This window comes from Carassius gibelio, chromosome B7 (assembly GCF_023724105.1).
Source record: "Carassius gibelio isolate Cgi1373 ecotype wild population from Czech Republic chromosome B7, carGib1.2-hapl.c, whole genome shotgun sequence".
Lineage (NCBI taxonomy): Eukaryota > Metazoa > Chordata > Actinopteri > Cypriniformes > Cyprinidae > Carassius > Carassius gibelio.
In genome coordinates this window covers 34,597,767-34,659,581 of record NC_068402.1, presented here as the reverse complement: position 1 = coordinate 34,659,581, position 61,815 = coordinate 34,597,767, and the positions used below count along the sequence as shown (strand labels likewise).

The following is a 61,815-nucleotide window of genomic DNA, read 5'->3' as shown; positions in this document are numbered from 1 at the left end:
AGATATTTATTCTTTTAAACTAAAGTGATTTTAACCTTAAGGGACGTTGGAACTTGATTTGATATGATCGCCATAATCAGATTTAGGTGAGACTCTATCCTCATCATTTTTCTCCATTAGAGAAGGCAAGAAAAGAGCTGAATTGATCAGAACTTCTGCAGCACTACAGAAGTTGCTGAGGCTGCACTGAGGTTAACAGCAGATGTTCCCGCATCACAAATAAGAAAGTTTATTGTATATGCTGCAGCCTTAATGTGGGCTGCTTACCATAGCCCTTGAGGGTATGCATGCAATTTTTTTGGAGGCGAGATGGAGTTTATATATTGTCCAATATGTGAGAAGTAGACCAGGGAGTTTCAAAATGATGATGCCAAGGACCCTTAAATATCATGTGTGCCCCTTAAAGCTGCGGTAGGTAACTTTTGACGCTCTAGCGGTTAATAAACAGAACTGCTTGCGTCTTGCGGAAGAACATCGTAGCCGGATCTACTTCTCTATGTTTATGTCTATGAAGAATCACAAAGGTACTGGGTTACTCCGCCGCGGTATCCCCGAAGCAATCTAAAATAGTCCGAATATAAACTTATTATAGGTGCACCCTAGTGATCCAGGACAAGCTAAAAACACTGTTTGGAAAATGGATTCATGGTGTATTCGCTTGTTATATACATTTTTCTACATTTTGAACACAAACAAAGTTACGGACCGCAGCTCTGATTGGTTGTTTCTTACCGGGAGCGGATTAATTTCTGCAAATGGCAATAGGAGCACTGGGAGGAGCCAGAGGAGCTTGATTTTTTCACAGATTATCTGTCTCATATTCTACTGTCAGGACATAATGACAGGTTTAACAAATATGTAAAAAATATATTTTTACAAATTTACCTACTGCAGCTTTAAGATGAAAAGTAAATTGCCCACAAAAATGCAACATACAGTTTCTTTATTTAGGAAACTTGTGCAAACTTGGGCACATTTCTTACATACTATATAATGCCCTCAAGGTTTGTAAAAATGAACCACTATAAATGTCATCTTCATGAAGCATATGTGAGCCGTGCAGAATGGAGTCCTGCTCCGTCAGAGAGAACCTCACTTCTCAAGTCAAGCTGCATGTCTGACTGCTCATGTGTGGGTTTTCACACAGGGACGGGTATATTTACTCAGCTACCACAGCTCAACAACATCTTACCATCTCACACAGCTCTACCAGCCAATTAAAAATATGATTTACGACTTCAGCAAGTCCTGAATCTCTTAAATCAAATCAAACAGCCGAAACCAACAGTGATGCTTTAAATGGTAAATAGGCTTTGACGCTTTATTTTTTATTTATTTTTTACAACAAATAGAAGTTTTAACATTTCAAACAAACACTTTTATAAACCATATATAAAAATTAAATTATTTACACATCAAAAACTTTTGGTAATCAATCATAATGTACAGCTGTATAACACTCCCAGGTCATTAACAGCTCTTTGTGGGCTTACTTTTTCTGCACCCTCCACCACTGGACATGTTTTGTTTTTTTCACCCCGTTGAAAGGTATTATTCTGTAACAGGTGCTTAAACTAAAACTTAAAGCTTAAAATTTTAGATTTACAGTTATGCTATTACAACACAGCCAAAAGATGCACAAAGTTTCACCCTCGGGGCACGACAGCTTCAATTCAACATCAGCTCCAGTCCGTCGTAGCCCACCCATACACTTTATTTACATTTTGATAACGCTGGCCATACAATGCTCCTCTACATCTGACAGTGACCAAAAAGCCTACTTAGCTGAACATAAAAATTAATGTTAAACGGAAATGCCATGAAACAGAAAAGGTTAAAGCCAAAAGGCATATTTGATCTGACCTTTACATTACGTACCTGGCTAATTACTGCCCCTTCTGCATAAAATGCATAACTGAGATTTAAAGGTTAAACTCCCATAGCTGCTTGATTTGGGGTTTATGAACAGATAAAGGAAATGTGTGCAAAAGTTTCAAAGGCTCTTGTGTGTTTAACCTGAAATGGCAATCAACAACGCAAAACCATTTCAGACTTCAATTAGGCCAAGAAACCAGGTCTGGGTGAATATGAGAAGGTGCCATCAAGAAGCAAAAACACACAAATAGCCATTGAACTAAAAGAGCATGAAGGCAACTGAAGTGTTTCTAAATGCTAACTTGCGATTAAAAAGACATGCATTGGAATAACCTCCGTCCAAACAGGTTAATCACATGTCAGTAGCACTCATGATGACTCAACTTCACCTGAGCTTTAAAACTTCATCAGATCACGAAACTAAAAGGAATTTCAAGCTGGCTCTGGTTCACGCATGTTGGTTTGAGGTGGCATGAGCGTCAGCAGAGTGCAGGTGGACGACACGCTAGAAAACCTCTCATGGAGCGAGTTGTTACCGTTCCACCCGGGAACCACAGAGGATTCTACGGAGTTCACGCAGCTTGACTCAATGATAGAACCTGGACAGAGTCCTAGACATAGTCTCCGAAGTACCAAATGGAATTTCCTTCTAAAGCTATGGTTGATCCAGAAGTAGAAGATACAATTGAGGAAGCCATTGGAGGTTGGTAACCACACAGCAATAAACTCGATCCATTCGGGGACACCACTGCCGGATATCGCTGTGAACAAGGAAAACATGCTTTAGGACTTATACTTTCTTCAATATATTAGCTTCATGATAATAGGTACTAAATGAAAGAAATTTACAAAGCAGCATCTTTTTTTTTTTTTTTTTTTTACTATGGTGGTGTTCAATTTCTATTTAAAAGGTATTCAAACTACAACATTTAACCAAAAAAAAAAAAAAAAAACTAGTCAACAGCCATCATGTGTATGATATGGAAGCCTGTTTCCTCCATTAAATAGAAAACAAAAAAGGCAACTGCGAATCTCTCTCACAATTATGACTTTAACTCAAAAATTGTTTAGATCACGCAATTCTGAGAAATAAAGTCAGAACTGCGAGATATAAACTCACAATTCTAAGAAAAGATCAGCCTCCCCCCCACAAATTGCGTAAAGTCAGAATTGCGAGATATAAATTCGTAATTGCGAGGAAAAAAAAAAAAAGTCACATTTGCAATTTGAGATCTCACAATTCCGACTTCGTAACTTGCAAAAAAATACAAATAAATAAATATCCATGTATATAAATGTCCATAAATATAATTCAAATGTCAATTAACTGTAAAAACAGCTGCTAAATTTGTACGTTTAACCATCTCAGGTAACTGCTTCCAGAATGACGGATGTGTCAGAAAACAGTATTCTTAAATACTTCAGTACTATTTATTATTTACTAATTTAATATGCAAGTTTTTTTTTTTAACTTGACACAAATGGACACAACCAAAGTAGCCAGTAAACAAGCACTGTCAAGCTCCAAAAAGGACAAACAAGTTCCATAAAAGTGGACAATTTAAATGCTATGCAGGAGGTCTTCAGTCTCCTCGTCTTTCATCTCAGCTCCCCTGAACCTCTGTGATTATCTCTTCATGTTTGCTGAAAACAGCAGTTGCAGTAAGCTATCTGAGGTCACTGCACTCCGAGTCCTTGCCTTATTGGTTGTAAGAAAGTTAACATCATATTAAATCTCCCTCCAGTCATATAGGCCTAGGCGCCATAACCACAGACAGCTGCCAAACATGTATTAACATGCACTCGTGAAAGCTATGCTTTTCAGTGAAATTACAAACAAAGTAAAATAAAAGCAATGGTAACACTTTATAATAAGGTTTCACATGTTAATATTAGTTATTATGAACTAACAATGAAGCATACTTTTAAAGCATGTATTAATCTTAATTTTATAATGTTTACTAATGTTATTAAAAATGGATCGGTACCTACTGTATTAATATTTAAAGAGACCTCAGTGAACATTATGTACAGCAGCATTTTTATTAACGAATAAAAGGATTAATAAAAATATATTCCTCCAGTCCTTGTTAGTTAACCTGTAAAGTTTTGGATCTGAAGAATTACTAGATCCCACAACAATACCAAATACACCAATGCAAAATACAAGGGCTGACAAAACGTTAAAAGAACGGCAATCATTTATTTGTCAAGCTCATAACACTGCACTTTCCATAAACTGTCCACAGCATTTTACACATACATTTTGCTTAATATATTTTTTAAATGGAAAATATCAATTTTAACCTTCATATACCAAAATATAATTTTTAAATGCATTTCAGGAGGCAACAAATATGACTAAATTTAGAAATGTCTTGACTTTTAAAAATATATATACACTGCCAGTCAGTTTTTGAAGGTTTTTTTTTTTTTAAGGAAGTATCTTCTGCTCAACAAGCCTGTTTGATCTAAAGTGCAGCAAAAACTGTAAAAATGTTAATTTTTTACCATTTAAATTTTAAAATACAAATTTATGCATTTAGCAGACGCTTTTATCCAAAGCGACTTGCAGTGCATTCAGGCTATCAATTTTTACATATCATGTGTTCCCGGGGAATCAATCCCCCAACCTTGCGTTTGCTTGCTTGCTAGCGCAGTGCTCTACCAGTTGAGCTACAGGAACACTACCATTTAAAATATATTTCCTATTTGAACATTTTAAAATATAATTTAGTCCTGCGATTTAAAAGGTGAATTTTTGCATAATTACTCCAGTCTTCAGTGTCACATGATCCTTCAGAAATCATTCTAGTATTCTGATTTTCTGCTCAAAAAAACATTATTAATTATTATTATTATTATTATTATTAAAAACACCCGAGTAGAATTTTTCCAGGCCTCTTTGATGAATAAAAAGTTTCGAAAAACTGCATGTATCTAAAATGGAAATATTTTGCCAAATTTTACATTGCTAAATAAATGATTAGAATGATTTCTGAAGGATCATGTGACACTGAAGACTGGAGGAAGGATGCTAAAAATACAGCTTTGAAATCACAGGAAAAAAAGTTGAGTTTAAAAAAAGAATAGTAAAATAGAAAGCAGTTCTTTTAAATAGCAAAAATCTCACAATATTACTGTTTTTGTTGTGTTTTTTTATCAAATAAATGCAGGCTTGGTGAGCATAAGATAATTCTTAAAAAAAAAAAAAAAACACTTGTTGCATTTTCTGAACTATATTTATATTTAAATGCTTTCACACATGGGTTTAGAAGACCAGGATGATTCTATTAATAATGATCTCACCGTTGTACAGCATGATGACCATGCAGGGCGTCCAGCAGGTGTAGTAAACGGTCATGACTGGCACTAACACGCGCAAGGCGACTTTAGGCCTGTATCCTCCACCCCAGCTGTGCCTTCTCAGCTTCAGCCTCTGTCTCTTCGCGGCTATCCACAGTCTGAGGTTACAGAAGGTCATGATGGCCGAGCACGGGAAGAAGATGAAGCACGTCAGAGACAGAGAGTAAGAGACATTGCTGGAGTACAGCGGGTTGCACACGAGCGAGGCTCTGGAGAACTGCACTTCAATGATGCCCTCCGGGAACGAGATGGGCACGAGGAGGACGGGAGGGAAGCCCCAGGCGAAGGCGATCAGCAGCAGCGCTCGTCTCCTGGTCAGCACGGTGGAGTACTTCAGAGGGTAAAACACTGCGATGTATCGCTCCAGACTGATGGTTGCAAGGGTGTACATGCAGGTGGAATAAATAGTCGCGTTGAAAAATGCCACGACGTGACAGAAGGGGTCCGGGCCCCCGTTGTATTCTTTCATGAAACTCACGCACAGATTGAGCGGCATGAGGAGCAGCCCGAACGCCGAGTCCGCTCCCGTTAACGATAAAAGAAAGTACCGAGAGTTTCTCGACCACCCCGATACCGCCGAAGCTATGACCATCACCACAGCGATGTTTCCCAGAGTTATCATCACTCCCAAAACCGATATAATCCCGACTTTAATGTGGCGGTGGGCCTCCAGTGTCCCCTGTAGATCCGTGATATTCAAGTCCACATCAGCTGATGGGATGGAAAGGTTGTTTATGCTGGACATCATGGCGCATTTCCATCAGTGACCCATGGCTATTTGAAAAATCCTTATTTTTAAAACCTCACAAATAGTTTCGACAAAGATCAACTGTATGCAAACAGAATCTACAACTGCTGACGCTTCAGAAGAGATGAACACCTGTGGCAAATCAAGACCTGTCACGTGATGCTGCCTTAATTGCCGCATCGTTACAGGTGGCCCGTTTTTGAACAGCCATGTTTTTGGAGGACACATTGGGGAATGGCGTTAATAAACCTACTTGTTTTACTTTTAATATTTGTGTAAAGGAATATTTTTCTAGAGTTATTTGGAATCATGTGTTGCATTGTAGAAGTCACAACAAAGTGTAGCTTTCCAGAGATGAAAGGTGATGGTCACACCGCAGATGCAGAAAAGGTTTAAACGTAACTCTATTTGGGAAAGGCCTTAAAATGATTTAATATTTATTAAGTACAAAAATTTAAGGTAATAATAATTTTAAAAAGGTTTAAGCGTAACTCTGTTTTGGAAAGGCCTTAAAATTATTTAATATTTTTTAAGTAGGCCTACAAATATTTAAGATAATAAAAAAAAGAATGATTTTTATGAATTAACAAAAAAGTATTAGAAGATGCAGTAAAAAAATAAGTAAATAATTAAAAATGAATAAATTGTATAAGAAAGGCTTTACAATTCTCAAGATTCAAAACCCATTGTACAAAATCTTCTCAATGCCATCTGTCACCTTTTATAAGTAAAATTATTAAAGATAATAAAGAAGTATTTTTATAAGGTAAACATAATTGTTAGTAATATTTCAAAACAAACTCTTTCTTAGGTTTACATGCTATACATCATTTTTTAGAAACGTCATGTTAAAGTATGAGGCTCAGCATCAGGCTTTTGAATAACAGAGTAGGCTGTTTTATAAAGATCTCTTTGATTTACATTACAAGCTATCACAATTTCATCTTACTTTTTGGCCATATAAATATCAGCAGCTGCACCAAATAACATATTTTTGATCAGTTTGTTAAGCTTCTGAATAAAATGTAGGTGTTTATATATTTATTTTTTATTCCATGTTTTCACTATATCATACTGTATGGGCCGTATAAGAGCCTGATGTGTTATTTTATTCATCCATTTATTTATTTAAAAAAAGAAAATATATTTTTCTGAGTAATATTTCTTGTATCATGGTTCATTAAACTATAAAACCTTTCTTAATCCAAAAACGATTTAATGATGTCTTTATTACTAATGTCAAGTGGTATTCAAAGGAGCGACTGCAGTGTTCCTAAGAAAAATATTGTATAAAAAGCATTAACTGAATACATTTTGCTCAGAATACTATTTTAATTAACCCATTTACATTATTTTGATTGAGCTGACAGCTTGGGCATACTGAGAAGAATGAATTTAGACTCTACATGGGACTATAATTATTCAGTCCTCATGCTGATTATATTTTTCACTTTCTGTTTTTTAAGTCAAAGGGACATTTTCAAACTTTCATTTTGAGTTTTCTTAAAGTAAACAGACACTCAAAAAGTTTATAGTTCACCTCAAACAATGAAAACTCTATCATCATTTACTTATCCTTGATTTCAAAATTGCTCCATCCCTGTATGAGTTTCTTTGTTCTTTTGAACACAAAAGATATTTGAAAACTCTTGGTAACAAAACAGTTCCTAGCCATTAACTTCCATAATATATATATTATTTTTTTTCAGTCAGTGCACCAGCAACTGTTTGGGCACCAACAATCTTCAAAATATCTTCTTTTGTGTTCAGCAGAAGAAAGAAACTGGTTTGGAACAACTTCAAGGTAAAGTAAACAGAATTTAAATTTTGGGGTAAACTACCCCTTTTAAAGTTGAAATTAGATACAAAAGTTTAAATGAAGTCTATAAGGTTTGGGCTAAATTAATTGCAGTGTTGAACCACAGTGAATGCCATAATATATAGTGGAATGTAGAGAACATACTCTATGCAAACACGTTCAACAATGTAGAGTTTCCAGTAGTTTTTACACTGATGAGTAGAATTACTTTGTGGCTTGACAGCAAAGCATTTAGCTGGCTGGTTCCCTGACAACTATCCAAGTTAATTATTAGAGAAGTAAATAAGTGTTATTTAGGTGCTCAAGTGAAACATGATACAATCATGAATGACAGCAGCAGCAAGATTGCTTAAGGTGTTTCAGCCTGCTGAGATGTTTCTCTTATGTGTTAATTCAGAGCCGAAACATTAAAATGCATATTTTGTCCTGTAGATAAGGTTAGATTGTTGGGAAGACTTGCATGCAAATCATGAATCGTTTAAAGAGCCACACAGATGGGAAATCAAAAATTACCTGTATTACAGTGTATGATGTTGCTGTCCATCAGTGTAAACAATGTGCAAAGTAATTAAAACCAAAAAGTACATGATTTATAAAGTTATTGGCTTCTAAAGTAAGGAGTCGACTCTGAATCGCTGAAACGAGTCGTTATAGATTTCAAATCTTTTGCCCATCTCTATGTGCATAACCAGAACACTTTGCATAATAATCTCCGCCTACCGTTTTGGGAGAAACGGAACTCTGACCTGCCCCACCCCCCACACACACACACACACAGACGCTCTGGTTGGTGTGATAGCGTCATGTCGAGGAGACCGTTTGTTTTATTTTCACTGCCAAATAATGAAGATCAGAAGAACCAATGGCTAAAATTAATTTTTACCACAATACCAGAGCAGTGGTATACCGTTTGGCCATAAAAGAGAGTTTATTACCAACTTTATTTAGACCAACGAGCATCTCCGAATCACAACGCGAAGTATGATTATGAAGTTATGTGTTTGTTTTCTCCCGAGCGTCTTATGTGTGGTGTCTGCAGCCTGTCTGCGCTGATCTTCATTTACAAACACGTCATTAAAATGAAGTGTAACTTCAGAATACTCAACGAAGAGACATGAGAGAGATATCTATAGAAAGCTTGACATGTCTAAACAAGTTCTGCCGAAAACAGATATTCTGTGATAAAGTAATCCATATGGAAACAACGCGATGTCTGTTTTTCATGTCTCCCTTCATTATATCTAATGTGACCACGCCCCCGCGCTGAACGCGCTATTCAGATTCAAACTGAAGCGCGCGGCTTGAATACACCCACACAGAAGAAAAAGCAGCGAGACTGTTCGAGTTTTTTATTTTACTGTTTGCTTCGCGGTGAGAGGAATAAAACATAATTCACCCCAAACAGATGCTAACGCATTGTTTACCATGAAGTTGTGTGCGGAACAACCAATCAAAACTATGTCAGCTGACCAATCAGAACACAGTATGCAACCGGAAGCTGGGGTTTAAGGAAACTGAATCTTTTGAACAGCTTCGTGCGAACCGTTTGGGGATCTCTGAGAATTGAGGTAGTTTTAAAATGATATTTTGACAAAATGACAATGTTTTTTAACCTTGGATGGATTTAAACCTAATGTACAGGACTTATAAACAGTGATAGGAAGCTTAAAATTTTCATCTTTCTGGCTCTTTAATTTGTCTACACCCAAACATGTGCAAGGGGCGCTTGTGAACATTTCAATCATCTTTTGATTCAGAAAAGAGGCTCTTGATTTATCAGAGGAGCTTATTAGATAAAAATCTTGTTTTTATTCCTTTTAATAACATCACAAAACCTCCCAGCTGTCATTTTTGCAGCATGACTGCTGTAGTTAGTGTGACAACTGACACGAGTGAGCATGAAGCTTTGATTGAAGCTGAGTGGGAAGTGAAAGGGGAGTTTGATTCAAGATTAAAGTCGTGCTATGCATGTATAGACTCATGTACGTCACCTCAGACATTTGCTCATCTGACATTCTATTGTTGATTCAAGGGGAAATTAAGCTTTAACGACAGTTCATTTCTCGATCAGTGTGACGGTTTGATGTCTCACTTTAACTTTAAACACATTCCGGCTTTGGCCTATACTTGCAGATTAGGCCAGTTTATTTGATCTTTTCACAAATTAATCGCTTAAACCATTAGTCATGCTCAGTTATAAATATACTCATTTGATTTAAAATAACAGTTTAAGTTAAAGCAGGGCAATAACCCACACTTAAAATGCATCAATGGCATTTCCTTGAACTATTTGTTTACATTATATTTTTATTTTTGAATACCACATGGAATTTCGAACTGCAGTATAGCAAGGTTATCAATGTGAAAAATAAATTGTAATTAAAGGAATAAATATTGGAGAATTCTACTTACAAAAATCTTGTCTTGCTCATGTTTTTCAATTGTTACACGAAATAAAATAATGTTCACTGAAATATAAAATATAATATAGGAAAAAACATGTCAAATTATAAACTATGAAAACAAATTAACTAATTCAGAATAATAATGAAAATATAGTATCTCAATGAGGCTAACACTGCTGTGTATAGGGAATAACTCTGTGTTTGTGTGCACATGCTGTGCTGAGATAAGGACCAGTGGGCATTGATCGTATTGCTTTTTTGTGTATGTCTCACCTGTAACTTGAGACACAGGGCAGATGCTGCAGAGAGATAGAGCTTTTGTTCATGCAAATGGGGGGAGACTTTTAAAAGGCTATGTTATCACAATGTGTGAGGAAGCAGAAGGGCACACACTTAGACCGACAGCAGGGCTCAGGGTCAGAAACAAGCTGACAGATGTTCCCTACTCATTTTAACAAGGACTTCAGCCACACTAGAAGCACACATGGCACTAAAATAATGTAGCAAACATTAAGCTGAAAAGAAACTGAGAATAAACGTAGTTATTTAAATGGAAAAAGCCATCAAATGAGGATCTGGAAATGTCAATTTATGTTTGTTTGTTTGTTTTTTTACTTCAAATTATAAGGTGACTTGTTCTTTCCTCTTCCAAAAACACAATTTACATTTTACAGAAAAATTGCATGAAATGTGCCATTATATCTATTAGAGTTTTTCGCAGAATTAACAGGTTTTCAAAGTTTCAATCATTTTTTGCAGTGTTAAAATAGCACATTACTTATATTTAGACATTATGTGAATAGCATCTACCATGATTTGCAGTTAGTGTGGTCCTATTTATACATTGTGCAGACAGTTTCTATCTATAGTTTCTATTGCACTCAATATAAATAGCCACTGCCTTCTATTAGACCAGTCTATTTGAGAATATGCAAGCGTAAAAAAAAACCTGACAGAAAAAATGTAAAGTGTTTGGTCAGTACAGCTTGTGAAAGAACAATATATTCCGTTTCATTTACAAAACATAAAAATCCGCATCTAGTAAACAATGCATGTTTGTGTCTGCGCTGTGGTTAAGACAGATCCTTTAAATAGCGTGTTTTAACTCTGAGGGAATGATCTGATCCCAGCTGCTCCCACATTTCCAGCTCTCTGCAAATAAACACCTGTGACCTACTGGATTTTTTAAAGCTACATTTCTGATAAGACTCAGAAGCCACTTTAAGTGACATGATAAATTGGTGTCATTTTCTCTTACATAATCTTTATAATGTCAGTATCTCTTGTATAACATATGTATATTATATCTTGTATAATAATGCTGTAGCAGTAGGTGGTTATGTCCCAAAGTACTCAGATGCATGAATAAATAAATGAAGAGATAAGAAAAAGTAGAAGTTTTTACCTGAAAAGAGTGGAAAGGCAGCGACTGTAAGAGGAGGTGGAGTGATATTTCCACATCTATGAATATTTACAAAAAGAGATATAATAAAACATCAGCTTATTCACAGTGGAATTTAGCTACAGTAAAACTCAAGGCATTTTAAGTAGTAGAATATATGCCCTGAGTCTCAACCTCTTGACTCCTTTCACCTCTAAAATCATAAAAATATAAGGATATTTTTTTTTCTGAGTGAGTAAAAAAACACTTAAGTGTTGTGTAAGCACAGCTTGTCTACAGTCTAACAGTCAAGGCTATTGACTTTCATCAAACGCGCTCTCAATCGTGTTTGTCAGCTTGGAAGCATCGATTTGAACCCCTAACCTTTGCTTTTCACCGATTCTGAAAACACTGCAGAAAGATCTTGTGTGGCGGCTGATGAAGAGCTGTTAGGCAGACTTCCAATGTCTTAACCTTTCCAGAAACAAAAGGAAGCTGTCCACTGGCATATGCAGTCAGCGGGTGATACTGGCAATGCATCAGGGCGAACTAGATCATTCTGGAAGCAAAAATCATTTTTAGAAAGTCTTAAATAGGTCATTTACAAGAAAATGTTAGACTTTTGACAGAAAGTCTGTGGGCCGTCTGCATTAAACGATCATTAAACTTCTAAAGCCTGCTACATGTATTTGATATGCTAATTCTTAAAACTTCCTGAAAACCTATAGAACAGCAACACATTTTATGGACGAGTGTTTCGTGAACCTAGGAGAGAAGGTAATTCTGACTTTGCAACGACAATCTGGCACTTCTGAATCAGATACTGTAAGTATGTTTTGTTATTAGTTTAAGTACTTGCTATTGAATGTTCAAATGCAGAGTTTTGCAAGTTTGTGTGTGTGTGTGTGTGTGTGTGAGAGAGAGAGAGAGAGAGAGAGACAGTCACACAGTGGAGTCAGCTGTCTTAACCATCCATGGCTTGTGTACTGCAAACACACACGAGCTTCATCACTGTCTGTCATGTGACTCTGTTCCTCTTTCGGGCTTGAACTGATGGTAAAACTAAGAACATTATTAACTGTCTTTACATTTATTTTGAAAGAAGAAGCTTGCGATTATGGAAAGAGGCGCTACATTTCCAACTAGTGCTTGGGGTGTTCGGCCAATCACAATGTACTGTGTCAGTTGGCCAATCAGAGAAGACTGTGCTTGTCGGAAGGAGGGACTTTGTAGAAAATGATGCGTTTGAGAGAGGCGGAGCATAGAGGACCTACAATAATGTACAGTATTTGAAAAATAATGTGTTTTTTTTTTTTTTTTACATTAAAGCATGTCAACCACATACTGCACACAAAATAACGATCTTTAAAAAGCATCATATGACCCACTTGCTGGACTTAACTTATTTGTGTTTATATTATCTGTAAATCATCACTATATTGCATTGCACTGTGACAACAACTTATATTCATTTTGTGTATAGTCTTTTATAGATCTCATTGATTTGCATAGAAAATAATTGTGACTTTTATCTCACAATTCTTTTTTTTTCAGTTCTAAAAAAAAGTGTTCACTGCAAGCTATAAACTGAGAATTGATATAAATCTAGATAATTGTGACTTATAAACAGAAACTGTAAAATATAAACAGAATAATATTGAAATAATATAAGCTAACGATTATAAGAAGAAAAGTTTGCTTTTATATTTCTTTATTCTGTTGCGGAAGCAAAAAATAGTTTTTTTTTTTTCTCAGAAATCTAACCATTCTGAGTTTATTTAACAATTTAGACTTTTTTATTTTATTTTTACTTAGAGTTGCAATTAAAAAAGACCTAATTTTGAAATATAAACACTGAATTAATGAGAAATTAAAAATCTAAAATTGTGTAATAAAAATAGCAATGTGTGTGTGTGTGTGTGTGTGTGTGTGTGTGTTATAAACAGGTTTACATACCACATTTTCCTGTTATCATACTTCCACAAAAGCCTGATGTATGAGGAAAAAATAAACAAATAAAAATAATCGTGAAGTGACATTCAGCCAAGTATGGTGACCCATACTCAGAATTTGTGCTCTGCATTTAACCCATCCGAAATGCACACACACAGAGCAGTGAACACAAACACACACACTGTGAGCACACACCCGGAGCAGTGGGCAGCCATTTATGTTAGAACAAACATATGCATGGTTGTTTTTAGAGTTTTGCCTAATGGTTCAGTAAATTATTTTATTTAAAAAACTAAATTAAATGTTTCATATATCAGGCTTTATAGGGGTAAAGGGATAGTTCATCCACAAATGAAAATCATCTGTCATCTTTTACCCTTAAAATGTTTCTGTTTTTACTGTCAGAGATGTTTTAAAGTCAGTGAGGCCCCGTGTTATTTTGGATCCCACTGACGTTTTATTGTACATACAGAAACATTATCTTCTTTTGTATTCTGCCACCTCCTTTCCACAAGAAAGATTTGAAATAATCTACAAAGTATGTAAAGAGTTAATTACGTGTCATGTACACTTTTCCAAAAGTATGAGATACAGTAGTTATGCCAGTAAATTCCCATGCATTCAATTTCAAAGTTACTTTGATTGTTTTCCATTTGTTCAAAAGAAAATCATCCCAAAATCTAATCAAGTACTGAATGGGAGAATCAGATAGGAAGCCACAGACCTGCAGCCATTACTATTATCAGATATTCAGAGTTTGATAGTTAGATCAGACGTGGCAGTGCTCCAGTGGTGGGTGAGCACAAAAAAAGATGCAAATCCAATAGACAGAATAGATTTAGGATGATCAAGAATGTTTTCACCCAGACTTGATGATCATCACAAAGATAACAGATTATGACACTCCTCGCTTTGATTTATTCTGCTTGCCTTCACCCCAGTGGGTAAATTAAATAGTGTTATCATGTTATGCCACTAGCAGAGCTACTGTGGATGAGAATGAGTAATTATGCCCCGGCCGAGGGACTGAATGAGAGGGATAGAGCAGGAAATGAAGAGCAGAGCATTATTTTCCAGGCTGATAGTGCATGTTATTGCTATGATAATTGAGAGTAAACATTTCTGTAACACACATTGGCCTGTGTGCATCCACATCCCCTGATGACGAGACACTGAATGAGACCCGACGGTGCACACATACGCACAGAGACCGGGTGTTAACCATCTAATCAGACAGATACGACAGAACATCACTGAACACTGTAAAGAGTTGGGGTTCCTCACACTGTTCTGGAGAACCTCCTTCTGAAGGTGCCTTAAAATATATACTAAAATACTATTCTGCGCTCCTAAAAATAAAGGTTCTTTATTGGCATGTATGGTTTCATTAGGAACATCTTGACAATCCTTCCATTGTTCAAAGGGTTTTTATAGCCGAGAAAAAGTTTCTTCGGTTTTTAAAATATACTGCACACTAATTAAAAATGATTGTTTTAAGAACTGACCAACTGCAAGGTTCTTTATTTTAATGTGTTATTTGGTTATAAAAGTGTGGTTTTATGATTAAATGATAAAGGTTTTGTAATTATTATTAAATTATTTTATGATGAATAGGAACAGAAAGTGCTGTAAAAATGGTGTCCATTAAGAAAAAGAGCAAAATATTATTTATTTTTATTCAAAAATTTAATAGCACTTTTTAATTCAATAGCTTCGGGCCAATAAGATACTATTAATAGAGCGCTACAAATGTAGAAAACTGGTTAGGTAAAAACAGAAAGGGGGTTCGTGGCAGACCACTGGAGTTGTCAAAAATGTAGAAACAGCAATGATTTGGTGTAATTCGTGCATTAATGTGAACAAATCACTTGTTCAAAGAAAAATAATTCCCAAAGCTTACAAAGCTTCCTGAAGCAGTGTTTCAAGAGCACTTATCACTACTTTGAAATGCCTGGTGTGATGACTGTAGATTTGTGCCTGCATTAATTTGCCCTTTCAGATGCCATGTGACATTTGACCTTGCCTGGTTTTCATTTTCCTCTATGTGGATTTACATATTGAATTGTTTGCTGATCTTCTATTAAACAATATGCACATGGATCGTCACCTTAGGCTTTTGTCTAATCTGTTACAAAATTATTATTGAAAAGAAGTAACTACTCAGACAGTATGGGATTTTCAATGCTCCTTCCAAAGATAACTGAATGTTTTTTTTTTTTCAAACTTGACTTGGGAATCAACCTACAAATGACTAACTACTTCTCTTCGCAGATTAAGATCAGCGGTTTTGCAAACTTCAACCACATGACCTCTATTCAAAACCCCATCACCCAAAGACAAGTCAATGTTTTATGCCTAAGGCTTTCACAGAGGCTTCTTTTCTCCATAAACCTATTTCAGTGATATCTGAAAGACCGATAGCATACAGCGCCGTTAGCCATTTTAAATGCTTTATTTTTTGCACAAGGAGCAGCAGTATAACTGATGTGATGCCTGCTAAAGTTCGTCTGATCAATGAAGCAGAAGGAAGAGTTCAGTCCAACGGTGAAGATGAAGGGTTTGACCAGTGAGCTGGAAATTCAGGTTATTAATGGACCCTCTAGTACACGTATGCAAATGTGCTCGCCACTACGTAACACTTTTAATAAGAACTTGATTTTGATTTTAAACTTCAAAGAGCCTATCTTCAGATCTCTACGATACACAGGCCCCTAGATATGGCTTACTTATGCATTGCAAAATAATCATCATCCAATGTGCTCAATGGAGCTATTTTGTGCTTTTAGGGTCTGAATTATTATTATTTTTTGTAAATGGCAGATTGACCATGTAATACCCTGAGATTGGAACTTACTACTGTATCTCTGTGTTTTCCTCACATTTGCCGTAATGTAATTGTGGAAATCATCTGGCATTCAGTGCAAGTATACTGGACACAATCCATCTAATCATTTAATCAGACCAACATAAACGCACACACGCACACCTGCTTCCACTCCTGCCACGCCAGAAATCATAGCCAGAAGCTTTTTCTCTATTTAAAGAGTGAGATGTGAGGCAGTAAAGCGTTCCAGAGAAACATTAAAAGAACAATCCTGTAACGGGTGCAGCCACATCCTCTAATCTCTGAATCCAAATGTGCTGTGGGGATCTATAATGAGGCTCTGTTAGCTGCTTCTGGCTGTGAGGAATCGCCGTGTCTCCTCTAGCTCACTGTAAAACAGATTTTAGAGACGGTAGATCTAATCTCTGGTTATTTTCCACAAGCTCTGCTCTTGTGCAGTCGCTGGGAGACTTGAACAAGCCAACGGTTTGAGAAGAAGAACAATTTGCCTATTTCCTTAATGTCAACTTGTTTTCCTCAGCACTAATAAAACTAATCACTCAACATTAAAATTTAAAATTTGCACAAATTCAAGCTGCCATACTATTACGCTTATTTGTTGAAATTTATTTTGTCACCAATTAGGTAACAACAGCTCAATTGCATCTCATTAATAGATTGTCTCTGGGAATAACTAGCATGGTTGTTGTTCTTGCCAATGTCTTTTATTGAGAACAATGTTAATTAAAAATTAACGCGTGCCTCAATGGCACACAACAATATAACTGAAAGTGCAAACGAAGCATGCAATCGTGCGTAATCAGCAGCCGCTGGAGAAACAGGGGAATGCTTTTCATCTTTATCTATGTACTGTATTTTGATGGCAGAGAAATAATTGACATCATCAAAGACATTGATGTAACGTTGTATGTGACTGACTGAAAGGGAATGACTTACGTTTTTCCCTGAAGAAGGAACAGAGGCGTTACTTCCCTCATGCCACAACTACTGCTGACTAGCGAGGATGCTTTCTCGACTCCTCAGCACAAATCTGAATGAGTGAATGCATCTTATTTACTTGTATTGTACTTATTTACTTGTACTGATGAGTGAACCTGCTGTAACACAAGACAAAATTCAGACCTTGTCTGACAATAAAATTGTATCGTATCGTAAGCTCAGGTAGTGGTTTGGTATGCAATATAGGCAATATACTGTAGGTACAGTCTATATGCACTTTTACAGAAATGTGGAACTAAAAAAAGTATAAAAAAAGTTACATTATTCTCTCTCTGTCTCTCTCTCTCTATCTATCTGTCTATTTATATAATGTAACAGAGCTGTAATTATTCAGCATTTTATTTTTTCACAGCCTGGTCTGGTTAAATCATGGCCACATTTACTAATTAGTTCCTTTCATTTTAATTTCACAAAAATGGCCACAGTTTACCTTAAACACCAGAACGAATGAATATGATTTGTTGCAAATAATTCTTCATTTGGGGCCATGATATCGTGTGCATTCTGCACAACTAGAAGCTTGTCTTTCACATTCTTCAGCTGCATCTCACACTAAAAGCATTTTGAAAATAACTGACACAGTTTGACTTTGTAGTATTACTGAAAAAAATTATTTTGAGATGCTAAGTGAGTAGCCCATTCAGTTTCTTGTTTCTTGAAGCTCGCTCACAGACTCGTACATCTGTGTAAATTGCATTTTCTTATTCGGCTCAAAAGCTTCTGGTTTTCAGAGTTGATGCCCCATGTGTTTAGACCTTAAACCTTTTCACCTTTGTTACATTATGATACACTCTTCATACACAGTTGTAATACCTTCTACCTATCATAAGTATAACTGTGACTCATATTGTTTGTATACTAAAGAGACCGAAGGAAAATTAACAAAGAATCATATTCACATGTACACCAGAGAGACACAGATGAATCCGGAAGCCGCAGTGTACGAGTGGGCGCATAACCCATTTCGGTCCTGTGACTTGGCAAGAGAAATAAATAAATTGCATATTGGAGAGAAAGACCTTGATATTATAGCACATCCATCCCTGATGATTCAATAATGTAATTTAAAGAGTTCATGCTATGTGGAGAACTGTGTTTGTCCTTTTATCGACGCAGGAACACATCCATCATTTCTCTGCTCTGGATGGCCTTTGGCCTGCGTATTGAGCATGCAGGCTTATTTTAGGATCAGTCGAAATAATGCACATTTATGAACACAGGATATTTCATGAGTTCTGTTCGTTTTTCTGTAAGATTGGCAGTTTTACAGCTGCCTCCTTGGGCTGTGCTAATCAGACGCTGTCTTTATTCATGGACTCAAAGTGAGAAATGATATGGAGAGAACGTTATGTGTCAGTGATTTTGTGATAGTGATTATATTGTGATTGGAAGGAAACGCACATGTAATTTACAGTGTATCCTGTAGTGTATTATCCGTGTGCTATTTACTTTGAGAATTGGGTGTGTAGTAATCATGTTGTTATTGTGTATTGCTTTCATCTGCACTGGGAGAATCTACATGCTCATAAAGCAGAATACATTACTATGATTAAAAAGAGATGCAAACAGTGACTCTTGCAATGCAAAGTGGATCCACATATACAGTTGACCTCCACATAAACTTTAAAGGAATAGTTCACCAAACACAAAATTTGTTGAAAATTTACTCACCATCAGGTCACCCAAGATATAGATGATTTGTTTCTTAATCATAACAGATTTGGATCAATCTTGCATCACTTGCTCACTAACGGACCATCTGCAGTGAATGGGCGCCGTGAGAATGAGCGTCCAAACAGCTGATACAAACCTCACATTAATCCACAGTTAACATCTTATGAAGAAATATTAAATTATGCATTTGCATAAGCAAATCCTATGGAAATGTTCAAAATCAGTTGTTATTATCAGATTGTGTTTTTGTCTATGTAAAATTGTCTACTCACCACCCTCAATATAATCTTGACAAGACTGATCTCCTCTCTATTTCAGTTGAAGGTCACCTAGTGTTTGCTTTCAGATATATTAAAACATTCGGCCTCTTTTGTGGATCACATTCCAATTGCCCACTCCTGCAAAATTATGCTTACCAACATAAAACAAACAGCTTTTAGTTTTATAGCGAAGCAAAACAGAAGCATGCAAACAATCAGCTTCAAAGGAGTGCTGACTGAAAGATTCCTTATTTTCTAGGACTGTATCTTGTCAATTCAATACAAGTTGAAAAGCAGCATCTTTAATATCATGTCTATGACTCATTCGTAAATTCAAGAATTTGTGTTTTTGTGAGTCGGCAGTCCAAACTTACAGACAGCAAAATGAAACTTGATACAGGATATCAAGACTATTTAAGTTGGCACAGTGTAAAACATGCATTTCTTGACATCTGCTCTGCTTTTTGTGTCATTTCACAGCCAAACTACTGCAGCTTTTCTTGCCGGATTACCAGCATCTGCCCTCTGCCTCCTCAAGCACAATATGTGGCCACACGATTTGCTTTAACCTCTGGACATCTTCTTTTTATGGCTCTACTCGTGTCTTGACACTTGCTGCCAGTTTACTTCTGAATACAATTCACATTCATCTTACCACACGTCTTATACAACCCAGAGAAAAGTTTTATTGTTCAGAGTGTGTGTATATACATGTATATATGAATATATTAGTCAAGGAAGAATGTGATGGTAAATGTGTGTCTTAAAATCACTGACTTTAATTGCAGACATTGTTTCCTGTAAAATCTGATCATAGTTTGTGACATGAAAAGTGAAATATGAAAAAGAAATCTGAGAAATGGAACAAACTCCATTTGCTCTCAATTCTCCATTTAATCTCACTGCTGTCTATTCTATAATTATAGTATAAATTACTTTCATACAGGCAGTGTCATAGATTAACATATAAATATATATTGAGACATACTTGTAAATGAAAAAAAAAATACTTCTATTTACAAAAATATACAAAAAATGGCAAAAATGTATCGCTTAAATAGATAAAATGAATGTTTAATTATACATGTAACGACAGACAAAAGAGGAGGAAGCAATTGCAGGCAATCAGATGTTGTTTATTGATAAGGAATGTCCAGAGTGTTGGCAATGGCAAGGAAGGTCTACGGTGGCGTGCGAAGAGCGGGATGGTGAAGTCAGCGGTGCAGGTGAAGGTGGTCAATGGTTAGAACCAGGAACAGACCGGAACACTGACACGCGGACGACAACACGAATCCAACCAGCACACAAACACGGAAGACGGTAATCCAGTTTGTACGTGGAGACATAAGAGAGGATCTGACAACAGAGAGAGAGCGAGGTGAGTATAAGTAGCAGAGGTATGATGACGATCAGCTGGAGCGAGACAATCAACACCCAGGTGATGACAATCAACTAAACGAACACATGGAGACAACGTAAGTACAAAAACAATAACAAAACATGACACGGAGGAAACACTGGATTTCCTACCGTGACAGTACCCTCTCCCCTAGGACGTCACCTGACGTTCCCAGCCTGCTTTACCTGTAGATTGTAATCATCTATAAGGTGGTGATCCAATATGTCCCGAGCAGGAACCCAACTCCTCTCCTCCGGACCGTAACCTTCCCAATCCACCAAGTACTGAAAACCGCGTCCCCTCCGTCTAGAGTCCAGAATACGATTAACCAAATAGGTGGTTTCCCCATTAACGAGACGAGGCGGGGGGGGAACCGGAGCAGGCGGATTAAGACGGGAAGAAATCACCGATTTAATTTTGGAGACGTGGAACACGGGATGAATCCTCCTGTACGCCGGAGGAAGGCTAAGACGCACGGTAACCGGATTAATAATCTTGGTAATAGAAAACGGGCCAATAAATTTGGGAGCAAGTTTGTTAGAAACGGACCGCATAGGAATGTTCTGGGTAGAAAGCCACACTCTTTGACCGACGACGTAACGGGGAGGCTTCGACCGGTGGCGATCGGCCTTAGCCTTGGTGCGCGACCTAGCCTGGAGCAGAGCTCTGCGAGCTCTGGTCCAGGTGCGGTGACACCTCTGGACTAATGCGTGTGCGGAGGGGACCGAAACCTCGGATTCCGTACTGACAAAATTAGGTGGTTGGTACCCTAAACTACACTTAAATGGAGACATGCCCGTAGATGACACTGGCAAAGAATTGTGTGCGTACTCCACAACTGAGAGTTGCTGACACCAGGACGAAGGATTATTGGAAACCAAACATCGCAAAACCCTCTCGACATCCTGATTGGCTCGTTCGGTTTGACCATTGCTCTGGGGATGGAACCCGGAAGAAAGACTAACAGTCGCTCCTAACAATTTACAAAACTCTCGCCAAAATTTGGACACAAATTGGGGACCCCTGTCAGAAACCACGTCTGTCGGGAGGCCATGTATGCGGAAGACGTGGTCAATGACAGCTACCGCTGTTTCCTTGGCTGAAGGTAATTTGGGCAAGGGAATAAAATGAGTCGCCTTCGAGAACCGGTCCACTACGGTTAAAATCACCGTATTGCCTTTAGAGGGCGGGAGGGCGGTGATAAAATCTAGCGAAATGTGGGACCAGGGTCTTGAAGGGACAGACAGCGGTAAGAGTAACCCATCTGGAGGTCGATTGGAAGTCTTACCAATAGCGCAAACTGAACAAGCCAAGACGAAATCGTGGACGTCACGAGCCATACCAGGCCACCAAAATCGTTGCTTGACCAGAAATCTAGTTCTACTAACCCCTGGGTGACAAGCAACACTGGAACAATGACCCCACTGGAGAACGTCTGACCGTAACCTCTCCGGCACAAACAATCGGTTCGGTGGGCAACGAGCCGGGGGCGTTACCCCTTCTAAGGCGGTCAACACCTTCGATTCGACCTCCCATCTGAGCGCGGAGATAATGATGGTCCCCGGTAAAATGGGCTCGGGAGTAGCAGTACGATCGGAACGCTCAAAAAGACGGGATAAAGCATCGGGTTTGATGTTTTTGGAACCCGGCCGGTAAGAAAGTGTAAAATCGAAACGACCGAAAAACAATGCCCACCGAGCCTGCCTGGAGTTAAGTCTTTTGGCGGTTCTAATGTATTCGAGATTCTTATGGTCTGTCCATACAATGAAAGGTACACCCGACCCTTCAAGCCAGTGACGCCATTCTTCCAGTGCAAGTTTGACTGCCAACAACTCTCGATTGCCAATGTCATAATTAACTTCTGCAGGAGATAAACGGTGAGAATAATACGCGCACGGATGCACCTTTCCGTCTGAGGATGCGCGTTGGGATAACACTGCTCCTACCCCCACCTCTGACGCGTCGACCTCCACTATGAATTGACGTGAGCGATCAGGGGTGACGAGAATGGGAGCTGAAACAAAGCAGCTTTTCAGTTTGGCAAACGCAGCCTCAGCTGCGTCTGACCACCTGAACGTCAAACTAGGGGAGGTCAAGGCGGTCAGAGGAGCGGCTAGTTGGCTGAAATTGCGAATGAAACGCCGGTAAAAATTGGCGAACCCCAGAAATCTCTGCAGGGCCTTGCGAGACTCAGGGGATGGCCAATTTACCACAGCCTTAACCTTCTCAGGATCCATGCGAACACCCTCAGTCGAAATGATGTGTCCTAGAAAAGAAACAGACTGTGCATGAAAAACGCATTTCTCCGCCTTGACAAACAATCCATTCTCTAGCAACCGCAGAAGCACTCGTCGTACGTGTTGCACGTGTTCCTGGAGAGACGAAGAAAAGATCAATATGTCATCCAGGTAAACATATATGAACAGATCGACCATGTCTCGCAACACGTCATTAACGAGTGCTTGAAAGACTGCCGGCGAGTTGGTTAGCCCGAACGGCATAACGCAGTACTCAAAATGGCCTCTAGGGGTGTTAAAGGCAGTCTTCCACTCATCCCCCTCCCTGATGCGGACCAAATGATAAGCATTACGTAAGTCCAATTTAGTGAAAACGGACGCTCCCTGCAACCTCTCAAAAGCTGAAGACATAAGCGGCAAAGGATAGGTATTCTTTACCGTTATGTTGTTCAGCCCTCGGTAGTCAATGCAAGGTCGCAAGGATCCGTCCTTCTTTCCCACAAAAAAGAACCCCGCCCCCGCTGGAGAAGAGGAAGGGCGGATAAACCCCGTTGCTAGAGAACTGGATATATATTTCTCCATGGCCGCCGTCTCTGGAACAGACAAAGAATATAACTTGCCCTTAGGCGGAGAAGTACCTGGCAATAACTCTATCGCACAGTCATAGGGACGATGAGGAGGAAGAGAATCAGCACGAGACTTACTGAACACCTCCTTCAGGTCGTGGTACTCCGCGGGCACGCTAGCCAAATCCACTGCTTCCCCCTGAAACACAGACTCAGAAACATTAACACCAGCAGACAAAAGACAAGACAAATGACATTCCTCGCTCCAGCTAACCACAGATCCAAGGCGCCAATTGATGCTGGGGTTGTGTTTCTGAAGCCAGGTGTGACCGAGAACGATGGGGGATGAAGGTGAGTCCGTAATGTAGAATGATATCTCCTCTGTATGATTGCCAGAGGTGGTGAGGGAAACAGGTAAGGTGGTCTGAGTGATGACTGGTAGTCTGTGTCCATTGAGAGCAAAGGGTGCAATGGGGTGTTTGAGGGAGGTGAGAGGAATGTTGAGCTTACTAGCGAACTGGAAGTCCATGAAATTACCCTCTGCCCCAGAATCCAACAAGGCGTGATGCTCGAGTGCGTGGGTGGACCACCGTAGACTCACCGGAAGGAGTGTCGATGTAGAAGAGGTCTTTCTGGCAGAGATCCCACCCGATAGTAGCCTCCGTCTTACTATCGGGCTTGGTCTTTTACCGGACAACGCTGGATGTGATGTTCTTGACTGCCGCAGTATAAACATAGTCCCAGGGATCTCCGCCTGATCCTCTCCTCCCGGGAGAGCCGAGCTCGCCCCACCTGCATGGGTTCAAGATCTCCCGGTGGGCTGACCGCAACATCTGAGCGCTGATACTGGGCCTCCGGTCTGTTCGTGAGAACTGCTCTCCCCCTCCGTCTGGTGGCTTGATCGAGTCGATTCTCCACTCTGATGGTTAGGTCAATCAGACTGTTGAGAGAAGTGGGGAGCTCGACGGCGCGGATCTCCTGTTGGATGCGGTCAGCCAACCCATGCAGGAAGTGATCCCACTGCGCCTCCTCGTTCCACTTACACTCCGCCGCCAGGGTGCGGAACTCAATCGAATAGTCAGAAACGGACCTTTCCCCCTGACGTAGGTCCGTGAGAAGCCAAGCCGCTTCCCTCCCGGCGGCGGAGCGGTCGAAGACCCGTCTCATCTCTTCCGAAAGTGCGTGGAACGAGGCACAGCAGCTGTCTTGGTTCTCCCACACCGCCGTCCCCCAGAGGGCAGCCCTTCCCGTAAGTAGAGATAAGACGAATGCCACCTTTATTTCCTCGGTGTAGAACGTGCGGGGCTGCAGGGCGAAGTGCAGAGAACAATGAGACAAAAAAGATCGACAGAACTCTGGCTCACCCGCATATTTCTCCGGGATGGGGAGGCGTGGATCGGACTGGGAAATCCCCCCGGAGATGATCGGCGGTGTGGGTGGCGTGGGAGGCGCAGCGGGTGACGATTGTTGTTGTTGTTGCGTCTGGAGAACGAGCTCGGACACCTTCGTCACCATTGCTTGGAAGGCTCGACCCATCTCATCTATCGCCTTGTCTTGGCGATCCATACGACCCACAGCTCGTTGCAGAAATTCTTCGAGATGAGATGGGGAGCGATCGCCTGCTGCTTCCATGATGGTCAGATCCTACTGTAACGACAGACAAAAGAGGAGGAAGCAATTGCAGGCAATCAGATGTTGTTTATTGATAAGGAATGTCCAGAGTGTTGGCAATGGCAAGGAAGGTCTACGGTGGCGTGCGAAGAGCGGGATGGTGAAGTCAGCGGTGCAGGTGAAGGTGGTCAATGGTTAGAACCAGGAACAGACCGGAACACTGACACGCGGACGACAACACGAATCCAACCAGCACACAAACACGGAAGACGGTAATCCAGTTTGTACGTGGAGACATAAGAGAGGATCTGACAACAGAGAGAGAGCGAGGTGAGTATAAGTAGCAGAGGTATGATGACGATCAGCTGGAGCGAGACAATCAACACCCAGGTGATGACAATCAACTAAACGAACACATGGAGACAACGTAAGTACAAAAACAATAACAAAACATGACACGGAGGAAACACTGGATTTCCTACCGTGACAATACATTTGTTTATATTAATAGCCTGATATATGTTTTTGGCCATAATTTATCAGTAGTCCAAAATATATTTTACATTTAACCAAACAGACTCCTAAAGTACATTTTGCAATATCATTTGACATTTGAAGGTTTCCAATTTGAAATAATAATAATAATAATAATAATAATTTGTGTATATATATATATATATATATATATATATATATATATATATATATATATATATATTTTTTTTTTTTTTTTTTTTTTATGGACCATGAAAATCTATAATGATTCTCTGGCTTATAACTAAGTCCAGTAGATCCATTGAAGTGGATTCACCCTGAGGAATGAAGAGCCTCTTACTAATCAAGATCAGTGGACGAGCTTTACGCACAATCAGGCCTTTCTCACACATGCCTTCAGCTTCACATTCTTCTATTAAAATGAGTCAAGGTGTGGTGTCTGATTGGCAGAGATTAGAGAAAGCAGACAAAGATTCACAGGAGAGTTTAATCTCAGCTGGCATCTGAGTGTCCATTCATCTGAAGCCCTACATCTCCTTCATCTCCTCCTTCCCAGCAGCACCTCCTGCTCTCACTACGGTGCTCTTGCTGGAAGCCAGTGCCAGTTCTTATGTAGTAATCCAAAGAGATTTTCGTTTCCTACCGAGTCTTCGACACGGCTGCCATTGTGGTTTTCCTGCACCCATTCACACATTTGAAAGGGACATGTTTGATGAGAATGCTGATCTCAGGATTACTGTTGTGCCCACATCACTCAGCTCATCCTGTAAAGTTATGTGAGTAAAGAATGGCATCTGATTAGTATTATGCACATGCTCATGAAACTGATGCAACTGGATTCATTTTGGGGTAACATCATGCAGAATCTTCTTGAGTCTTCTTGAGGATCACTTAACATTTAAATATAATATACTCACAAAGATCTTGTTTACATATTAATAACATATTGTTAAGCAATAACACATGAGGAAGAGTGCTGTTTTCCCTAATATCATCATGATTACAAATGTGATATAAATTTTATGCAATTCAAAAACACGACATTAATATGATTTTCATTGTAGACCCGGTATTGTATCTTTTTATTTATTTATTTTATTTTACCTTTATTTAACCAGGTTAATCGGTTGAGAACAAGTTCTCATTTGCAACCGCGACCTGTCCAAGTTAAGACGCAGGGTAAAAGGTGAAATAAAGTTACACATAACATACCGACATTCAAATACACATTCATAAATATAGAAGACATTCAGATTCAATTAAAAAGTACTGGACATTGTATAAAAATAAAAATGGAAAAAACCTGATAGTTTAAAAATATTAAATGGCAGTGCAAGACAAATGGCAGTAGGATAATAGTATAGTCCAACATGGGTAAATTGATAATGTCCAAATAAATGCAATGACAGCCATTCAGTTGAATATGTGCAAAAAATACATAAGGCTTTGTTCGCAGAGAGCATCAACATGTACAGTGGTCAGTCAGTAAATTTGAGATTAAAACTTTAAAAGTAGTGATCGAAACAGTTGAGATCTTGGGTTGTTTACACTTTGTGGTGAATTCTGTGTGTCCTGCGTCTGCACTGATTAGTTGTGGGCGTCTCCGTTAATTGTATCAGCACTAGCTGCCACTCATTACTCATCTCCTATATAATGGCTTGTCTCACGTCTTGTGTTTGTGAGATCGTTGTTTCATGTCGTTGTGTTACCCCCGTCTGGCTTCTGTGTTAGTTTGCGTTTGGATGTCTGTGTTTTCCCCAGAACCTCATCCACTCTGCACGATCACTCAGCCATGGACACTTATCTTCGGCTCTGTTCCCCGCGGTTCCTGTGCCACTCTCTCCTGCTGCCTCACGCCGTCAAGACCCGGACTCCTCACCTACACTCCACTACCGTCTGGATTTCTCACCGTCCACCGTCTCCCTGGAGTGTTATCGCCTCATCGTCTTTGTGTGTCTTTGTATTATATCTCATCATCTCATTAAATCCTGTTAACTCGCTATTGTTTCCGGACTGTCTTTTCACCAGCCGTCACAGAACAATCTCACCCAACATGGAAGCAGCAAGCACCAACACCCTCACCGATTTCATGCACCATAGCGTCAAGAGAATGGATCAGCAGCAGGAGAGCATCTCGAACACCGGACGCGCTGTCCAAGCGCTGGTGGCACAGGTGTCCGAGCTCACCCAGCAGATCCATCAGCTAACGTCTCCCACTGCGCCCATCGCCCCGCCTGCGCCGACTGTTCCCCCGGGGATTCCCCAGGACCACTTCCGGCCTGAGCCAACTTATTGCTGAACATTCCTTAACAAGTGCTCTATGCATTTTGCCCTGCAGCCCCGCACTTTCACCACAGAAGAATCCAAGGTAGCGTTCACGCTCACACTTTTATTGGGCAAGGCTGCCTTATGGGGAACGGCTGTGTGGGAGAATCAACATCCGTGCTGTGCCTCGTTCCACCTCCTATCTGACGAGATGAAGAGAGTTTTCGACCGGGCCGCGACCGGCAGGGAGGCCGCCCATCGCCTCTCGGAACTCCGACAAGGACATTCATCTGTCACAGAATATTCCATCGAGTTCCGTACCCTGGCGGCCACGTGCCAGTGGAACGAGGCGGCGCAGTGGGATAGATTCCTGCATGGGTTATCCTACCGTGTGCAGCAGGAAATCTACCTCCTCGAGCTGCCCCCTACCCTCAACGAACTCATCGACCTGGCGTTGCGGGTGGAGGCCAGGTTTAATCGCCTGGGCGGCCAACACAGTCCTTCCAGACTTCCATTCTCTCCTGGTAGGGGGCGCTTGAGTCGAGAGAACACGGTCGGTTCTGTCGACGATCACGAGCCCATGCAGGTGGGTCGAGCTCGGTTGTCCCGGAGGGAGAGGGAACGGCGGAGGTCCCAAGGACTATGTTTATACTGTGGAGACTCTGACCATAACATCTACTCATGCCCGGTTAAAGGACCCAGCCCGGTAGTAAACCTGAGGCTACTATCGGGCGGGATCTCCGCTGAGAAGTCCTCACCTACATCATCGACCCTCCTTCCGGTGAAACTGCGGTGGAAAAATCAACATCACGAGTGTCACGCCCTTCTGGACTCCGGAGCCGAAGGTAACTTCATGGATTCTTCACTGGCACATCACTTGAACATTCCTGTCCTTCCTGTGTCTCTCCCCATCCATGTCACCGCACTCAACGGCCAGGAACTGCCTCACGTCACCCACCATACTGAACACATCACACTCATCACATCTGGCAACCATCAAGGAACCATATCCTATTTTCTAATGGACTCCCCTGTTGCTCCCATTGTATTAGGTCACCCCTGGTTGTCCAAACATAATCCACGAGTGGAATGGGATTCTAACACTGTCACATTGTGGAGTGAAAGATGTCATGAGTCGTGTCTGGTTTCTGCTTGTCCTGTTGTTCCTGTTTCTGTCTTACAGAAGGAGACAATGGCTTTGCCAAACGTGCCCGTTGAGTATCTGGACCTGAAGGAAGTGTTCAGTAAGTCCCGGGCTGCTTCTCTTCCTCCGCATCGTCCCTACGACTGTGCCATGGGAGGCCATGGAGAAATATATTTCTGATTCCCTAGACTCTGGGTTCATCCGTCCTTCCTCATCTCCAGCGGGGGCGGGGTTCTTTTTTGTGGGTAAGAAGGATGGTTCTCTGCGACCTTGCATTGATTACCGAGATCTGAACAACATTACTATTAAGAATACTTATCCATTACCACTCATGTCTTCAGCTTTCGAGAGGTTGCAGGGAGCATTTGTATTCACAAAATTGGATTTACGTAACGCTTATCATTTGGTCCGCATCAGGAAGGGGGATGAATGGAAAACTGCCTTTTATACCCCTAGAGGGCACTTTGAATATTTGGTGATGCTGTTCGGGCTCTCCAACTCGCCCGGGGTTTTTCAAGCACTCGTGAATGACGTGTTGAGAGATATGGTAGATCAGTTTAAATATGTTTACCTGGATGACATACTGATTTTTTCTTCATCTCTCCAGGAACATGTTCAACACGTCAGACGAGTGCTCCAGAGGTTATTAGAGAATGGGCTTTTTGTCAAGGCAGAGAAGTGCGTATTCCATGCACAGTCGGTACCCTTCCTAGGGTTTATCGTGTCGTCTGAGGGAATACGAATGGACCCTGACAAGGTAAAGGCTGTGATAGATTGGCCATCTCCAGATTCCCGTAAGGCCCTACAGCGGTTTCTGGGGTTCGCCAATTTCTATCGCCGTTTTATTCGGAATTACAGCCAACTAGCCTCACCTCTGACAGCCTTGACCTCCCCCAGTACTCCGTTCAGGTGGTCTGACGCAGCTGAGGCTGCGTTCTCTAACCTCAAGAACCGCTTTGTTTCGGCTCCCATCCTTGTCGCCCCTGATCCCACACGGTAGTTCTTGGTGGAGGTTGACGCATCAGAGGTGGGGGTAGGAGCAGTGTTGTCCCAACGTGCAATGACAGCCCACCCTTGCGCGTTTTTCTCTCATCGATTATCTCCTGCCAAACGTAATTATGACATTGGCAATAGAGAGTTATTGGCAGTCAAATTAGCGTTGGAGGAGTGGCGCCACTGGTTAGAGGGTTCAGGGGTTCCCTTTATTGTTTGGACCGATCATAAGAATTTAGAGTACATCAGAACTGCTAAAAGACTCAATTCAAGGCAGGCTCGGTGGGCACTTTTTTTCGGCCGTTTTGAATTTACCCTATCGTACCGCCCGGGTTCCAAGAATGTTAAACCCGATTCTTTGTCACGTCTTTTTGATCCCTCCGCCCGTCCCGCTACTCCCGAGTGTATTTTGCCTGAGAGAGTAGTAGTCTCAGCACTCGTATGGGAGGTCGAGTCGAAGGTCAAGACGGCCTTAGAAGGGGTAACGCCTCCGTCCGGTTGCCCACTGAACCGCTTATTTGTGCCGGAGGAGTTAAGGTCCGAAGTTGTCCGGTGGGGTCATTGTTCCAACATGGCTTGTCATCCAGGGATAAGTAGAACTAATGGGTTGGTTAGACAACGATTCTGGTGGCCACGTATGGCTCGCGACGTCCGCGATTTTGTTTTGGCTTGCTCAGTTTGTGCCAGTGGTAAGTCATCTAACCGACCTCCTAATGGGCTCCTTCAACCGCTGTCTGTCCCTTCGAGACCCTGGTCACATATCGCTCTAGATTTTGTTGAATCCCTCTAATGGCATGACAGTCGTTTTGACTGTAGTGGACCGGTTCTCGAAGGCGGCACATTTCATTCCCTTGCCCAAATTACCTACAGCCAAGGAGACAGCGGTTACTGTTTTAGATCACGTCTTTCGGCTCCATGGCCTCCCGGTAGACATGGTTTCAGACAGGGGATCCCAGTTCATATCCAAATTTTGGAAAGAGTTTTGCAAGTTATTAGGAGCGTCAGTTAGCTTGTCGTCAGGTTATCATCCCCAAAGCAACGGACAATCTGAGCGAGCCAACCAAGATTTGGAAAGGACGTTGAGATGTTTGGTCTCCAAGAATCCTGGAGTCAACAACTCTCTATGGTGGAGTACGCCCACAATTCGTTGCCAGTGTCAGCTACGGGCCTCTCTCCGTTTCAGTGAAGTGTAGGGTACCAGCCACCAGTGTTTCCAGGTCTGGAATCTGAAGTCGCGGGTCGCGGTCCCCTCCGCTCACGCATTTGTCCAGAGGTGCCACCACACCTGGACCAGAGCCCGTGAGACTCTGCTCTGGGTGAGGGAGCGCACTAAGGCCAAGGCCGATCGCCACCGCTCAAAGCCTCCCGTCTACGTCATGGGTCAAAAAGTGTGGCTTTCTACCAGTAACATTCCATTGCGATCCGTTTCTAATAAACTAGCTCCCAGATTTATCGGCCCGTTCACTATCACCAAGATCATTAGTCCGGTGACAGTCCACCTCAAACTACTCCTGCGTACAAGAGGATACACCCCGCCTTTCATGTGTCCAAAATTAAACCCGTGTTTTATGCACGTATTAATCCGCATACTCCGGTTCCCCCGCCGCCGCGTCTCGTAGATGGGGAACCGACTTATTCGGTTAATCGTATTCTGGACTCGAGACGGAGGGGACGAGGATTCCAGTATCTGGTGGACTGGGAAGGTTACGGTCCGGAGGAGAGGAGTTGGGTACCTGCTAGGGACATATTGGATCACTCCCTTATTGATGAATTCAATCAGCAGGTAGGCCCTTCTGGGAACTCCAAGAGGAGTTCTTAGAGGGGGGGTACTGTCACGGTTGGTAAACCGTGATCTCGGGTTGTTTACACTTTGAATTCTGTGTGTCCTGCGTCTGCACTGATTAGTTGTGGGCGTCTCCGTTAATTGTATCAGCAACAGCTGCCACTCATTGCTCATCTCCTATATAATGGCTTGTCTCACGTCTTGTGTTTGTGAGATCGTTGTTTCATGTCGTTGTGTTACCCCCGTCTGGCTTCTGTGTTAGTTTGCGTTTGGATGTCTGTGTTTTCCCCAGAACCTCATCCACTCTGCACGATCACTCAGCCACGGACACTTACCTTCGGCTCTGTTCCCCGCAGTTCCTGTGCCACTCTCTCCTGCTGCCTCACGCCGTCAAGACCCGGACTCCTCACCTACACTCCACTACCGTCTGGATTTCTCACCGTCCACCGTCTCCCTGGAGTGTTATCGCCTCATCGTCTTTGTGTGTCTTTGTATTATATCTCATCATCTCATTAAATCCTGTTAACTCGCTATTGTTTCCGGACTGTCTTTTCACCAGCCGTCACAACAGTGGATTCTAATTTGAGAGACTTTTGTAAAGTGTTCCAATCATTTGCAGCAGAAAAATGAAGGAGAGCGGCCAAAAGAGGTGCAGGCTTTTGTATATTTACTCGAATGCAGATTGAATACAGGCACTGACATGGTTATTAAAGTACTTAGGTTAGATGGTGTTTTGCCTAGTATGGACTTGTAAATTAACTGATACCAGTGATTTAGGTGCCGATTGTGTAACGAAGCCATCCAACTAGTGAGTAAAGAGTGCAGTGATGGGTGTTGTATGGGGCTTTAGTAATAAATCGAATAGCACTATGGTAAACAACGTCCAATTTTCTTGAGTAAAGAATTAGAAGCAGTTCTGTAGACAACATCACTAAAGTCAAGCATTGGGATGATGGTCATTTTCACAAGCGCCTGTTTTGCAGGAAGAGTAAATGAAGCTTTATTTTGAAATAGAAACCCGATCCTGGACTTGATCTTTGACTGGAGATGGTTTATGTGGCTTTGAAAGGAAAGTGAGGGGTCTAGCCAGACACTTATTTTTATTTCTCCACATATTCCAGCTTAGACCCGTTCAGGGTGGTGATGTTTATTGGGCACGAAGATACAGAATGTGTCCGATTAAAGATCATGCATTTTGTTTTACTAAAGTTTAATGACAATTGAAGATCACAGAAGGGTAATTGAATTTCTTCAAAACTCTTTTGGAGTTTTTCTGGATATTATCTGTTTTTTTTTTCTTTTTCTCCCTTTTCTTTTTTAACGTTGTGAGTTTTATATTTCACTGCATAAAAAGTATTCAGTTTGGTATGTATCTCGGTTTTGACTTCACGGTTCGGTATGGTAAAGAGTGCAGTGATGGGTGTTGTATGGGGCTTTAGTAATAAATCGAATAGCACTATGGTAAACAACGTCCAATTTTCTTGAGTAAAGAATTAGAAGCAGTTCTGTAGACAACATCACTAAAGTCAAGCATTGGGATGATGGTCATTTTCACAAGCGCCTGTTTTGCAGGAAGAGTAAATTAAGCTTTATTTTGAAATAGAAACCCGATCCTGGACTTGATCTTTGACTGGAGATGGTTTATGTGGCTTTGAAAGGAAAGTGAGGGGTCTAGCCAGACACTTATTTTTATTTCTCCACATATTCCAGCTTAGACCCGTTCAGGGTGGTGATGTTTATTGGGCACGAAGATACAGAATGTGTCCGATTAAAGATCATGCATTTTGTTTTACTAAAGTTTAATGACAATTGAAGATCACAGAAGGGTAATTGAATTTCTTCAAAACTCTTTTGGAGTTTTTCTGGATATTATCTGTTTTTTTTTTTCTTTTTCTCCCTTTTCTTTTTTAACGTTGTGAGTTTTATATTTCACTGCATAAAAAGTATTCAGTTTGGTATGTATCTCGGTTTTGACTTCACGGTTCGGTATGGTTTCAGTACAGCAGTTATTTATTATTAAACTGGTTGCTTAAAGAAATAGCTTTTTCTTTAAATAAATCCAATTACAATAAAATATTTCTTAGGGATAAAAATCTACCTCAGCTTCTTCTCTAAACTATAGGGAGTCACATTACTATAAGGTTTTTATATTACTATAAGGTTACAATTAACAAAAGAGCCCAAACTTAAAGTCAATTACTATTTATTATTAACTATAATTATCAACACTCAAATAAACATTTATATGCAAACATGTTAATTGCATATAAAGCAGTTTTTTAAAACAGCATTTATTGTTTGAATTTCCTGAAAAATAAAAATGGAATAATACATGCCTGTACTGAACTGAAAAGATCCTTACTGAAAATCTTCGGTATGGATATGTGTACTGTTATTTACTTAATGGAAATTGACTCTTAATGGAATAATGCTTTAAATTGTAATTGAATAAACATGGAATATTATTATTTATTTTTTTATTTATTTTCTTGAAAGCCTTTTCTTGAAAACCCCTGGTCATTGCCTGGTTTTATTGTATTAAAAAGATCAGCATGAGTATTTCACTTAAATGACTGAATGAACATGGAAAAGCCTATACAAATGAAGTGAGTGTGCATAAATTATGCATACATTTTCATTTTTAAGTGAACTAGTTCTTTAAAAAGTGGATTGTGTGTTCTGTAAAAACTGACTCAGTTTGTCAGAGAAAATAAAGCCGTATCCCGGTGTTTATCAGGCTGTCTGTTTTTGTCTTTGACAGCTGTGCAATGTCAATGACAGAGTGCGATGTAACCCAGGTGGAGTCGCATCATTCAGGGGACATTCAGCAGCACTGCTACTGACATGTTTAGCACATCTGAGAGCCCGCTGGCCTCACAGTTCAGTTGACAAACACACACTGGAACACCCAGAGGGGCTGTCACGCAGCTTCTCTCTCTCACACACACACACCCACACACTCAGAGCAGAGGGGCTGGCACCCCTGTAGTCCGCTCTTAACCCTTCCAAGCTGTTTGCTGGCAGGGAAACTGTCTGCCACATTGCCCGAGGAGCAAGAACAGCTCGTTTCCTCGCAGCAGTTCTGACACCTCCTTGTGGATCATGGGGACAGGAAAACTTTTTTTAAAGTTTCTGATTATGTAGCAAAGCATGTCAGAAGCACTGAAATAAAAAAAAAACACTAGCCAGGACTCTAAATTTCTCTAAAAACTTTTCAAGCTTGAAGTACCGTCTTCATGACTTTTGCCCATGCAAAATAATATAATTATGTAGCAATGCATGTCACTAAAATAAAAGGAATATCTTCTATTTAAAATATATGATTGTCTAAAATAAAAGGATGCGTGTATGCGTGTGTGTGTGTGTGTGTGTGTGTGTGTGTGTGCATGTATGCGTGTGTGTGTTGTGTGTGTGTGTGTGTGTGTGTGTGTGTGTGTGTGTGTGTGTGTGTGTGTGTGTGTGTGTGTGTGTGTGTGTGTGTGTTTTAATGGACTTTGTAATCTTTATATAAAATATTATAACTGTATCTCTTCTGGTGAAACCGCTTCTTAGTGAGTGAGTTTAACAAAAATGATTCTGTAATTATTTATATAATCCTCATCATGTTGTTTCAAACTTATATAAAACTTTCTTAAAATGAGATATTTTGATATGTGTTGTTGTTTTTTCTAATTATGCAGTAAAAGTCCAGTGTTGTATTGGACCCCGCTGGCTTCCATTATTGACCAAAAAAGGACACAATATTGAGATTAACCCTGTTAACTGTTTAAAGTTTCACATTAGTTAAATGAAGGTAAGTGGCCTCCTTAAACACAAAAAAATCTGAAGATCAGTTTGCATTTATATGTGTGTGACTGTGTGCTTTCAATGACCCTCATTTAATTAGGAATAAGGCAGAGCTTTAATATAATCTATGCAGCCAATTGTAGAAGCAGGCTATACATGACTGAAATGCGAAAGTGGCTGGAGATTACTTTTTAAAAATAAAATGGGGAATGTCACATCTCCAGAAGGTGGAAGCTATTTGCATTTCATTCTACAAAGCACAGAGTCAACGCTGTGGATAATTGAGCAGGCCAAGCACTTTGACTCTTTTGTCTCTCTTTAGAAAATTTGTGCAGTGATGCACATGATGCCAGCGATGGACCAGGGCAATCATGCAGGACAGTTGGCCACAGATGGCTGTAATTAGCAGCGAGGAGAGGAGGTCAAAGTAAGCAGCACCCTGATCAGGGCTGCCCATCGAATCCCGTACTCTCACCCTCACACCAGTCAGGTCTCTTGTCACTTGTCACTGTGAGTGAGAAGAAAGAGAAAGTGCTAAAGTGAGTTAGCACAGTCAAGGGTAAAGAATATGTTTTCCACCTCTGGGAATTTGACAATTATACATTTTGCTATCTGCTCATTTAGGGACTATGAACCGAGTATGGTGTACTGTAACTGATGAGAGGTTCCTAACCATGTGTAGAATATTGGATTGAATGGATTAATACTAATGTGGAAGACACCCTGCTGGGTCGACTGAAACATGTCCTATCTTCCCATTAATGTCCTTGGTAAGTGGTACAAAGGAAGTAATTTAGCTCTTGGGGTTTTTAAAAGGCTGTCAATCATTTCAAACTTGAATTAATTACAATAATAATCTTTTGTCGTTCTTCAAAACATGATTTCAGTAATCATAAGCCCCTTTCACACTGCACTTTGGTCCCGGAAAATTGGCGGGTCGCCTTCTATGTGAACGCAAACACATCCCGGGATTGATTCTGGGATTGACCCCGGGTTTGGGGACCTAGTAACATTGCCAGGTTCAGTCCCTGAACAAGCTCTGTGTGAACAAAAGCCAGAACTAATGCCGTAAAGGGTGTGTGGTAGTGATGACGCACGTTATCGCGCTACTCTTTTACCAGGTGTTTTGAAGACGGATCAATGTTCGCAATGAAAAAATATGTGCAAACTGTAATGAAGCAGAGATCAGTTAGTTCCTCACTTACCGCGCTGAAGCTGAGATCGTTCTTCAGCTAAAGTGAAAGTTAACATGCCAAGCGTTTTCGACTTTGTCCATTACACATCACATTCTGATGTCACGTGTCTTTACGGGACATTTACGGTGTGTGAACACACACAAATTCCGGGAAATCACTGGCAGAGTGAAAGGGGCAAAATATAGTGACCCGGGACACATTACCTATGTATTTTTCGAAATCGCATTGTGACAGGGGCAATAGTAATTAAAAAAATGTATTACATTTATTGCATTTACATTTCAATAGAAATGGCATTAAAGTATGTTTTAGGTTACCATAAATGTTTGTCAGTACATACGACATTCAAAGACAACAAAATTATGAAATTGTCCTAAGATGTACTTAAGTCCTACTTAAGTGGCTCAAAAACCACTCTAAATTTCAGCTTACTGCATTTAATATAATTTAAACTATAATATTTTTAATTGCAATACAAATACATTTTAAATTTGCACTTAAAGAAGCTGTTTTTTTTTTTTGGAACTCCCAAGACGATGGTGGGACCGTGAGAAAGAGACAGAAGCTATTTGCTCAATGAGAAGTCATTGCACCATCAAAATGATTTGAAACTGATATTTCCAGGTAAATATGTTCTCTTAGCATATATTATTTACATAATAAGCATTTTCTTTAACAAATTCACAAATTAACTGTGCAAATTTAACAGTGTTCGGTACATTTGCTATGTTTTTTGTTTGCTATGTACTGTGAGATTGTTATGGCTTTGATAGATAGTTGATTACTTGCTCAACTCAGAAATGTATATCCCTGTCCATAAATATGGCTCAGGTGACGTCTCTCCTCCAGTGTAGCTCTATGAGATTTTTTTTGCCAATTTCTGCCTATGAGGCAAAAATCAAACAAGTAACAGCTCCACTCTTCTCAAATTCTGCATGATTTGAGATTGCAAATGGTTCAAAATAAGTTCAGTGCCAAAGTTGTGAACAAACTTCTAACACTAAGTTGCAATAGTGATGTACTGCGCGATTAATACATCTCAGGATGAGCTGGACATAATGTAATACAACTTGGCAGAAAAGTCAATAAATAAGTCTTGTAGAATGACTAAGTAGTGGCCCGTGGAGAGTTTATTGAGTTTTATTTCAGCAGCCGAGCTAACAAGAATGGCAAGGACAGACAGACATTTATTTGTCTGTGCATATTGAGATTGTCTAAAATGTTACAGTCATTAGCCTGTTTTCATTAATGGATTACCTGCCAACTCATGCATCATTGTCAAATAACGTGTAGCAAATAGAATACATTCATAAACCATCTGTACCAAACAATTTATGTCCCCAGTGAGTGCTCCCTGATCAGTGTGGACAAAGATCCATAGATAGTACTGGTAATGAATGGCTCCATTTAATACAGAAAGAATGAATCAACATTTATGGCCTCATTAGTTTTCACAAAGCATTATGGGAACATTTTTTAAATGGAATTGAACAAAATATTGAAGTAATTAACAGACGAACACTAATGCATAATAATGCATATGAATAATGAATAACGCAGAAATCTAATAAGACATGACTTAAAAACAAAGACAGACTAAATATCCCCCAAAAAACGAATGACGTGCAAATCCCAGTCTGTTCAACCCTTCACATCAAGCAGTATTCTTTAAAAGATTTATACAATTTCCACATATCCAAATAATATGTTCTTTGCTAAATGGGTTCTATTTCATTCAGCTATTTCTATTCTTGGCCTCTTGAATTTCTTCTGCTTAGTGTTAATCAAATATGGTGCTTTAGAAAGAACATATTTAAAATGTATTGCCTTCCAGTCCAGAATTAGTGTAAAATATAAATCCTTGTTGGTGTCTATCTTGATGGTTACATCTTTTCATTAGTTCTTCATATTCCTAGAGTGACTTTAGACTTATTCCATCTGATAGGACATGTTGTCATTATAACAGCTAATTAAATTCGAGTACTTTCGGTCATCTGTTCAATATTCTGAGTGTTCTCTCATGGCTCCATCCAATCATTTACTGGAATAAACTAATTTAGACGTTCCTCAAGGCTTCTAATCTGAACTGGGAGGTATTCTGTGAACCTTTAACAAGCATAACGTGGAATTGTAAAATTAAACATGTCCTCTTACAGTCTTCCTTTTGGATTTAGTATTTTGATTTGATTTTGTTTATTTTGACTGGGGGGAAGAGTCTGTAAGCCTTATATTGTTTATAGTATTGAATATTTCCTGTAGGGCCCTATCTAAACCAGATCTTCTGTAAATCCCTGTTCTGTCTTATTGAGCTGGTATAAATCTTTTGTAGCCCCAAATATATATTTTAAGACAAGATAGAAGTTCTGAACTTCATATCATTATATTTAAAAAGGAAAAGAACAAGCTTGGCAAAAGGCACATTCAAACTCTAGTTGATCTTGTCAGAAAAAGTTAGTTGTACCCATTTGACTAACACATGCAGGCGTTGTGGGTGAGGTTAGAATAAATAGCCACAGCCAACAATGTGGGCTATTTGCACTTGTATAGACACTCTGTAAAAAAATATTTTATTTTGGAGATGGTAAGTTGGTACAGTGCTGCAACAGAACATTTCAAAATAGTTTAGATCTGTAGGACAAAGATGAAGGAGATATATATATATATTTTTTTTTTTTTTTTTTTTTGCATAAAATGTATCCTTTCATTGGATAATAAGAATTTAAAACGGAGGGGAAATATCATTATGAAATTAATGTTTTTCTCAAATGCTCGTTGGACACAATTATTGGCACCCCTAGAAATTCTTATGAGTAAAATATCTCTGAAGTATATTCCCATTCATATTCACAATTTTGAGCACTCCAGCATGATTATAAACATGAAATTATCCAGCCATTGCTTCCTGTTTCACAGAAATATAAAGTGGAGGGAAAACAAAGCCCAAATGACCTTAATCATCCATCACAATCAGAAAAACCAAAGAATATATTTCTGATGTGCAGCAAAAGATGATGGAGCTCCACAAATTGGTGAAGTGGCTTTAAGAAAAGAGCTAGAACATTGAACATTCCCATTTCCACCATCAGGACAATAATTAAGAATTTCCAATCAACAGAAAATGTTAGAAAACTGCCTGGAAGAGGTCGTGTGTCTATATCGTCCTAATGCATGGTGAGGAGGTCAGTTTGAGTGGCTAAAGACTCTCCAAGGATCACAGCTGGAAAATTGCAGAAAATAGTTGAGTTTCTGGTTCAGAAAACCTTTAAAAAAAATTGTCAAACAGAACCTACATCAACACATGTTGTTTGGGAGGGTTTCAAGAAAAAATCTCCTAGCTCATCCAAAAACAAACTAAAGCATATTCAGTTATCAGACACGACTGGAACTTCAAATGGGACTGGCTTCTATGATCAGATGAAACTAAAACTGAGCTTTTTAGGAGTAAACACTCAAGATGGGTTTGGTGAAAACAGGGATAAAAAGTACCCCATGTGTACAATGAAATATACAGCTGTATTTTTGATTTTGTGGGCCTATATTTCTGCTGGAGGTCCTGGACATCTTGTTTAGACACATGGCATCATGGATTCTATTAAATACCAACAGATAAACAGTCAAAAAGTGACTGACTCTGTTAGAAATCTTATAATGGGCCATGTTTGGATCATTCAACCGTACAATAATCCAAACACAAACCTCAAAAACAACACCGAAATGGGTCACTGAGCTCAAAACCAAGCTTCTGCTATAGCCATTCCAGTCCTCTGACCTGAACCCTACAGAAAATGAGAGGAGTGAACTGAAGAGGAGAAACTGGGAATCTGAAGGGTCTGGAGTGATTCTGGATGAAGGAATGGTCTCCGATCTCTTGTCAGGTGTTCTCTAACCTCATCAGGCATTATAGGAGACAGTTTTGAGCTGTTAAACTGGCAAATGGAGGATTAAAAAATAATTCAATAAAAGGGTGTCCTTAATTGTGGCCAATGTGTATTAGAGAAAAACATTTATTTCATAATGATATTTCCCCCATTTTAAATTCTTATTATCCAATGAAAGGATAAATTTTTGTGAATTCTTCAGATAAAACATCAAAAGGATTAACAATGCAGATTAATTTTCTGATGAAATCCGAGAGCTCTCTGACCCTCCATCGACAGCAACGCAACTGAAACGTTCAATGCCCAGAAAGATAGTAAGGACATCATTAAAATAGTCCATGTGCTATCAGTGTTTCAAATGTAATGTTACGAAGCTATGAGAACAAAAATAACGCCAATTAACAGAGGTAAAAAGCTATAAACGTCACCACCATTAAGCTTCTTCACTTAAAAACATTTCCCCTGGAAGTATGAGGTAGAATAATTTGCAAGAGTGTGAATATAAACATAATGAGGCTGTAAAAGCAACATATTAGTTTTTAAAATTAGTCTTTTATAAGATGTAAACCTTTGAAAAGTAGGAACACATTTAAGGTGTTTTGGAGAGATATTTGACATTGGCATGTAAAGAGAATTTTCTGCAGTAGACCACAGCTTATAATACCACTTTACATGTAGACGACAAATTATAATACAACTTATAATGCTATTACAAAAGGTTCACTGGCAATTATAAAGAGCACAGGGGATATAGAGAGACTTATTTTAAACGATATAAGGCAGTTTGCATAAAGCGACTTGACCCACTTGCATTTTTTCACCAGGTCCTAATTTGGTAAGAGTTTAAAGATATAGCCATTAAACCCTATGAAGGCCTTTTTCAGGAGCGGTGTCTGATTTTCCCTTTGCATGATAAAGAACATTCTGAACTTTTCCAGCATTATGAAAGCTCTGTCTGGGGTGAAACTCATCCTGCTGTCTCTAAATAGGGTAATGAGCCTCCAGTCTCCTCTTCAGCTTTACACAAAGTCTTTGTGTCTGAATATAAAAGGATGATAGGGTGCATGCTTTCAAAGTTTCTGTTGATTAAAGCCTCTCCCAGAACAGGAGAGAAGAAGACCTTCAACAATAGTTTCATCCGTTTGTTTCAGTTTATTCTGAAAAGCAAGTATGCTTCCTGCTGTCTTCCCTAGTTCCTTAGAAGACTGTTTGAACCTCTGTGTAACATATATAAGCAGCTCTACTCGCTAACGGTGTGTTATATTAGAACGAGGAGAACGCATTCTATTGGGCATCAGGGCAAACATCCTCTTTGTAGATGTTTAATCTTAAGACCCAGAAATGTAAACTGTTGTCGAACTAATAATTTGATGGTTTAATCTTTTATTTATTTATGTTTTAAGTTTTTGAAAGTCACTTGAAAGCTCACCATGGCTGCATTTATTTGATCAAAAATACAGTAAAAACAGTAATATTCTGAAATATTTATCCAATTTAAAATATTTCTGTTTCTGAAAATATTATTTATATTGTATGCTGATTTGTTGCTCACTAAATATTTCTTATTATTATCAATGTTGAAAATTATATTTAAATATAAAAAAACAATAATATTGTGAAATAATATTTCACAACCTTACTGTTTTCCAGGCACGTGCACAGGTAGGGCTCAACCTGTGCAGAGCACATGCCCTTTTTGCCCTTACACTCCGAAGTGCCCTTTTTTTGGTGGTGTTTTTTTTTTTTTTTAATCACTGCTATTGGTCACCCTTTACGTCTGTCTTTCTGTTTTACCAAATGAAAGTTCTTAAAACGAGCTTGTGTAAATCTTATTCGATCCTCAAGCGGTCAGTAAGCTGATAACTCCGCCCCCTCTCATTGAATCAACTGAAGTTCCACAGCAGCCGCACAGTAGACAACAGCTGAGCTGAACAAAGTTTTGCGAAGGGTAAATAAATTTCTTGTTGTTTGAAGAAGTACTAATAAACACTGTCTATAAAGGCTCATATTTTATTTATTTGATGTCTGACTGACTAACTGAGACATGTGGGACGTCGCCTGAGAGAGAAGGCTAGCATTTGCCATCTAGTCATAGCCAATACATAGCCAACACTTAAATATCCTGTGCAGATAGTAGCATTTCATCTTTTATAAAATGCTAATTTGGCCAAATGCATTTTACCACAGGAAAAACTGAGCGCTCCGTCTATATAGCTAAAAAAACTAGTTTGTAACCTAGATGAAAATGTAATGTGATGCCCGCAGCGGCAGGCGCCATCGCCGTTTTAATGACGGACAGAAAAAAAAATCACATTTGCACACATTCGCTGGTCAAAAACGATATATTGATAAGTAATACAAAAACATATAATTTGTTTTTACCATCGGAAAATCATAACAGGTGCGCCCCCGCGCTGTTTCGTACTGGAACTTACAAAGCGACGAGTGATCCTCGTCACCTAGATAACATTTATAAAATATATTTCTAAGAAATTTCTTCTTTGATTTATGATTGCTGATACACTTAATTTATTAACATTTAGGCTAATCATGTTATGGTATACTCTCTGTATACTCTCTTTATAAAATGTTGTAAAACATGGTTTTACTACAGTAATGTAGTAGTAACTAAAAAAAAAAAAATTACAGAAGATCACTGAAATCTTTATATTTTATCATACAGAATGTAATCCGTGATTCATTCCAAGGCTTCATTTATTTGATCCAAAATACAGCAAAATCAGAGGAGTGAATATAATTTAATAAAATTTTAAATAACTGTTTTCTATTTGAATATTTTAAAATGTAATTTATTTTTGTGATCAAAGCTGAATTTTCAGCATCATTACTCCAGTATACTCTTCAGTGTCACGTGATCCTTCAGAAATGCTTTTCACTGCAACTGTACTTTTCACACTATTTTTATTTATTTTTTTATTGCTGGCTTATTTTAGGGGAAAGTGTAGTGAATAAGAGACCTTCAAGAGACCAACATCCCTGGTCCACCACAGTATCAAATTTTTGCCAGATACATGGGTCACAGAAGGTTGCTGTTGTATTAGGTTTAAAGAAGCCCTTAAAACCCTGTTTATCTATATTATCTAATATTATTATTATGGTTGTTATTAATCGTGAATAAATCTAAAGCTTTTGAGACTATTATTTTGTGTTATTGAATTTGTCATGAAGATGTGACCATTTCTTCCTTTTATGCAGGCTTACTAAATAATCTTGATATAAAAAGGGGGGGGGGGGTGCCCTTTTTCAGTTTCAGCACATGCCCCTCAAAAGGTCTGTGCACGGCCCTGCTGTTTTCACTGTATTTTTGATCAAATAAATGCAGCCTTGGTGAGCAAAAGAAACTTCTTTCAAAAACACTAAGTGTTTTTTTTTTCAGTTATATGTTTCTCTAGAGTCAAATCTTTAAAACATAAAGCATTTGTAAATTAAATTTTTATTATACTCAGTGGTTGTCTTTTTTATATGGTTTTGTGTAATTCCCAACCATTTGTTAAACATTTTAAACCTTAGACATACTTTTTTTACATTGACACTGTCACAGAATTCAAGGACTGAGAAACTGAGAAAACAAACTGAAAACGGTAATACTCATAAACCTGGATCTCAGTCAACCATCTCATCAGTTTTATTCAAGGTCGATAAGAAAAGCCGAAACAAAAATGCCTTTATGGCCTTTATGAGAAAATGCTTCAAAACTGTATAGGTACTCTCTGTATGCCTGCAGCCAAAAAAAAAAAAAAAAAAAAAAAAAACCTTTAAAGGAGGCCATAACCAAGAAAGACCGAGAAGCATGTAGGAAAAAATTTCGTTTTAAATCGGACAAAAAATCTAAACTAGTTTGCATGGCACTGGATGCTGTGCTTTTCATTAGAAGTGACAGAATATCTTATTAAAATCAAAAGAAGTATCAAGGCCACAAAAGACTAGAAAAACTGCAAGAGAACTTGTTTAGGCCGGCTAAAAACGTTACAATACAATACAATACAATACAATAATAATACAAGGCCAAAATTAACATTGAAGCGTCTCAAGAAAGAAAAGTTAAATGTCCTGAAGGTTATTGATTAGAAAGTAGCTGAATAGTTGCTATGCCCCTGCAATTCACTCAAAGTTCAGTGCAGCAAAAATTTGGAAATTTAATTTGAATACTTGAAAAAAAAAAAAGCAAATACATGTGTGGAAATGTCTTTCTGACTTGCATGAATGCACAACATAAAAGGTGTTTTGTTAATGTTGCAGAGTCTTCACCAAAACCTGTCAGTTATCTGAAATGTCACAGCTTAGAGCCAGTTGCTAATTGTAATTCAAACATTCTCTTATTGTATATTCAGTAAGCTTCTCTTTAGTGCAGGCCTTGCATTAACATGAGAATAAAGGTAAACAGTTTGCGGGCTGAAAGTGCTTTCTATAATGGGATATTGATTGAGATATTATAACACATTCAGTGTTGGAAACAAATTAAGTCAACACTAATTGTTTTGTTGCAAGAAATATAATCAAAAGCAAGATTTAATATGCTATTTTCATTACAAGTGACATTTATATTTTGTGCATCGTGTGTTTCTGTATGGAAGCAGTGGTTGAACAATTGCTTTTGTGTATAATGCAAGTACTAATAATGTTCGTTATATTGCATTAAATATTTTCAGATATAATTGTAACCAAACTTAAAATGAATTATAGTATTTGCAGATTCCATGTTAATATCCCTGAAATAGGTTGTCTGTCATGTATTTTAATGCATTTTACTGTACTTTCTAATAGTGCAACAATGTATATACAAGTATCATTTAATTAATTAATCGTTTAATTAATGCATTAAAGGAACGGTTGCACCCAAAATTTTAAATTAGCGGAAAATCACCCTTAGGTCATCCAAAATGTAAAATAATTATTTTTTTCATCATAACAGATTTGAAGAAATTTATCATTACATCATTGGCTCATCAATGGATCCTTTGCAGTGAATGGGTGCCGTCAGAATGAGAGTCCAAACAGCTGATAAAAACATTACAGTATGCCTAAGTAATCCCATCAATTAATATTGTGAAAAGCTCTATGTTTGTAAGACACAAATCCATCATCGGCTCTGGCCAAAACACACACTATTTTAGACAATTTTCACTTGTGGAAGGAGCTTGATCTGTGCATATTTCCCTCCTAATTCAGACAATATTATTTTAAATTTCTCTTTTTTATGTCTGGACAAACTATTCCTGTAAAAACATTTTTATAGTGCATTACATATAAAGACTTCAAATAAAATGTTACCACTTTTTTTTTTTTACACACAAGAAAAGCACAAATTACTAGTAGTATACTGATATTATTTCTCAGACATATAACTGCAATGCTAAAGTTCAGTTGCTTTAGATTAAACTGTGTTTACTTTTTTTATTAGAGTGAGTCTTTTGGGGGTTTGCACAGGTTATGAAAGAGCAGCAGTGTTCTTGTGCAAACAGGCCATATTTGGGGGGTTTAATATGCTCAGTGCATTAGTATGAGTCTGCTGTACTGTGACTTTCTCTCCCTGCTGGGAGTCCTCAGATAAACCCACCACCGCATGTGTCTGCTCATGTCGCCTGCCATGAGGTCGTGCGCTAGGTCGCCTGGATGGGACTCCATTCCCTCATATCATGAACAGAGATTAGGTGATGGTGAATTACACATCTGTAATTGCATCCACATAGTCTGTTTCATCTATTATCTGTAATCCTGAGCTAAAGCAACCACAGCTCAGATGGCAGCGAGCGACACAGAGAAGAGCCAACAAGCCCCAGTAATCCTGTGTGGGTTCAAGAGATGTCGAGAATTAGGCGTCTTTTACAAAGTTGCCCCATTATCTGCTGTGTTGCTGCTCAGTATTTTGGAAAATGAGTATAGTAAATGTGTAAAGTATATAGAGTGAGGTTCAAAAACCTAAAGCAAATAGTGGTGGAAAACGGTTCTATTTAGCATTTTTTCCAATTTTCCACCTATTTGACATATACAGGTAAGAGGTCTTTATACACTGTTCGAAGAAAAGTTCTCTCATTTTCAAAATGTACACCTTTGTAGCTTATTAACCCCAAAAGGTGCATATTAGTACCAAAAAAAGTGCATATAAGAATCTTTTTAAAAGGTACTGCCCCAGTGACAGCTCTTGCATCTTTATTCTGAGGTGCTGTTGACTTGATATTTTCACGAGGTAATGACCTAAGTAATATATACATACAAAGAAAACAAACAAAAAAAAAAAAAATTAGAAATTAAGTTATGTGTAATAAAATGGAATGAGACAGGAAAAGTATTGAACAGATGAAGAAAGTGAGATAGGTGCAGAAAGGCATGAAAAGCCAAGACACCAGCTGAAATCTGTCAGTGATTAGAAAGCAATCCTGCCCCTTGTCAGTGGAAATTAATATTAGCTGGTTCAGTCCCAACACCTATAGTACAAGGGTAGACATTTCAGCAAGACAATGATCCCAAACACAGCCAAGAAACTCTCGACCTGACTTGAATCCAACAGAGAATAAGATCAGAGTTCACAGAAGAGACCCACAGGATCTTCAAGATTTGAAGACTGTGTGGAAGAATGGGTCACAATCACACCTGAGCAACGCATCCCACTAGTTTCTCCAAACAGGAGACGTCTTGAAGCTGTCATTACCAACAAACAAGGGCTTTTGTACAAAATATTAAATACATTTCAGTAGTTCAATACTTTTTCCATGTGTCGTTCCAATTTATTACACAATACTTCATTTCTTAATTTCTATTTGTTTTGTATGGATTACTTGGGTTGTTACCGACATCTGTTGAAAATTTTATGTCAACGGCATCTTTAGAAATATATTTACTGGGAAAAAAATGGTGATGTGTTCAATACTTGTTTTACTCACCAAAAAAAAAAAAAAAAAAAAAAAACATTAGTTCACATATTATTAATAACCAATATGAATTAACAATGAACAATAGTGGGCTACATTTATAAATTTACATTAATAGATTAAAAGTTGCTAATATATCAAATGAATATATAAAAATGTTGCTCATTCTTAAATTGAACCTTTGTAAAGTGTTGCCATTCATTTTCCTTAAATACATTTTTGAGTCCCAAACATTTTTTATGTGCTTTCAAACTGTTGTGCACACAGAGCACAAATTAAAGGGAGGTAAAAGTAAGTGTGGAAAGAAAAAGCTTATTAGGAAAGACTGCAAGCGAAAAGCCGGCAGTGGGAATGAGTCGGATGCCTCTGTGGTCTTCAGTTATTAGTCACTGTCATGGTTCATGCCCGAGCAGTCGTAGAAGCTTTTCATTGAGGATGATATCCAGACACTACACTATACACCCCAACAAAGACCAACGAGCGGAATAATTGCTCAACCTTTCTGATATTTTTTTCCCTCCAAGTTTGTAACCCTTTATGGCTGCATGCTCCATGAACCATTCAGCCCTTGAACTTGTTTTTTGTGTCTTTTGCTGAACCCATTATTCTGAAGATGGGCTGTGGAAGAAAATACTTTTGAAGTGCTATTTGAGCACAACCCTGCTTCAACTCACTCACCTATGGTGAGCTTTTATGAGAGTTAGTCATGCATGTTCACGACTCTGGTAAATATAACACATCCAAACAGCTGTAGCCAACTGCATCTTTTTCGTGTCATTGGACATTTTATCAGCCGTATGCTGTGATCTCCTTTTACCATTAAATAACATATTGCAGTTTTAGCTCTCATGTTGAACCAGTGCGTGAGGTCTGTGTGCTCAGAATGAATGATTCGATTAGAAATGACTCCTATATCCTGGCAAGATATGAGGAAAGCAACCTGAGTGTAAGATAAATAAACTGAGATGCTGAGAAGTGTTTTTCCACTGTGAGAGAGAAATATCAGTGGGCTTTCATTGCATTACACACACTAATGCTGGACACAAAAGGACTTTTATCCATGCAGAAGACTATTCTTGTGTTTCAGAGTGAGACCCATCTAATATTCTGTTGCTGACCACAAAACTAATGACCTCACATGATCTTGCATGCTATAAACGAACTGAGCGCGCCAACTAGACCAACCTAAGGAATGGGTTCAAATCAATTTTCCATTGTTTTCCAGGCGATATTCGAATGATCTTTATTTGAGCATCTAGATTGTATGATGATTTTTAAAAACCCAAGATTAGTCTCTCTTTGTGAAAATATGTAGAGAAATCAGGGAGAAATAAATATTTTTTGTGTAGTATATTAGTGAGCATGTTTCAGCATGTTTCCAGTCTATTTACCTTATGGCAATTAAAAGGCCACGTACCGTCAAATTATGGCAAGAAATTTTGTCTTTTTTTCTGAGTTGTCCTCATTGGCTGACACAAACATCTCTAGTGTAGTTTGATCATAAACAAGTGATTCATATGAGTCAGTTATTTAAATCAAAACATACACCGGGACAGTGCTACCAGTGTTGTATGATTCACTGACAAATGATTATTTTGGGAAATTTCTTTTAGTGAATCAAAACAATTTGTAGGTAGTGTCTAGTGTGATTTGTGTAGGTGATTTGTGTAGTCTGATTCATGAACAAATGAATCTTGTAAGCCAGTACTTTTACTGGAAAACAAATTTAATGAATCAAAATATACAGATGAACAGTTGTACCAGTGTAGTCCAATTCACTGACAAATGAATTTAATGATTTATTTTTTATGACTAATTTTTAATGATGAATTAATTTTTTTAATTTGATTATTTATTATATTTTTTATATTTTTTATTTTTAATGAATCAAAATATACAGCGGAACAGCACTGTGTAGTCTGATTCATGAACAAATGACTCCTATGAACCAACAAATAACCATTTTTAGTCAATCAAATTTCACATAAACATGTCTGTAAAAGAGTTGTGAAATGTTGTCCCTTGGACATGGTGAAAACACTGTGCAATGCATCCGCCCCTTATATTTTTGTGTTTGTGTTGGGCACAAATATGTTCCCAGAAGAAAATTCAAGACTCGTCGTTTGAGGGACTTCAGAAATAGTACTTACTGAAAACTCCTTTTGGACTGAACTGTGTGCTGTCTAACTTTGTAGATCTTTTTCATGCAAAAACAGCAACATTATGCCCCAAGGAAGTTGAAAATGTAAAAAAGGCTCCTTTATATCAAAAGCTTGTGAATCCCATTCAAAACAAGGCTTTTTATCAGTATCTAAAGCCCTAAGCATAAACCAGTCTTGGTTTGCATTCAACATGACAGTGGATTCTGTCCTGAGTTGAACTTTTTAGCATTGTGCTTCTCAGGTGGAAGTAAGGGATCAGATCAGGACACATCCTAAAACCTGTCAAATCAGACAGATGAAATAATAGAGTGATGGAAAAACCGAAATAGCTTTCAGTACAAATGCACAATGCAAGCAAATAAACCTGCTCTCTTCACCTCGCATGACTCTGCTTCAGGGCTGCTGGAGCTGATTTCTTAATCCATCCCACTGACTAATTGGAATGTAATTAACAATTAAGGGTTGACACATGCAAGATGAGGCCTTCTTAATATGGTGCTGATGAAACTGTGGGTTTGGAGTGTTAGAGATTGGGCGACATGCCTCCGAAGGTTTTATTAAAACCAGCTAATGCCTGTCTTTATGATTTATCAAAAAAGTTTTCTTGCTCCCCTAGAGGTGATGCAGGGCGATATCTCTCGGTGCAGACACGGGCCGATGTGTTGTTAGTGCCTGCACATATTTAAAAAGAAAAAGAAATGAATTAGAATGAGGAACAGCATCAGAATGCGGAAATTACTTTTGCTCCCATGGTTTGCGTAGGCAATGTAAAAGACAGCTGGAGCTCTTGTGGACTGAGCCGTCTGGCTTGGGGAAGCAACTCAGTCCATATGCTGAAAGTGTAAGATCATAACCTGAAGAGAAATAACAGGTACCAACCAGTGCATTTGTAATCCATATTCATGAGTTGATTGACAGATATACTGTGGTACTTATGGGACATTATGTGCTTTGTTGGTGCATTGATTGCCTTCCAGAGAACGATCTTGGCGAAGCTTTTTAAACATTTCCATCTCTGAGTTCTCCTACTGTCTGCTAACATAAAAGTATAATGATATATTGCAGTGAAAGTGCCTTTCCCAAGGGTAATTTTAAACCCTGAATTACTACACTTGAGTTATCCTGTTCACTCTTTGTTAATACATCATCCTGAGAGATTTCATACTCATAAGTTACCCAGAGCTGAAGTTCTTTATTAAAAGCATCGACTGGAGAAGTTCAGCAAAATCTGTTTTCACTAACCTGTTAACTGTTTCCCTCAAAAGAAATTAAACAAAGCGGCTGAAAGTTCCTGAGACTATAGCACATGAATATTTTATAAGGCATGCATTTTCATTTTATGATTAGTCTCACGTAGACACTTTGACACAATGGCAAAAGGTCTGTTTCACACTGCAGCTTATTTTGGCCAAGAATAACCCACTTAGACAGGAAGACAGTGTCTGACCGACATGCAAAGCATTTTGCTTTATATGTTATATGAAATATTATAATAATAAGCTGATGTGGAAAATAAAATGAACCATTGCATTTTGTCTGATCAGATGTAATGTTATTCCTCCAAAAGTAATTAACACAGGCATAACTGTCACTGACGCAACTCTTTAAATGTGGCCTTGTGAAAAAGAAGTGCATTAAACTGTACTGAATGCACTTCAAAGAGAAATATTTTTTTAAAACTGTAGTTGAAGATAACACTAAGGAATCCAACTACACTTAAGTGCACATTTGAATATTTCTTATACTTAAGTACACTTAAAAAAAAAATGTATTTGTTACAAAGTAAAAAAAAAAAAAAAAACTTTAGTCTTTAAATTTTACATTTAAGGTTTATATATTTTAAATGTATTAAAATGTTTATTTATTATTATAAAGGTGTAATTACAAGTATATTACAATATAATTCATGACATACAACTTTCAATACAAATGGCTTTCAAGTGTAGTTTAGTTTATCATAAATGCTTGTCAGTGCATTCAGCAGTACACTTTAAACTTATTTAAAATTATGTGCAATTATGAAATTACATATAAATAAATATTGAAGTCCTTCTTAAGTATGTCAAAAAGCACTGTAAAGTTCAGCTAACTGTATTAATGTTAATTACACTATTACACATTTTTATTCAATTGCAATGAACATGCAATTAGTGTTTGAAAACATTACATTTAGTCCACACGTATGTTAAGTATATTATTTGAGTATTCTTTTAAAAGGTTAAGTTTGCTTATTTTTCACAAGGGACATTTTTCCATTAATTATCTCTCTCAGCATCTTAAAGCTCCGAAAAAATGACGTGTCTAATGGGTTAAACCAGCACATCAGTCTCCTCCCAACAGACTGATCAATGGCATTGATCTAGTGGTTGGCACTTACAGTCTGAGTCTAAAGCTGCATGTGGAGTTGGATTACGGATATCGTAGCACTTAGTCTAGACTCCACACCTACATTTACACATCCCATCCACTGAGAGGCAGCGCAGAGATCTACCTGCCTGAATCAAGTAAAGGGGTTGTGTCAAATGCTGAAGGGTTGAGGTTAAAGACAAGGTTAGTGCTAATGTTGTTCCAGGGCTGAACACGCCAAACACTGTTTGTTGTCCCACTCTGAGCAGTGCAGGTGTTACTCCATGACAGGTGAATGTGGTAGGGTCAGTCCGGAGGTCGGAGCACTTGAAGAAGATTCAGGTCGATCTGGGAGGTAGCTGACTTTAACTGTTCATGAATTTTACACTTTGAAAAGTTGCTCAAAGACAGTGAAGTGTGTATATGTCTCAGAAAAAAGTTACAATGCTGACATTGCAAACCTGGTGGTATCCTAAGATACAAAAGCTCGAAGGTACATCTTTTATTTAAGCATATTAAGGTAAAAAGATTTTTTAAGAAAAACCTTTGAGCTTTTGCATCTATATATGCTTAAATGGTACTTATTAGTACCTTAAAGGGACATTATATTATGCAAGTTTTTGCAAAATAGTACTTTTAGGGCCCATGAAAAGCATTTAGACATAAAATAATGTTTACATTTCTTTGCAATAATAACAAAATACTGCAAAGAAATAAAGCACAAACAAACTTTTTGGTATATATAGAAAAGTCTATTAGGTTTTAAAAAAAGTTTATTTATTTTTTTGCCCAGTTTGGTTTTCTTATGCTATGTCCACACTAATACCTTTTCCTTTAAAAACATTTTCAGCCTTCTATCCACACTGACAGGGCATTTTTAGGCAACGAAAAAGTATCTTTTTGAAAACTCTCTCCAAAATGGATTAATTTGAAAATGACGTTTTCACATCACAGTGTATACTGTGGAAACGGAGGCTTTGACAATGATGACACATTTTTAGTCATGTGACTAATTCAATGGTGGACGACATTCTGTTTCAGTCACCTCCTGCTTAACTATTTGTTGACCATGTATTTTGAATTTAACCAGCTTAGAAAGTTATTTTTATTTTTTTTTGGCACGTCTACCAGTCTATATTCTCGCTCTCTTTTGCAACTTTATACTCCTGTGTTACTCCCAGCAACAAATCCACCTCACTTTCGGGCCATTTAAAAAACTTGGTGCTTTTCTTCGACATATTGCTGCAACGGTTAAGAGAGCTGGAAGGTAAATAAATGGCAGGCGGAAATTATGCAGGTCAAAGTGTCATACATTTCACAGTACAGGAATTAAAGTGTTTTCAGTTGTTTCAGTGTTAATCACCAACTTTTGGGAAACGATTGAAAAACCTGTAGTGTTTTTAGATGAAAATGGCATTTTCAAATGTAATAAAAATTTATTTGTGTTCATATGTTAATATGATGAACTTGGTGGGAAATGACTTCATACATCTAAGTCCAGTTGATTGATCTATCTATCTATACACTGTATATTCCACCCCAAAATTAAGGTGGTATGGGATTTATTTAAATGCATGCAGGTGTTTTGGTTGAAATATGTCTATGTATGTGTGTAGCAAAGCAAACAAAACCATAAATCTTATTCAAAACTTAAACTCTTTGTAAGCCTCTGCTGTAGTTTTTCCTTTAGTTCAGCTCTTTGTTATCAGAAGCTGTCAGCAGATATTAGCATTGAAATATTCTCTTTTATTTACAAAGCTCCTTCATCTACACCTTCTCAGTTTTCTCAGAGGAAGACTGAAGCCAGCCAAAGGTTGTGCTTGTTTAAATGCTGCATATTATTCTCTTATCCTGTCAGCCTCTTTAGAGCGTTTAGCTCCTTTATGGCACTAACCGTATCTGCTCCCACCCAGAACCTCATGATATTTCAGAACAGACGTTAGGAAGCCCGCATGAAACCGGAATGATGGATGTGAGTATCTCTTCAAGCTTCCTGTCAAAAGTCTTCAGAAAAAGTTGTTGGAGAATGTGACAGGTGTCTGTATTACAGCAATGAGAGGTAAACTGTTACTTCATTAAACAGATGATTACATGCCACTACTCTTTGATATAGAACAAATTTAATGTAATTATAGCTCTCCGTGTCAGGTTTGTGAAGGGAGCGTTAAATTTAAGATCACAGTGGAGGAAGTATTGATTGATGTCACCTTTGAACGGACACTGAGCTATTACAGAATATTAGATCTAGTGAACAAGACGGTGCAGTTGTTCATCATTACTGCATTTATCAGAGCTGGGAATAATGGAAAATACAAAAGGCAGGCATATTATGAACCATATAACCTTGAACAAGGCTCATTAATATTAATTACTGTAACATTCACTCAGACATGATAAAGATGGTAAGTTAGAGCTAGTTGTATTAAGATTACCATTTGCAGATATGCCATTTGTATCTAATGCTGACACAACTATTTGCAAACTTTGTGCTATAGATCTTGATGATGCTGTTTTCAACTTTAAGCAAAAGTATAGGCAAAAGTAATTGAAATTTGTGAAAATGTAAGTGCTGTAAGTGCTCCTTGCACAAAACTTCAAAAGCTACAAAAACTTTTATGTTGGCTAACAAAAATGTGTTCACCTGCTTAAATGATTAGCAATGCTTTCACCTGATCAGGTGAAAATAATCTACCTTTATTACTGACTGGGCGACTCGCTGAAAATAATTTGCATTAAAGTGAAACTAAATGAGCCTTGAATGACAGAAACTTGACAGATGCATTAAAAGCAGAATCCAATGCTCTTTTAAAGAATACTGTGCATGTAATACATTGACACATAATCATCTGAGCCTGTAGATTTCCACAGAATCGGAATCCCATCATTCACAAAAAATATACACATCCTTCACTCTTTTAGATATTGATTTAACAACTATTTTAGTGCTTGATAATGCTTTCAATTACCAGTGTTTGCACATTCAATTAATTTCAAGTTTATTTGTATAGTGCTTTTTACGATAGCAACTTTACAGAAAATTAAGTTTCTACAATATTTAGCAGTAGCTTATAAGTGGTGACTGTCAGTTTATGTGCATATGAAAGGATTTTTCAGAAAATTCACATTTGTAGCAATATTTGTTAGTTCTGTTTGTTGATTCAGGGTTGGCATCATCTGAGGTCCTCTGAGGGGTCAGCATCATCTCTTCTCAGGTGTTCTGGATCCAGACTGGAGCTTGTGTAAATCCTAGTTACCACGGGAGGTAAATCCTGTAGCAAAACAGAGAAACAAATAGAGACATCATTAGCGTAGCTGCTGTTCCAACAAAGTAAAATTAATTAGTTTAACCAAAGATAAAGAATTAAGAATGAGCATTTGATCAGATGCAACTGCAGTCACAAATTATGAGATGCATTATTCGAATGTTTGGCGAAAGAGATGTGTTTTTAATCTAGATTTAAACAGAGAGAGTGTGTCTGAACGCCGAACATTATCAGGAAAGCTATTCCAGAGTTTGGGAGCCAAATGCGAAAAAGCTCTACCTCCTTTAGTGGACTTTGCTATCCTAGGAACTACCAAAAGTCCAGCGTTTTGTGACCTTAGGGAGCGTGATGGATTGCAGCGTGGTAGAAGACTAGTTAGGTACGCAGGACCTAAACCTTTAAGGGCCTTATAGGTAAGTAATGATAATTTGTAACTGATACGGAACTTAATAGGTAACCAGTGCATAGACTGTAAAATTTACTGGGGTAATATGATAACTCATAATCTAGCTGCTGCATTTTGGACTACCTGTAGCTTGTTTATTGAGGATGCAGGACAAACACCTAGAAGTGCATTACAATAGTCCAGTCTAGAGGTCATGAATGCATGAAAATAGCTTTTCTGCATCAGAAACAGATAACATGTTTCGTAGCTTGGCAATGTTTCTAAGATGGAAGAATGCAGTTTTTGTAACATGGGAAATATGGTTTTCAAAAGACAAATTGCTGTCTAATATAACACCCATATTTTTGACTGTAGAGAAAGTAATCCGTCTAGAGAGTCATCCGTCTAGTTGCAAACTGTAGTCTAGTAGATTCTGTGTACTGTTTTTTGGTCCATTAATTAATATCTCTGCCTTATCCGTATTTAATAGGAGAAAATTATTGGTCATCCAATCTTTAACACACTCTGTTAGCTTAGATAATTTAGAAGTTGAATCTGGTCTCTTTGAGATATATAGCTGAGTATCATCATCATAACAGTCGAAACTAATCCCATATTTTCTGATAATATTACCAAGTGGCAACATGTATATTGAAAATAGAAGGGGACCTAGGACGGATCCTTGTGGCACTACATATTTTACTGGTGATAAATGAGATGACTCCCCATTTAAATAAACAAAATGGTAGCGTTCGGACAGGTAGGATCTAAACCATTTAAGAGCCTGCCCTTGAATACCTGTATAGTTTTTTTAATCGATCTGATGAGTATGTCATGATCTATGGTGTCGAACGTAGCACTAAGATGAAGTAAAACTAGCAATGAGATGCAACCTTGATCTGACGCAAGAAGCAATTCATTTGTAATTTTAACAAGTGCAGTTTCTGTGATATGGTGGGGCCTTTAACCTGACTGAAATGATTCATACAGATCTTTTTTTTTTGTATGAAGTAGCTCAATTAGGCAGACACAACATTTTAAAAGATTTTAGACATAAAGATTTGAAATAGGCCTATAATTTGCCAGTTCACTAGGATCTAGTTGTGGTTTCTTAATGAGAGGCTTAATAATCACCAGCTTAAATGTTTTTTTGACATGACCTAAAGATAACGACGAGTTAATAATGTTGAGAAGCGGTTCCCTTTCAATCCGCTTGCTGCGCCATTCCACTCCGCGGACTGGATGCGTGCGCTATTCCCCTCAGGTGAGTTCCTCAGTCAGAACCCTAAGTTCCTCCAGCACTGTTGATGTCCAACACTTGCGTACATGCCCCTTGGTCAGCACTGTGTGGGACTAGGTGCCTCCATGTGTTGTGATTCCCCTTTTCTGGGTAATCCCACGTGTGTATGTCCACAGTAAGTCTCTCTGCAGCATGTGTCTTTCCCTTGGCAAGCCCCTTGCCAGCTCTGTAGTTGAAACTTCCACCCTGCGGGCTGGGTACCTCAGAGTTCTTATGTATCACCACCTTGATAGATACCTGCCGTCTGTAAGTCCTCCCATGGGCAGGCAGCCTGCTAGCATACGTCCAGCTGGAATATGCTACCCAGTGTATTCTGTTAGCTTAGGCCCTCACTCATGCTGTCCTCACGACAGGGTGCTATCACTCACATGGGTCGCTGGAAGACAGCCATGTGGTGTTTTGTAAGGGACCCCATTCGTAACGTCGAACGTGACTGACTGAAAGGGAACATCTTGGTTACGTATGTAACCCTCATTCCCTGAAGGAGGGAACGGAGACGTTATGTCCCCTTGCCACATCGGCCGGGTCACTGGCTCGGCTCCTCAGCGAAGACTTGAATGCAAGTTGTTCACGTTGCTCCTTATATACCCGCTCTGCGGGGCGGAGCTCGCGATACAAATCCCGCAGACCAGGGTACTCTGTGTACCATTGGCTCATTTTGTACCACTCGAAGGTGATTGGGCTCTCTGGAGCGAGATTCCATTCGTAACGTCTCCATTCCCTCCTTCAGGGAACGAGGGTTACATACGTAACCAAGACGTTCTTCTGCTACAAGTAACAACTCTTTCAGTAATTTAGTGGATACAGGATCTAATAAACATGTTGTTGGTTTAGATGCAGTGATAAGTTTATTTAGCCCTACCTGTCCTATAGTTGTAAAGCACTGCAGTTTATCTTTGGGTGCGATGGATGAAACTGAAGTACTAGACGCTGTAGAATCTACATTCTGATGTATTGTGTAACATCAATGTATTTTGGATGTTATCTATGTTATCAGTGAAGAAATTCATAAAGTCATTACTTTTAAATGTTGATGGAATATTTGAATCAGGTGGCGTCTGGTTATTTGTTATTTTAGCCACTGTGCTAAATAAAAACCTTGGATTGTATTGGTTATTTTCAATTAATTTGCATGTTCTGCACATGAATATTCTGCCCATTTTCTCACATAATTAGCACAGAAAATGTGTGTGTGTGCAGGTGGTAGACCATATACAGGTGAATTATTTTTTTTTTATTACCACAAAAAAAGTTTTTTTCCTTGTCCTTCCAAAAATGCATGATAAACAATACCAATAAATATACATTTCCTACATTTAGCTCTTAAGGACAAGAAGTTTTAACAAGAACCCTTTTGTACCCAACTCAGTCGGTCCTGTCAGAAACTGTACAATAGTGCATTTAAAGTACTACTTAAATACTAATGCTCTAAAAATAATCTTTAATGCTCTAAAGTAGTGTAACCAACTGATTGCAAATGTTAAAATATCTTAAAGGATACCATACCATATGTCTTACAGTAGTCCATTAGATGATCTGTGGATATAACTTTAGTGCATTGAGTCTACGAAGGGCATGAAAACATGAAAGCATAAGCACTGATATTAAGTATCTAGTTTAAATATATATATATAATATTTAAACATTAAGATAGTTTTGTTGATATTTTAGTTTTGTTTGTTGTAGTACTGGTTGCAAACTAGATTTATCTCTTTAAAAATCATGTACTGGTTTGTTTAGCTTTGTGTTTTTCAAAAGGACTGAGGAAGAGCATCATAATTGCACATTAGCATTTATTGCAGAGAAAAATAAAATATTAAACAGCTGCAGTGGAATACAAATCAAATTTAGCCCAAGGGATCATCCTGGTGTGCAACCAGAACAAGCCTGAGTGAAATTAACCACATTAATCTCATAAAGTGACCACAATCTCAAGCAGAAACAACCTCTTACAAAGGCTGACTTAAAATGCACTGCTTACTATTTTTTTATATTTCCATCATATGCAACTGCTGAATTTGAGCAGGGTATGCATTTTTTTTTTATAAATGCTGTTAACACTTCAGGGGCGTAAAAATGTAAACTCTAAATATACTTTCCAATAAAAGAAAGGATATATGAATAATCGATCTCAAAATCATGAATCACAAATTTGTTGAAATAGGGTTGTTCATGAACTAATCCATTGATGATTAATGCATGTCTTGAACTTTGAAGAAGTGTATAGAACTTACCTTTTGGGAAAGCTTATCTAAATAATCTGTTAATATCCAGTTTGAAAACAGACTATTTGCTTTTCCAGACTCTGCCCAGTTGGCAATAGAAAGATCTGTTTTTTGGCCAGTGTGGAGTCAGTAGGGTGAAATGCCATGGTTCTGATGTGCAGCTTGTGCTTTGAACATTCATTTACATCAGAAATGCAAAGTAAAGGGGGCAGACATCAAATACATGCAGCTCAATTGATGTTTCTATTTTGTTGTTTGTTTATGTGTGTTATCAAGACATGGAAATGGACCTGCCTGCTCCACAGCTAAAATACTGGCAGTGAATTTGATTGGTAGCAAAATGCCAGTTCATTTCTCTTATAAAAGCTAAAATGATAAACACATTTTCTACTGCTGATATTAGGAACGTTGTGGGGGGAATAAAAACTGTAGAAATAGACTTAGTCTTATGACTTTTGCATGTGGGTGTTTATTCAGTGTTGGATCAGACTGAAAATCAAGCTGAAATGTCTTTTATAAATAGATTTTGTTTTATTACAGTCATTTTTACATCTTAAACTATAAAAAGCCATCAAAATATTAGATGCATTTTAAAAGTATAATCTTAAGTTAGAAAATAATCATAATCCATTTGAATGATGTAGTGAAAACATTTCAGAAATTGTCAAAATATGAAGAAATAGCTCTTGTGAACAGAATATTTTTGTGTCATTTCATGCTACATTTTTGTCAAATGTATAAAGTGTAAAAATTACCTTAGATATTGTGTATAGTTAAGATACATATGAAATAATCCTTTGTTATATGTTCTGAAAATATTTTACCAATACCATTTGCGCCGTTATCATTTCCACCAAAGAGTGCTATTAAATACAATAGATTGTATTGTATTATTCTATCGTATATGTACTATACATAATCATGACTTTCATACAAAATTATCTAATTCTCCTGTCTAATCTGTCTGCTGTCTGCCAAAAATGCCAATAGTTGAAGAAATACACATTTGTACAACCAGTTAAAATGTAATTAGTTATTTATTAAAGGCATGATCATGAAAATATTTTATACATCTAAAGAATGGCAGAAAACCAGCTCTCGGCATTGTTGTGTGCATTGTGCGTCAGATGGTCCATGAATGGTCCGTGGGTGGATTTGATCTGTTTCATATATATATATATATATATATATATATATATATATATATATATATTTAAACTTTCTAAGCTGGCTAAATTCAAAAGACATGGTCAACAAATAGTTTGTCAGGAGGTGGAAGTAAACATAAAGACAAGGATAAGGGAAACATAATCTGGTGAACATCATATCCAGAAATTGCAAGCAAACCAAAAGAAAACCTCACAGCTATACGGGGGAGAAAGTGCATCCCTGCATCCCTTATACAGAATATGTAAACTGTCATATAACATACCCATATAAACCAGAGGTCCCCTTGGCCAATGCATATTATCCTCAGTTTGAAGCACAACCAGCTGGCAAAAAAATTACAATTCGGGTTTGGGTTAAAGGTTTGATTTTGCTATTATCATGGTTTTGGCAGCTGTGTTTCTCTCTTTGGGATGGATTCCTTATTTGGCAGCTACAGTACAGTATATGCTGTAAGGTCAGTCTGCCATTAAAACTTCACTAAATAAACTTTCACTTCAATAAACCAGTTAAAATCCAATGCATTTTCCATGAAATGTTATTTACAGTTTGTGCACAGAAAGTGAAAGGTAAGTAATAGGGATAAACAAATGAGTTTTTCTTTCAGTAAACATTAACAATGGCAATCCCATCTTCAATAAGCAACAGATCGAGTAATTATGCTCTTACACATTCTCAGAAACACTTTATTAATGGTCTAAAAACCTGTGTATAACTTAGCGTCAAGATCACTGAAGTTGAAATTCTGTACTATTCTTTGAAAGGCTTAAACTGCACTCAAGGTTGTTCGGCTCTTTTAACAATTATCTGCTCCAGCTCATCTCGCTCCATTTCTTTATGGCTGCCCTTTAAGCACCCAGCAAAGTCTCCATGGCAACTACAATCATTCATGCAGTCACCCAATGAAGTGACGCAACCGAAGTACGCTGAGGAGACCTCATCATCTTTAGTGAAGATCCTACCGCCGGCCTCCTGGAGCTGGAAAATCACGCAAATGACAAGATTCACTTAGATATGGCTTTTGTGCAGCACATTCAATGCTTATGGTGTGAAGGCTGCAAAATTGAAAACAAAAAAACTAAATTTGTGGCTTTCATTTCCTTGTGCTTTGAAATAGGTTTATCATAGCCGTATTCATCTGACTGTGAAATGAAAAAGAATATAAAATATGTGCAAAAACTGGTGATGTGCAGAAAGAAACACGACTTGGTATTGACTTGTATAAATGATAAACACAAAATAAATAACTAAACATTTTGAAGTGAGTGCAAAATTGTCACCATTTGATCTCCTGTGTACTCCTGAACAATGACCCTTTTATTACATCCAATACAAATGGCAGGATCTTTATCGCTCTGCTGTGCCAATTACAGCTAATTTAATTGTGTCCGTTTTTCTA

General features: G+C 38.4%; 1 protein-coding gene across 1 annotated transcript; it reads right to left on the bottom strand.

Moving 5' to 3' along the window:
• Positions 1-1,288: 1,288 nt before the first annotated feature.
• Positions 1,289-6,142, bottom strand: zgc:162592 (uncharacterized protein LOC561993 homolog). Its single transcript, XM_052560323.1, has 2 exons — positions 5,185-6,142; positions 1,289-2,636 (listed from the first exon to the last, which is right to left on the bottom strand). Exons 1-2 carry the CDS (start codon positions 5,987-5,989, stop codon positions 2,308-2,310), a joined length of 1,134 nt encoding a protein of 377 aa, XP_052416283.1. The 5' UTR covers positions 5,990-6,142; the 3' UTR covers positions 1,289-2,307.
• Positions 6,143-61,815: the final 55,673 nt, after the last annotated feature.

Bases quoted from the DNA above. Each gene is read 5' to 3' on its own strand.
- zgc:162592 (XM_052560323.1), bottom strand. From the start codon at position 5,989: ATGATGTCCAGCATAAACAACCTTTCCATCCCATCAGCTGATGTGGAC. The intron at 2,637-5,184 runs GTGAGATCATTA...CCTTGTTCACAG, and splicing joins GGTCATCATGCTGTACAACG to CGATATCCGGCAGTGGTGTC.